At 39.5% G+C, this 71,644-nt stretch overlaps 4 protein-coding genes, 1 long non-coding RNA gene and 1 other non-coding gene across 12 annotated transcripts in view; 3 read left to right on the forward strand and 3 right to left on the reverse strand.

Annotated features, from left to right (window-relative positions):
- Nucleotides 1-1,254, reverse strand: part of LOC140859428 (extradiol ring-cleavage dioxygenase-like) — a 2,782-nt gene extending 1,528 nt beyond the window's left edge. Inside the window, exon 1 of the mRNA XM_073261192.1 lies at nt 908-1,254. Coding sequence (XP_073117293.1) covers nt 908-1,135 — 228 coding nt within the window. The 5' untranslated portion in view covers nt 1,136-1,254. The remainder of the gene's footprint in view (nt 1-907) is intronic.
- A 2,414-nt stretch (nt 1,255-3,668) lies between these two features.
- On the reverse strand, nt 3,669-10,428 carry LOC105037894 (uncharacterized). Of its 4 annotated transcripts, none has more exons than XR_002163855.3 (7): nt 10,308-10,428; nt 9,857-10,229; nt 8,411-8,607; nt 8,118-8,263; nt 7,975-8,033; nt 4,472-5,340; nt 3,669-4,387 (listed from the first exon to the last, which is right to left on the reverse strand). XR_002163855.3 is itself a non-coding variant. In XM_010913519.4 (6 exons), the coding sequence occupies exons 1-6, from the start codon at nt 10,313-10,315 to the stop codon at nt 4,645-4,647; spliced, it is 1,479 nt and encodes a 492-aa protein (XP_010911821.1). In that variant the 5' UTR covers nt 10,316-10,428; the 3' UTR covers nt 3,669-4,644. The 4 variants fall into 4 exon arrangements, 2 of the variants coding, with proteins under 2 accessions (XP_010911821.1, XP_019703471.1); XR_002163854.3 differs by having other exon boundaries at nt 3,669-4,400; XM_010913519.4 differs by having other exon boundaries at nt 3,669-5,340.
- Nucleotides 10,429-12,877: 2,449 nt separating this feature from the next.
- On the forward strand, nt 12,878-31,967 carry LOC140859480 (uncharacterized). Of its 2 annotated transcripts, none has more exons than XR_012142989.1 (3): nt 12,878-13,029; nt 26,613-26,721; nt 31,828-31,967. It is a non-coding gene; the product is annotated as an uncharacterized lncRNA (long non-coding RNA). The 2 variants fall into 2 exon arrangements; XR_012142995.1 differs by having other exon boundaries at nt 12,991-13,010.
- Nucleotides 31,968-33,723: 1,756 nt separating this feature from the next.
- On the forward strand, nt 33,724-33,805 carry TRNAS-CGA (transfer RNA serine (anticodon CGA)). The gene has a single exon. It is a non-coding gene; the product is annotated as a tRNA-Ser (tRNA).
- A 254-nt stretch (nt 33,806-34,059) lies between these two features.
- On the forward strand, nt 34,060-45,817 carry LOC140859491 (MICOS complex subunit MIC10-like). The gene is made up of 3 exons (XM_073261468.1): nt 34,060-34,317; nt 41,751-41,896; nt 45,524-45,817. The coding sequence occupies exons 1-3, from the start codon at nt 34,179-34,181 to the stop codon at nt 45,536-45,538; spliced, it is 300 nt and encodes a 99-aa protein (XP_073117569.1). The 5' UTR covers nt 34,060-34,178; the 3' UTR covers nt 45,539-45,817.
- Nucleotides 45,818-65,304: 19,487 nt separating this feature from the next.
- LOC105036935 (uncharacterized) lies at nt 65,305-68,890 on the reverse strand. Of its 3 annotated transcripts, none has more exons than XM_073261484.1 (3): nt 68,732-68,890; nt 66,550-66,604; nt 65,305-66,471 (listed from the first exon to the last, which is right to left on the reverse strand). In XM_073261484.1, exon 3 carries the CDS (start codon nt 66,455-66,457, stop codon nt 65,885-65,887), a length of 573 nt encoding a protein of 190 aa, XP_073117585.1. In that variant the 5' UTR covers nt 66,458-66,471; nt 66,550-66,604; nt 68,732-68,890; the 3' UTR covers nt 65,305-65,884. The 3 variants fall into 3 exon arrangements, with proteins under 3 accessions (XP_073117585.1, XP_073117588.1, XP_073117616.1); XM_073261487.1 differs by having other exon boundaries at nt 66,550-67,526; nt 68,732-68,886; XM_073261515.1 differs by lacking the exon at nt 66,550-66,604 and having other exon boundaries at nt 68,732-68,886.
- Between the last annotated feature and the right edge of the window lie 2,754 nt (nt 68,891-71,644).

Below are 71,644 nucleotides of genomic sequence, written 5' to 3' on the forward strand. Positions count from 1 at the left end.
CCTCATCAACATAATATTTTAAATTCATCTTTTCTTTCTTCTTAGATAGTTTTCTCCACATGTTTCCAAATATTTCTTTTTCTAAACTTAACTCCCTTATGTCTTCTGTCCCTTTCATCACCTCAATGAATTGCTGTTAAGCTCTCTGAGCCTATACATACATACATTATCTCTTAAAATTACTACCCAATTTTACTTGGCTTCATCAAATCTGAATTCTGGTGTTCTATTAACTTATTGATTGTTTACAGAAGGACTGTTGTCTGTTTTTGACTCACATCTTATTATACACATTATGTCACAGATATATGAGTTCCACTTGAACTGGCAACACACGACAGCAACTAACTACCATTTGTTGAGTTAAGAGAGCTGGGTTTGGTAAAGGATCTAATCAGTAGAGTGGGGAAAAGGCCTTGGTCTACCAATGAGAAGAATTTTTAAACGACTTCTTCCATTTTTTATCTTAATGCAACATCCATGGACAGCCGGCAAGTTACTCCATAACATTGGCCGGCATCAAGATGCTCTTGCTTGGAATGAGGCCCATAGATCTGATCAATTAACAAGGCTTTTTTAATACCCAGATCAGGAATTGAAAATTTGCGCAAGTACCCTAATTGTATATATTGTCTCTTGTACAAAAACAACCGAATTCTGAGTTATTTTTTCAAAAAATAAAGTCTGAGTTCCTAAAAACCATTACTTTACCTTCAACATTATCACATTGACCCATCATCTTCCAACTCAAAACCAACAAACCAGGCAAGATCAAATTTTTATAACAAAAACAAAACATTCGGACCCACCCTTTCCTCTCTAGCACCAAAAGATTCAATTTTGATGAGTTCTTTTGCCAAAGATCACGAGATAATAACAATAAGAGGAAGGAAGATTGGGGGTTCACCTGGTACATGGGCTTGGGGAAGCCATAGAAGTCGTAGATGGTCTTGTTGGTGCCGTTGATGACGTTCACCGTCGGAACGGCCGTCTCCCAGTGGCCGGAGACGACGAGGATGGCCCTGGGGACGGCCTGCAGCACCTTGGACTGCCACGACCTCAGGAACGGCCTCGCCGGCAAGCTCTCGTCGATGGACAGCGTCGGAGATCCGTGCGACAGGAAGAAGGTATCCATAATCACGACTCGATCCCACGGAACAAAGGCTAAAAGTAAAGGAAATCAACGCCTGAAATGGACAAGGATGAAGAAGAGACGATAGAAAGTTCTCCCAGGGGGTTGGTGGAGGCGTAGAAGACCTTGGTTGGTGCCGCGTTTCCATTTTATAAGGAATTGGTTTGAGGCCATTTCATCATTGCTGACGTCGAATATACGTAGACTTTTACCCCTATTTGGTTCCAAGGATGGATGGGAGGGGAAGATGGACAAAAGGAGGAGGATAGGTGAGCGCGATCCATCTATCCTCGCCTACGTTTGGTAAAATATAAAAAAATAAATAAATATATTTTTTATTTAATATAAAAATAAAAATAAATATTATTTATATGATATTTTTATTAGATTATTTTTTGATTAAAAATTATTATTATTATCAATATATAATACTTATTTATACTGAATAAATAAATAATATATAAATTTATAATCTTTATAATTTATAATTATATAAAAAAATATAAATATTTAATTTATTTTAATTTAATAAAAAATTTTATGAATATATATTAATTATATAAATAAATAAATTATTTATAATTTGATTTAAATGGTTAACTAATTTTATATAGATAATTGATTAAAAATAATAAATATAGATAGAAAAATAAAAAATAATTTAATTATTTAATTATAATTATAAAAATTATGAACTAAAATTAAAATAATTAATAATTAAATTAATAGCATAAGATTGATAATATATATATATATATATATATATCTACGTATGTATGTATGTACGTACGTACATGCATGCATGCATGCATGCATGTATGTATATATGTATATATATATATATATATATATATATATATATATATATATATATAAAATATAAATGAAAAAAATGAAGAAGGGTAGAGATAATTTTATCAACATAAAAATTCATTCCTCGCATGCTTCATTTTTTTTCTTGTATTAATGCATCATTGTGCTATTTTTTCTTTGCATTATCTGAGATTGAGAGGATGTAAATAGTGAACTATATAGATGGATAATTTTTTTTTTATCCTTTTTAAAATTTTTTAAACTAAATGATGAATAAAGATCAACCATGCTTCTAATCCCATCCTCCTCCTCTCTCTCTCTCTCTCTCTCGTTCTCTTAATCCAAACCAAATTCAAGGTTAATATGGTATTTACACAATTAAGAATGGGATTTTATTGATGGCCGACTTAAGGAGTCAACATATGACTAGAATGTTCTAATCAAAACCAAGAAAAAAAAGACAGATACTATGTTAAAAGAAAAATGCATGTGTGATACTATGTTAATTTTTTAATTGAAAATTTATAATAAATATTTATATACGTAACAATAATTAAATGTAGGGGGAGAACTTGAAGGTTTGATATATGGTTAAAACAGAAAAAGGTTGGATGAAAAAAAATGGCCGGTTAATAGAATTGACATTTTGCATCCCAAAAGAAAGAATAAAGAAAAAAGCATTTTGCTTATAAATTAAGATGGATTTATATTGTTTTCTAAACATATTGGCTATGTAGTTTATACCATATTATTAAAAAATTGACTTTGAAATATTTTCTATTGGACTTTGGTTATATCTTCCCTTTGGGGCATGTTGGAGATCAAATTTCCTTAATAATTTTCTTCCCTTTTATCCCCAGAAATAATAAATATGAAAATTTTTTTATATCCGTCGGTATCCGTAGATCTAACCTTCCATAGTTGTCCCAAAAGAAATCTTCTAGGGTATGATACACTTACATATTAACGTGCCCAAATTTGAAGCCGTACACCCCACAGAATCTTCTATCATTTAATTTTTTTAAAAAAATTTGATTGCTTCTACCAAAAAAATTTTTCTTTTTTGACTGAAAATATGCTCTCTCTAATCCTCTAATCCTTGGTTATATTCTCCTTTTGGAGCATGTTGGACATCACATTTCCTTAATACTTTTCTTACCCAAAAAAAAAATCCTTAATACTTTTCTTCCCTTTTATCTCTAGAAATAATAATCACGAAAATTTCTTGATCAGCCAAAATCTGTATGCTTAACCTTCCATATTTGTCCAAAACACCCTTCTACGTTATAATACACTTACATATGATATGCCAAAATTCAATATGGTATACCCTGCAAAATCTTCAATTATCTATTTTCCTCCCATGCTTGGACATCTCATACAACTCAATATCTTCTAAAAAATCTCAATTTTCAAAGCACATTAATTTTATCCAAAAACCGGATGAGATCATTGTATCTAAGAGCCTGGATAGACAAAAGGCATGCTACAAAAGATTTACAAGGCCTGAGAGAGAAAAATTGTAACAATGTATATAGAAATTATACCCTATGTTGCATGTATCACATGTCTGTGCATGCCACCAATCACAACCATTTATTGAGATGCACCAAGATGTGCTTGACCATAAACATGAGCGGCTGTGATTGACGGCGTGCATAGGATGCACGGATATAATTTCTCTAGCACACGAGGCATGCTACAAAAGATTGACAAGGCCTGGTAAAGAATAGCAAGCTATGAGTCTCAACTTTCAGTGGTGCATGTTTGCGCATTGGCTTTACAAATACTTTGCTAAACCCCTCTCCTGCCAGCAAAGGCTCAGCTGATAAGCGTGCATGCCACCTAGCCCTTTATCCCTTCTGTAGATTACCCACTAATAAAAGTTTCACAACCAGAACTGGAGACATTGTGTTAAGCTCAATTATTCCACATACATAGCACAGTCAAACCTGGCTAATAGACAGGTAAAGGCCATCGTGGGCATCAAATGAATAATCTCCTGGTTCAATTTCTACAGTATTTCCATACTAGTTTCTTACTCTGGTAATGTGACTTGGCATCCAATTAAGCAACAAGGAATGCTAATGTGCTCATGAAAGGATATTTATGCAGCTTGTATTGAAGTTTTCCAGAACTTCTCCACAGGCTGTTCCTGCTTCAATTTCCAGCACCGTCCAATGAAATATTTCTCATTCTGTTAGTATGACTTGGCATCCCAAAAGACAATTAAAATTTCTGATATTCTTAGGAAATGAGATTTGAGCAGCTTGTATTCTCTTAGTCAGGAATTTAGAAAAGTTCCTCAAAACTTCTCCCATGAGCTGTGCAATATATCCTTTAAGATGCTATATGACTTTCACCATTAACCAGCAATGAGAGAAATTAGTTTCGACTTCCTATGTCCAGGACAGCAGAATGCCCTTTCCCTTGAGAGAATCCCTGCTTTCATCCACTGAAAAATTTATAATCATAACAAGGCAAGTAGCTCCAATGAAAAATATTCCTGAGTACAGGTTTGCTTACCTCTTCCACATAAAAAGAATAAAAGCTAACGAGAACCCCTGCTTGCCAAAGGATGAAGTTGACAAACAGCTATATGCATGTCTCCTTTAGCCTTGCAAAAGGTCAAATAAACATCATTGTCCAAAAGAATGATCAACAAATGATAGAAAGGCTTGAACAGTTGGGCCCTTTTCCTATATTATCTTGCTTTTTGGCTCTTTCAATTTTCTTTTCTTCCTTTTAGAATTACTGGAAGCATATGCCCTTAACCTTCCAAGTATTGTCCTCTCACTCACCCGCAACACCAGTGAGTGATACAACTTCCTCTCCTTTACATGACAGCAACTCCTCAACCTGTTTTTATCATCCTCCAAGGAAGCTGAACCATAGAGGCTCTCTCTCATATCAGCTAGTGGTATCAGTGAAGAACAAACATTCTCTGTCAGCATTAACTCCTTGACATCCTCTGGTGCTTCATGACATGAAATGTTCCCTGGTGTTTCACCGCATTTGCTTTTTGTGATCTTAATCAAATTAGTGATGTTCGAAGATTCATCAACACCCTCAAAAGAATCTATTAAATATCTCAGTTTCTCATAAGCATCCTCTGCTAAGAAAATGATGTAGAGAAGAACTAAAAGCTCTATCTGTGGTTCCCCATTAAATGAAATTTCAAAGTATTCAGAGTTCTGGCTGGTGCAACCTGAATACTTTAGTTGCCTCCACAAAGATAGCCTTGCTCTAGCATAGCGATTAGAGAATGAGGAGGAGCACCATTTAATGACCAAGTCTAGATCAATGTTAACAATGTCATATGGGTTATCAGGTTCTGTAAATCCATATCTGTGAAGAAGGGCAGCATTACCCATAGAGCCATACGTATTGAAAACCTGGAAGAAAATAATTATATTTTAGGAAAAACGAACAGTGGCTCCAAAGGAAGCAAAACAGAAAATGAGAAAATATGAAATGCATGTCTGATGTTTAACTTATTGAGCAGACACTTGAATGATGAGGCAGAAAGACTCAAAAGTTGCATGATTTTTTTTTTCTGAGGCTGGAATAACTTTCAATTCAAAATGATAGGAGGGATTTTGCTGTAAAGACATAGAATACGACAAAGACACATGTAACAGCAGCATATTAGACTATGCAAGTAACTTGAACTGATACTAGTCAGGCTTCAAAGCTAGCATGAACTAACTATACCGACCAAACTAAAACACCAAGGCACTAAAAGCAAGCAGCAAATTTGGAAAGCTTGATGACAACAACTCCCAATTAAGTATAAACTTAGTCAGAAAAATTTCTCCATATATGCATGTAAGTCAGCTTTGCCAGATATTGGATAGTGACATTCATGCCCCATTGATGGTAAAAGACTTCGTATCATATTGTATGATAATTTCATTCTATGCCTGACAAGATTGTCACTGCTAATGTCTGTGAGGATTGACAGAAATAGCGGCAAATAGGATGCAGGAGCTTACACTTCAAGGCTCACATAAATATGAGAAACTGATAAACGTATCCCAGCTAGATGAGATGATAATTCTAGAAATACACAAGTTCAAAGAATATTCACATATAAGGAACCAAAACAGAAAGTATATGGATATGCTTGGACCTCAGTAATACGTCCAAATGACTCAGCCCTCCTATTCTTGTTTGTTTGTTGGAGGAATCAGAGAACAATTCTGCAGCTCAGTTGAGGGGATATCTATGAAACTGGTACATTAGCCCAAGGATGGTGGAAACCAGTGCTTTTGTCTCAGTGTGGCTAGATTCTCGATCAGGCAAACCTACCATATTCACCATTTTTCTTAAAAATAAGCAGGGGATATTGAGGTCAAAAAGTTCTGTGATGTTATCTCAAGAAATAGGGAAGTGATGTTGATGGCATTGTGAAGATGAAATTGAAGAGGGAAGACATGGATGGAGGTCAGTAAGAACAAAACTCAAGAATTATGATGAGGAGGTTTGAAGTTTGTAAAACAGGAATTTCATGTATGGAAAGAAGTGGACAAAACTGTTATCAATATTTTGAACTAAAGCAAAAACATTAATATTTATGATTTTTGATGCGGACAAGAAGGAATACTAGAAAATTAAAAGGCTCTAGGAAGTAAAAACAGGATCATCTTAGTTATTGTTACTTTGGTTATGATCATGGTCAATTATAAGGGTATTGTCATGACTTTAATAGATAAGTAAGTTGTTTTGAAGGGAGTGAAGGAAGCACAAAATATGGAGTCATTTTCCTTTTACCCAGAAACTTCAAATTAGATCATGTGTTTACACTTATGGAGTTTTGGCATATGCTCTATCTTTTATGGTCACACCAGCATGGAGTTGTATATATAAGAAAATATGAACTAAATCATGTGTTGAATTTTAATGAGATTTTTGCAGAAACCTTTCGCGTTCTTCTTAGTTTGAAATTAATTTATTCACATTCCTTCTGTTTTCTTCCTCTAATTCCTCTTATATTATCCTGTTTTCTTCCCCTTGAATCTATCTTGTTCCTTTTTCTGTTTTTAGTGGTAAAGCAAATCAAATCTGGATGGAAATAAAAATCTAAATCTGGTACGCAGATTTTCATTACCACTTATTCCCCAAACTTCTTCGAAACCAATTCTCTTTAATTGTTGAAACCCAAAAACTTCGATATTAAAAGCAGTCCTATTTGCATATCTTTTTGACTTCTTTTTACTCAAATATGTCTTGAAACAGATAAAGATGCAAAACTCTAATCCTAGGCTATATGAACTTTGAATGGGTTAGTGGGTTGAAGATAACTCATCAGTTGCAATTAACATGTGAACTAGAGCCTGGAGGAGGCTGCAAAGTTACCGGATTATCATGATAAGAGAGTCCAATAAGATATGTCAATTATTTAACCATATGATTATAGCTCAATATTAGATAATTTGACCAACAGACCTGCTGTAAGAATAAATTCACCCCCTTGGGGGTGAATCATCCTTGCTTAGGTTCTCCTCTCTAGTATTTATGTGTACTATATGCCAATCTTTGGGGCATCTAGCTAGACTGAAGGACATTGTGAGTGTGGCTGCATCTGTATGTGTCTAGATTGTGTACTAAGGGGTTTGTGAAAATGTACACAACTTTGTTAGGCTAGTGCCTAGGAGATATCAGATTATGCACAGTGGTCTTTTGGCTGTGGTTAGGAAAGGAAGGCAACTAAGTAATTTTATGTTTTAACCAGAGCATAATCACTTTCATTGAGCAAATGAGCAAACTTATTTTACATACTAAGTTACAAACAAACACGATCCCTACTTTCAAAGTTCTCCAAAAAATAAAAAAAGCTCCAACAAACTCGGTCAATGTAGTCGAAGCTGGGGAAACCAAGCCATTCTAAGTCACCCTATCCAACTTAATTATCTTACCAAGCTTCAAGCAATAACAGATCTTCATATCATGCAAATACTGGGTAAAGCATATGATCGTTTTCTAATTTATATATAAGAAAGAAAAATCAGTTGGAACTGAATACTGGCCTCTGACCCTGCCTCAACATGTCTCACAATAATCATTTCTAAGACTGTAGGATCCTCCCCTGATCAAGAGAGAGCAAGAAAGTTAGGTTTTTTCCCAAGTTAAAAGTTTAATTCCTTAGGACAGGATAGAATTCATATAGTACCTGAAGATCTAGTACTTAAATCCACATCTGATAACTTATCATCAGCAGATTCATCACAAATTCCCCCATCGCCTTCATCGTCTGAGCTAGAGCGAGACGATATCGATGTAAAGTGAACATTCTCAGCTCCAGTCTTGTGATTGAAGCTGAAACATATAAAAAAATTAATTATACACCAACACCTATGAAAGAAACATGAAATTCTCATGAAGAATATATTGCATTACAAACTTACAAGATGTACTTTGCAGTTCATATATCATAACAAAAATCCAGCAACAATGATCACTTACAGATCAGCTAAAGGCACCATTCCAAAGCCATGATAACCATCTATCTCAAAGGATCTTGAGGAGACAAGACTCTTGGCAGAAAAATATTGCTCAACACCAAAACTATCCGGATCAAGCTTTAAAGGACGCGATAGAATCAGGGGCTCAATAGATTCTTTCCAGTCCTCATATAAAAAACACTTGTCTTGCTTTACTATCTGCCTAGATATTTACCAGAACAAAGAGAAAATAAAAGATGAGAATTTGAGGCCTCTGTATAGGCTCTTAAAAATCAGGACATAGAAAACATTGCACACAATGAAATAATGTGATCTGAAATTGATTAAGAAAATTCATCAAATAATTGAATAGTTAAATTCAGAAATAAAGGATAAAAGAAACTTTACAAAATTATCTGAGAAGAATCCAAATACAATTTGAGATTTTTTTAACTCTCCAAATCATTAGATTTACTACATTGGTCTAACTCTTATAAAAAAGGCCAATAGTGCTATATAAAGTGTGACAGATAAAATCAAAGTTAACATTTAGCCACTTCTGGTGAATACCACATAACTATTGAATTCTTCTTTCTTAAATATAAACTTACATTTGGTCTTCGAGATAAACTGCTGAGCTAAACTTAAATGTAAGCCAATGATTTCTCCACTTCAAGAGCAAGGGCTGTAATTAAAACTTCAAACTTAGATACATCTAAGACAGGTAGGAATCATGTTTGAAATCAGAGACTGTTGGGTTCTTATAGAAGATTATACTAATTAATCTTACAGCTAACTTTTGCTCGTATATATGTGAACTATGTTGTGCAATAATTGAACCAATCTTCCAGTACCCTATAATTGACCGTTAGAAACATAAAGAAACTTCTAATGTGAAAATAGTGCAATCCGATATTTAAGAAATCTTTGCCACTGACTCCTTTAGGATAAGTCTCAAAAGGCAACCCTACCATCTAACTGATGTCAACCAAAAGGCAACCATTTTCTCTAAACCCTGATGATCCAATACCACGTCAGCATAAAAAATGCCCCATTGTGCGAAAAAATAACTTAACTTGTTCAAGCAAGCACAATTTCTACCTTGTGGAGCCCCGTACATCATCCCATAGAGAAGGCCAAGCTAGTTTAGATAAGAAGTTAGAAATACAGAACTTTACCTTCTAACTGGCAAAACAATTGAAAAGTCCCATCTTTCCCTAATAACTCAGATGATCTTATTTCCATTGCAACATGACAAACTCCCCCATTCTACTTAAACAAGAACTTAACTTGTCCAAACAAGCACCATTTACACCTTGTTAAGCTCTATCCCATGGACAGAGCCGAAAGCTTAGACTAGAACTCTACTTTCCGACCGGCGATATTCGTGAAAATCCCATCGTTAGATGAACTTTCTGCCATTATAGCAAGATAACAAGAACCGGGGTCTAAAAGGCACCACATTTACCTTGTGGAGCTCCGTTCCAACGAGAAGGGAATCGACCTCCTCCAAGCTCCAGACGAGAGGCACGCACTCCCTCTCCGGCAGCAGCTGGAGGTATCCATGCCACGGCGATTCCGGCCCCAGGCTCCTCTCGTACATAAGTGCCACGGCGAGGCCGAGGCAGCCCGCGAGGCCGGCGCCCTCGATCATGTCGCGCGCCTTGGAGGTACGGATGGTGAGGCAAGCAAGCTTGGGTATAGTGACCACGAGGTCCCCCTCTCTCAGGTCGCAGAAGGCCCAAACGGAGACGCCCTCGACGGCAGAATCGGCGAGCTCCAAGGCGTCGCTCCAGTCGATCCCCTGGGACCTCATCCATCGCTTGAATGCCCTCAATCGCCTGCCAATGCCGAGGATTACGCCATGGATGCAGATCGGTAGAGAGCGAGAGAGAGTGAGAGAGAGATAGAGAGATTACCGGGTCATTGGAGAGGCAGAGAAGGAGGACCGCCGGCGGAGGCGGCGCGATAGAAGAACCGGCTTCTTTTCGGCAGGGCAAGATAGATTGATATAATAAGGATTCGAAGCGGGTGGGGTTGGACCGGCAGTGATGGTGAGCGGACTGGTTTAATGGATTGGACCGGCATCATGGTTTAATGATTTAGGATTTATTTTATTGTTAATCTATTATCTGATTTTTAGAGTTTCATTAAGTCTAAAATAGTCAAATACAAATTTAAGCAATAACTGATAATTAAAAAAAATCTAGATATTATTGGAGAACTTATTTTGGATTAAAAGTAATCTAATCCTATCATATGGAACCTTGGTCTACTCCCTTGAATAGTTGCTTCCTTGGCTCAATCATTTTATTTATTATATTTACTAAATATTCACTATAATTATTGTAAAATTGAGAACTAGTTAGTAGAGTAAATGGCACGCACTTGTCTCACCTTAGAAAGAAATCAAAACCATTATCCATATAAATTCTTATTTCCTTCCTTATAAATTTGTCACCTTATATGCTTCTTTTTGTTTTTAACTTTTGTTTCCTTGTGTAGTCAAATATGGGATATTGAAGGTGTCGATATGGAAAAACACAAAGTATGAGCATATGGGTTTAACCAAGAGTTTGCAATTTGGTATTGCCGATTTCGACTAATGATAGCAATAGGCTTAAATCAAATACTGTTCCATATAACTAGCTAATATACAAATCAGATTATACCAAGGCAAACCACTACCATCATAGACCTCACAAAAAAAAAGTTCCAGTCAATTTTTTTCTTCAAGTTTGTTGAATCGAATCATAGAGCAAGGCATTCATCACAAATCTTAAAATGATTTTACTACTTCTTAAAACACAAATCTACTCCCTACCCTAAAATAAATAATAAAAAAAAGCCCAATCCTTTTTTTAAATCTTTGTTTGTAACTATCCATGGATGAGATTTGGAGTTATTAACATTATTTTCTCTTTTTCCTTTAAATTTGGCATTCTTTAGAAACCATGTGCTCCACCAAAAAGATATTTAAGAAGGGTGTAAACTTTTTTTTTTTCTAAACGAAACTCAAATTGCCAAAGGCAAAATTAACCAGTCTTCCTTTCAACTGGACTAAACTTTTTTTGCACCTTGCAATGGTATCAAATTTACGCCAAGGGATATCAATGGATCAACCATAGGATCAACCATAGGTCAAATATTAGATATCCTAGATTGTGTTTTTAAATCAAGCCCGTTCAACGTTTTATTAACATCTTTGCTAAACCAAGCTAATTAACATCTCCTGTTTATTTTTTTTTTTAATTTTTGATTTTGGCTTAGTTATTGTAACAAACAAAGAAGAATGATCTTAGCATCTATTCCAACTAGAGTTTGGCAATGCTCAGGCTTTTGCTTCTTTTAATAATAAACTATATAATTAATCTAGAATTTCAAAGTGCTACTATCATGTATGAAACATTTATTTTTTTTAAGTTTATCAATCTCTATAAGGCATTAATTCTTGAGCTTAAACATTCTTTGCCTTTATAAGTTACTGCTAAGCAAAATAAATATACCGTTTTTCAGTTTTTTTTAAGAAAAAAGGGAAAAGGAATTTTGGACATGCAAAATGTAATTTCTAGAATCAAGAGCATTGTTATCAAATTATTTAGATAACAACGAAATCTTCAATTACCATCAACCCAATAGACCACAGTACTTGTCACGTGTATATCACGTGCCAAACTGTGATGGCAGATTAATAAGGGCTTGCTACCTGTATACGTGGTCCGCTAAACCACTGTATTTGATCGAGATCATGAGAGAATGGATCGATGAAATTAAAAGGATGAATGATCTTCATCACTGTTTAGTTAAAAAAATTATAGAAAAAATAGATGAAAAAAATAAATTATTCATCCATTCTGACCCACCATTTTACATATTTTCAAATTGAGAGGATGAAGGAAGGAAGGATGGAGCATTGAAGGATGAACTTTAACATTGATAAAATTATCTTTCATTAATTTATATGATAAAAATATAATATTTTTTTATTTTTTCATTAATATTATTTATATATATTTTTATTTATATTATTAATCATATATCATTAAATTTTATTAATCATTATTTTAATTTTAATATATAATATTATTAATTATAATTAAATAATTAGATTATCTTGTATTTTTTATTTTTATTTATTATTTTTTAATTAATTATTTGTATAATATTAATTAATTATTTAAATTAATTTATAAATTAGTTAGTTATTTATATAATTAATTTATAAAATCATTTATTAAATTAAATATTTATATAATTTTTATTATAATTATAGATTATAAAACTTATAAATTTATAGATTATTTATTTTTTTAATATAAATAAATATTATACATTAATAATAATAATATTTTTATTAAAAAATTAATAAAATATTATTAAAAAAATCATCTATCTTCCCTCTCATTTATCCATCCTTCTATATTTCATTAAATATATAAAATAATTTTTTTTTTTTTTTATCCATCCTTCCTCTTCCGCCCATTCTTCTTTCAACCTATCCCTCGTACCAAACAGAGGGTAACGCTTCTCCCTCGCTTTTCTGCTCTCATACGCTCTCGGCCCCTCCTCTCCTGGAGCGAATCCACGGCCCTTCCTCCCTCTCTATCGCTCTCCACTTGCAGGTCATTTTTCTCCTCTAAGGTATTCGTCTCTCTCGCTTTATTAATTTCACCAAAATAGAGTTCTCGACGCCACGAGTAGTTACTCCGTTTCTTGGTTTTCTAGTATAAATGACTCAGATTGTTTGTAGTAATTTCTTATAAGGCATCTCGATTGACTTTTTGCATAAAACACTCAGCTTCTCAGGATTTTTTTTTTTTTTTTTAATTTCAATTTGTCTCTTATGTTTCTCTGGTAATTTATATGCACTCATTGTGTTCTTAATGATGATTGCATCGTGCCATTTTTCCTAAATGAGATTAAATTTACACAAGATGAGTGTGAAGGTAAGGATAGGGGCATCACCGTAGATGAATGAAGACTAGGGCTTAGATATGGTGTAGGTGATGATAGGGTGAACAAAGCGGTGACTGAGATGCTGATGTAATATTACCTTTCTTTATTTAAAGCACGAGTATGGGACTATCAGACTTGTTGAAAGTTTTTTTTGGTCCAAAATCCAGTATCAGACGATTAGATTAGAGGATTGATGTCAGGTTCGGAACTGGTCATAGAATATTCTTGTTTTACAGGATTGTAGATTGATGTAGGTGGGATGTGGCTTTTGGTTAAAGGTTAAGGTCGGTGAATCTGTTGTGATCACTATGTTATGTTAGCGGAGGAGGAACAAGGAGAAGAATAAGGGAATTGACATTCCACCATATAGAGAGTAGAAGAATTGTGTTAATTGCATTTGAAATTTAAGCTAAGTTCATATTGGATCAAGAAATTGAAAACCCCTATATATGAGTAAATGGAATTTTAACAATCCTATTTTCAAAACAAAGCTTCAAAAAAAAAAAAAAAAAGCCTTTTGCTAGTTACCATGATCTTCTCATGATTAAACAATATGATGATGTTTAGATTATGTGTTGCTACAATGTTAAACTCATGTAGATGAATCACGTAATATGAAATGAAGATAAATTCAATTTTCTTTTGTTGACTTTGAGTTGTCAAAGAGTTGTGATTCTACAAGCATAGAGCTGTTTGATAATATAATTGGTTTCTGCCTGCCAAAATCCTAGAATAGTGAGTTCATGCAGATAAGACAATTGGCCACAGAAACAGGAGGGTAAGCACAGGATGATAATCTATGAACTTGCATCGCTTCAGTGATGACTTCAACCTTATGCCACCTTCTTAATTGTTTACAACATATGTTAATTTTATGATTTTAATTGGCTAATTTGGAGGATGCTGATTTAAGGAAAAGGAAAGATTTGCCAAATGAAGCAAGACATTGTTTCATGCATTCTTTATTGCAATCATCATGATAACTTAAACGATGTACTTAACTCATGAAAACTCTGTTGACATATTTTCTCCATCCCTTGATTAAATCCATCACCCAGTGCTTTTAGATGATTGGTGCCAAAATGTTATCATAATAGTTTCGACTCTTCAACTTTGACTGGATTCAGTCACTACTATGGTGGCTCTACTATGTGATGGGCTGTATTAAATGAAAAGAAGTGAAATATGGGCCTACACAAATTAACTGGATCATTAATTTGGTAATTTGTTGTTATTTCAAACCCTCTTATGAGGATGGCTTCTTCCTCCTGCATGTATAGACAAAATTATCCTATCATGTTGGTGCAAAAATCCGCTTGCGCCGGAGAAGCTGGAGTTGAGGGAGTCGCGGTCGCCGCCGGGACCTGCAAAAGAAGTCTAAACCGGAGGTGGGGTTGCTCCGGCAAGACCCTCCGACGCTCAAGTTAGTTCTCTGCCTCAACAAGAATGGAGTGCTCGAACGAAAATTTTAACAGAGTTTTTAGGTAAAAACGAGAGCTTATAGAATAACGTATCTGGGGTTTCCCTTTTATAGACGGAGGGGGCAACAAATTGATAGCGACGCTTATAACCGTCTGGTCGTGGGCTGCCCAGAGTCAGGGGGAATTTATTGCGGAGGGTAGTGGAGTGGGATCGTGGCTATCGCCGTGGCTCGCTACGTGGAATCAGTTACGGGGAATCGAGCGGCGTCCGCTGTCGTGACTCATCAGGAAGTGGTGGACTCGCACAGAATCCGCCGCAGGGAGTGGAGCAGAGTCGTGGCCGTTAATACGGCCTGTCAGGGAGTAATGGGGCTACGCAGGGTCCGCCGCAAGGAGTGGAGCAGTGGTGTCCGTTACTGTGGCTTGTCAGGGGATCCAGACTTGTTGGACGAAGTTCGGTTGGAGTTGGTAGCAAGGTCCGGCACCCGTAGGAGTTTGGACGAGGTCTTCCCGCAGCCGGGATAGAAGACGGAGTCTGACTCTCATAAAAGTCCGGACGCAGTCTTCTTGCAGTTGGGGGTCGTAGACGGAGCCCGGCTCCCGAAGGAGTCCGGGCGAAGCCTTCCTTGCTGTAGAAGTCGTGGACGGAGCCCGGCTCCCGTAGGAGTCCGGGCGGAGTCTTCCTTGCTGTAGAAGTCATGGACGGAGCCCGGCTCCCGTAGGAGTCCGGGCAGAGTCTTCCTTGCTGTAGAAGTCGTGGACGGAGCCCGGCTCCCGTAGGAGTCCGGGCGGGGTCTTCCTTGCTGCAGAAATCGTGGACGGAGCCCGGCTCCCGTAGGAGTCCGGGCGGAGTCTTCCTTGCTGTAGAAATCGTGGGCGAAGCCCGGCTCCCGTAGGAGTCCGGACGGAGTCTTCCTTGTTGTAGAAGTCATGGACGGAGCCCGGCTCCCGTAGGAGTCCGGGCAGAGTCTTCATTGCTGCAGAAATCGTGGACGGAGCCCGGCTCCCGTAGGAGTCCGGGCGGAGTCTTCCCTGCTGTAGACGTCGTGGACGGAGCCCGGCTCCCGTAGGAGTCCGGGCGGAGTCTTCCTTGCTGCAGAAATCGTGGACGGAGCCCGGCTCCCGTAGGAGTCCGGGCGGAGTCTTCCTTGCTGTAGAAGTCGTGGACGGAGCCCGGCTCTCGTAGGAGTCCGGGCGGAGTCTTTCTTGCTGTAGAAGTCATGGACGGAGCCTGGCTCCCGTAGGAGTCCAGGCGGAGTCTTCCTTGCTGCAGAAATCGTGGACGGAGCCCGGCTCCCGTAGGAGTCCGGACGGAGTCTTCTTTGCTGTAGAAGTCGTGGACGGAGCCCGGCTCCCGTAGGAGTCCAGGCGGAGTCTTCCTTGCTGCAGAAATCGTGGACGGAGCCCGGGCGGAGTCTTCCTTGCTGTAGAAGTCATGGACGGAGCCCGGCTCCCGTAGGAGTCCGGGCGGAGTCTTCCTTGCTGCAGAAATCGTGGACGGAGCCCGACTCCCGTAGGAGTCCGGGCGGAGTCTTCCTTACTGTAGAAGTCGTGGACGGAGCCCGGCTCCCGTAGGAGTCCGGGCGGAGTCTTCCTTGCTGCAGAAATCGTGGACGGAGCCCGGCTCCCGTAGGAGTCCGGGCGGAGTCTTCCTTGCTGTAGAAGTCATGGACGGAGCTCGGCTCCCGTAAGAGTCCGGGCGGAGTCTTCCTTGCTGCAGAAATCGTGGACGGAGCCCGGCTCCCGTAGGAGTCCGGGCGGAGTCTTCCTTGCTGCAGAAGTCGTGGACGGAGCCCGGCTCCCGTAGGAGTCCGGGCGGAGTCTTCCTTGCTGTAGAAGTCATGGACGGAGCCCGGCTCCCGTAGGAGTCCGGGCAGAGTCTTCCTTGCTGTAGAAGTCGTGGACGGAGCCCGGCTCCCGTAGGAGTCCGGGCGGAGTCTTCCCTGCTGTAGACGTCGTGGACAGAGCCCGGCTCCCGTAGGAATCCGGGCGGAGCGACGGGAGCTCAGCAACAGTTGTTGAAAGTCGGAAGAGACTCGCGAGGGTCGACCCTGCCAAGAACTTCGGCCGAGGGTATTTTATGCCCAACACCAGTCCCCCCACTTCTGAGTTTGAATTTCGAATGAAGGAAGTACGGAGAGGTTGTCGCAGTCGAAGTTCTCCCCCTGACGTCCGGGCGCAACCATCCTCGGATATGTCGGTATTTAATGCGCGCATGCCAGAGCCCTTTTTCCGATTAGGACGACCCGAAGAGTCTTTTCGGGACTCCCACCGAGATGCAATCCCAAGCGTCGCGCCATGAAAATTTGCGAACAGTCAATCCTCGATAGCGGCGAGCGGGACACGCGGGACACGTGGTAAGCGCCGGTTGGTCTAGAGACGCCCGCCATCATAATCGTGCTAAGATCCGCTGCCTATTTAAATCCCTTACCCTTCCTTCGGGGTTTTACTCCGCCAAAAGGATGGCGCCTTTCTTTCGTCTGAGAGCCTAGCTACTCAGCCACTCTCTCGGTGCCCCTGTCAACTCCGAGCGTCCTCCGCGCCGGTCTTTGCCGTCTTCAGCCCCCCGATTCCTCTCTAAGGGGTTTCCCCGCCATGTCCTCCACTCCGGAGGCCATCCTCAAGGGGATGTCAAGGGCTTGGAGGAAGGCAAGGAGGAGAACTGCGGTCCGCGAGTTCCCCGGTCATCGAGCGGCCGCTGAAGGTCCCCGTCGTTTCAAAGGGGGTTCGAGGAAGAATTCCTTCAACAACAGGGGTTTAATAACGGGGACCGCCGGTAAAGGCGTTCTGCCCGAGAATTTCGGAGTAGCAAGATGGGGTGATACCGGTCAGGAGGGCAGAGCTGTTGTCACAAACTGTGGCGGGATCCTTGATGTCGTCGGGGCCGAGGGACCAGAAGCGGTCGGCATCGACGGTGGGGCAGTAGAACTTGTTGCGGGGACGGTGGAAGTAGCGCATGCCGATCTTGCCGGAGCATTTTGGACGGCGGCTGTCACGGAGCATTCGGTGATGGCGCATATCTCTGGCGCCACCGCTGCCTCCAGGATGACTCCGGTTCTTCTTGAAACAGGTCTTCGTCGCTGCTGCCGTTGCCCTTACTGCCCCCTGAAATCTATCCCATCCTTTTCCCCCCGGGGTTGGAACTTCGGAGGTGGAGCGAAACAAGGCGGGGCGAGAGCCGATAGGCCTGCCATACGCGCTGGAAAATGCGGTTGAGAAGGACAGAAACGGGAAGAGAAGTTTGCAGCGTGAAGCGGCCTCCGGTGTATCCTTTCCAAGCCGTGTTCTCAGGCCTTGTAATAATGTATTCTTTTCTGGCCCTCCAGGTATTGTAACGTACATCTTGTTAGTTGAAAAATGAGAAGGAGATTTTGTTACCTCGTCCGCACTTTGCATCGAATTGTTGTCTGTCGAACTTCCTTCCTTTTCTCATCTTTTCTTCTTCTTTCTTCTCTCTTCCTTTTTTTTCTTTTTTTTTTTTTTTAACATCGTCCTAAGGCCACCGGTGGCCCTTTTATTCGTGTTGACTTGTCGTTTGCCGAGCTCCTTTTCGATTTTTGCATCGTTCGAAGATACCCGGTTGCCATCGCATCGACCCATCTTCTCCATCAGTGGCCACAGACTCGCCTGGGGGCCCTTCGGGCTTGGTGTCCCCCTCAGGGCTTGAGCTCGGAGGTCCGAGCTTCCGTCACCCTGAGGAAGTTGTCCTACCTTGGATTTGCATCGAAAGCTTCCTTGAAAGCTGGGACTCCTGATGGGAGCCCCAATCCCTGCTGTGGCGGGTTCTTTGCACCTTGGACGCTGTTTGTTTTTCAATCGTCGCTGATGTGGTCCATCGCCTTCCTTTTTCTTTTTCGCTTGGAATTTTTCCTCCGCTCTCAGCGAGGCCACGGGAGTTCGGCTCCCGTAGGTGAAGTCGGGGTGAAGTTCGGCTCCCGTGGGAGTCTGGGCGAAGATCACCAGCAGTTGAAGTTAGTGACGAAGCCCGGCTCCCGTAGGAGTCCGGACGGAGTCCTCCCTGTGATTGGAGTTGCGGACGGAGCCCGGCTCCCGTAGGAGTCCGGGCCTTCGACTTCGCTCAATCTAGGGCGAGGTTCTCCTTCTGTCCTTAGCAGGGCTGTGGGGGCGCGTATGGGCGTTGCAGGGCCTCTCCCCCCATCCGGTCTAAATAGAACCGGGCCTTCGACTTTGCTCAAGTTAGGGCGAGGTTTTCCTTCTGTCCCTAACAGGGCTGTGGGGGCGCATATAGGCATTGCAGGGCCTCTCCCCCATCCGGTCTAAATGGAACCGGGCCTTCAATTTTGCTCAAATTAGGGCGAGGTTTTTCTCCTGTCCCTAACAGGGCTGTGGGGGCGCATATGGGCGTTGCAGAGCCTCTCCTCCCATCCGGTCTAAATGGAACCGGACCTTCGACTTTGCTCAAGTTAGGACGAGGTTTTCCTTCTGTCCTTAACAGGGCTGCGGGGGCGCATATGGGCGTTGTAAGGCCTCTCCCCCCATCCGATCTAAATGGAACCGGGCCTTCGACTTTGCTCAAGTTAGGACGAGGTTTTCCTCCTGTCCCTAACAGGGCTGTGGGGGCGCATATGGGCGTTGCAGGGCCTCTCCCCCCATCCGGTCTAAATGGAACCGGGCCTTCGACTTTGTCGGGACGAGGTTTCCCTTTCGTTTCTGATGCAGTTTGTTTGAATCGTCCAAAGACATACAGGTATGCAACTTTCAATTAAAATGAAGTTATTGGTAGTACATCCGTAAGTTTTCCGAGCTCCACGGTCGCGGGAGGTCGGCTCCTCCGAGTTCCTTAAGATAATAAGTTCCGGGCCGGACTACTTCTTTGACTTCATACGGTCCTTCCCAGTTTGGGGCGAGTTTCCCCCGATCCTGAGGTTGCGAGACAGCGGCTCGTCGAAGCACTAGATCTCCCGCTCTAAAGGCTTTGTTCTTGACCCGGGCGTTGTAATATCGAGCGACTTTCTGTCTGTAGGCTGCCATTCGAACCTGAGCTATCTCCCGTCTTTCTTCCAGCAGGTCGAGGTTGGCTCTAAGACTTTGCGAATTTTGATGTTCGTCGAACGCCACGACTCGTGCCGACGGGAGTTTAAGCTCGATTGGGATGACGGCTTCCGTACCGAAGGCTAAGGCAAAGGGGGTCTCCCCCGTAGATAGCCTCTGGGTAGTTCGATACGCCCACAACACATGATAAAGTTCGTCCGCCCAAGTTCCCTTCGCTTTTTCGAGCCTTGTCTTAATCCCCTGCAAAAGGGTTCTGTTGGTCACCTCAGCTTCGCCATTCGCCTGGGGATGGGCTACCGATGTGAAGTTGTGGGAGATGTTTAGATCTTCACAGAATTCGGCGAATTTCGCTCCCGCGAATTGCCGTCCATTATCAGTGATTAGGGTTCTAGGCAGACCGAACCTACACACGATCGACTTCCAGACGAAATCTTGTACTTTTGCTTATGTGATTTTCGCTAGTGGTTCGGCTTCGACCCATTTGGTGAAGTAGTCGATCGCTACAAGGAGGAACTTCCTTTGCCCAGACGCCATGGGAAAGGGGCCAAGGATGTCCATCCCCCATTGTGCAAAAGGCCATGGGGCACTCAAGGGTGTGAGCTCGGTGGCGGGCTGTCTCTGGACGTTGGCGTATCTCTGGCATCGATCATACTTTTTGACATATTCGATCGAATCATGATGCATTGTCGGCCAGTAATACCCTTGGCGGAGCAACTTGTGGGATAAAGATCTAGCTCCCAAATGGTTTCCGCAGATTCCTTCATGCACTTCCCACAAGGCGTAGTCAGCCTCCGAAGGCCGGAGGCATTTTAAGAGGGGCAAAGAGTACGATCTCTTGTACAATTTGCCCTCATAAAGGATGTACCGAGAGGCTTGGTTTCGGAGCTTCCGAGCTTCTTTCGCATCCTGGGGGAGAATTCCATCTCTGAGATAGATTATCAGTGGGTCGACCCAGCTGGGCTCGTGGTCAATCTCCATCACGGGCCGTGATTCTTCTGTACTCGGGTGTTTTAAAACTTCAAAGAGGACGCCTTTGGGCAATTCGGCCGGAGCCAACGTCGCCAGCTTGGAGAGAAAGTCAGTCCTGGTATTTTCCAACCTCGGGATCTGTCTAATGTTGAAGCTGCTAAAGGCGGGGGTGAGCTCCTTTACCTTCTCAAGGTATTTGGCCATACTGTCCTCCCGCGCCTCGTAACTCCCGCTGATTTGCCCCACCACTAGTTGAGAGTCACTGTGCACCCGGAGCTGACTTATTCCCAGCTCTTTGGCGATCCTTAGTCCTGCGATCAGAGCTTCGTATTCCGCTCCGTTGTTTGTTGCGGGGAACTCAAAACGCAGAGCGTATTCCGCGATGACTCCCTCCGGACTGACCAAGATCAGGCCTGCACCTGCGCCCGACATGTTGGAAGATCCGTCCACATAGAGGGCCCAAAAGCGATCAGAGGGATCGGCCTCTTCTTCGGAGGAGTTCGGTTGGGACTTCAGGTCGTCAACTTTGCTTTGTTCAGGTTCAGCCTCCTCTGGGATGGTACACTCTACTATGAAATCTGCCAATATTTGGGCCTTCACTGCTGGTCTGGGTCGATAGTTGATGTCGAATTCTGTGAGCTCGATCGCCCATTTTGCCATCCTCCCAGAGGCGTCCGCCCGGTGCAAGATTGCCTTGATCGGTTGATCAGTGAGCAACGTCACGGTGTGTCCTTGAAAATAGGGCCGGAGCCTCCGGGCTGCGATCAACAAGGCGTAAGTTAGTTTTTCTAATTTGGTGTACCTGATCTCGGCGTCCCTCAAAGTGCGGCTGACGTAGTAGATCGGCCGCTGGATCTTCGCCTCTTCTTTGACAAGGACGGCCGCGAGAGCCATGGGAGAGACCGCCAGGTATAAAAATAGCTCCTCCCCAGGCTCAGGCTTTGCTAACAGCGGGGGTGAGCCAAGGTAGCTCCTTAGTTCTTCGAACGCCTGTTGGCACTCAGAGGTCCAACAGAAGTTCTTCGGCTGCTTGAGGGTTTGAAAGAAGGGCAAGCACCGTTCGGCCGACCTTGCGACGAAGCGATTAAGGGCCGCTATCCTCTCCGTGAGGCGCTGAACCTCTTTTATCGACTTTGGGACGGCCATCTCCTGGATGGCGCGAATTTTCTCTGGATTGGCCTCGATCCCGCGCTCTGATACCATGAAGCCCAGGAATTTTCCTGAGGTTACGCCGAAAGCGCATTTAGTTGGGTTCAACTTCATCCTATATTTCCGGAGGGCGTCGAAGGACTCCTCGAGGTCGGCGACATGATCTCTGGGAGATTTGCTTTTTACGAGCATATCGTTCACGTAGACCTCCATGTTACGGCCGATCTGCTCCTTGAAGATTTTGTTCACCAATCGTTGGTAGGTCGTGCCCGCATTCTTGAAGCCGAAAGGCATGACCCTGTAACAGTAAAGGCCACGATTAGTGATGAAAGCTGTCTTTTCCTCGTCTTCCGGCGCCATTCTAATTTGATTATAGCCGGAGAACGCGTCCATGAAGGTGAGGAGCTCATGACCCGAGGTCGCATCCACCAGTTGATCGATTCTGGGAAGGGGATAGCTGTCCTTCGGACAGGCCTTATTCAGCTTTTTGAAGTCTATGCACATCCTCCACTTGCCGTTTGCTTTTTTGACCAGGACAATGTTGGAAATCCAATCAGGATAATTGACTTCCTTAATGAATCCGGTCTTAAGGAGCTTATCCACTTCCTTGGCTATCGCCTTCTGCCTCTCCGGAGCATGACTTCGGATTTTTTCTTTCGTCGGTCGATGCTGTGGATCGACGGCCAGATGATGCTCCATGACTTCCGTGTCAATCCCCGGCATGTCTGCCGGAACCCAAGCGAAAACGTCCGCATTCCTTCGTAGAAAATCAATGAGACGCGTCCGCACCTCCTCCCCTAGGTTGGAGCCGATCATCGCTACATGCTCCGCGTTCCCGTCGTTCAAAGGGATTGGTACCAGATCTTCGATTGGGGCGCCCCTCTCTTCGGTGAGGTCATCGCGAGTATCCAGTCCATCGACGGGGCAGGAGTCAGATTGATCGTTTCTTCGCAAGGCTATATTGTAGCAATGTCTGACCAGGGCTTGGTCTCCCCGGACCTCTCCGAGAGCATTGAGGCCAGGTCGGCCGAGGATTGCATTGTAGGCGGATGGCGCCTTCACCATCAAGAAATTCACCAGGGTCCTGGATTGCCTTGGATATTGACCTGCGGCCACAGTGAAAGTTATTATTCCTTCCGTCGGAACGGCGTCGCCGATAAACCCTACCAAAGGGGAGCTGATCGGCCTCAGATGGCTGTCAAGAGTGGACATTCTTGAAAAGGCGTCGTAGAACAAGATATCGGCCGAACTTTCATTGTCGACAAGAACGCGACGGACGTCATAATTTGCTATATTCAAGGAAACTACGACCGCATCGTTATGAGGGAATTGGACTCCCTGAGTGTCTTCTTCGGTAAAGGTTATGGGCTCTTCAGTCTTTTGCCGCTTGGGGGATACGACCGGTATGTTGGTCGTTTTCTGTCGGGATCCTCCCGAGATGGTGTTGGCGAAATCCGTCGGAGGCCGATCGCCCGGCCACTCCATGCCGGCGACCATAGCCAGAGGGCGCGAGGCCTGGGAAACCAGAGGCGAGACCGAGGTCCGAGATATGGTTGCGGAGGCCGTGGGTAGCTGCGCGGATGCTTCGCGAGAAGGCATCGGGCGAGGATCCAGTGGGGGAAAGGAGGAGTGGGTGCCGGAGAAGATGACCGGAGGCGGTCCCGTTGAGCGCTCCTTTAAGAACAAGGATGCTGCGAAGACACAGGCCCTTTCCTCTAGCGCTAATCCTGTTGGTGCAAAAATCCGCTTGCGTCGGAGAAGCTGGAGTTGAGGGAGTCGCGGTCGCCGTCGGGACCTGCAAAAGAAGTCTAAACTGGAGGTGGGGTTGCTCCGGCAAGACCCTCCGACGCTCAAGTCAGTTCTCTGCCTCAACAAGAATGGAGTGCTCGAACGGAAATTTTTGCAGAGTTTTTAGGTAAAAACGAGAGCTTATAGAAAAACGTATCTGAGGTTTCCCTTTTATAGACGGAGGGGGCAACAAATTGATAGCGACGCCTATAACCGTCTGGTCGTGGGCCGCCCAGAGTCAGGGGAAATTTATTGCGGAGGGTAGTGGAGTGGGATCGTGGCTATCGCCGTGGCTCGCTATGTGGAATCAGTTATGGGGAATCGAGCGGCGTCCGCTGTCGTGACTCGTCAGGAAGTGGTAGACTCGCACAGAATCCGCCGCAGGGAGTGGAGCAGAGTCGTGGCCGTTAATACGGCCTGTCAGGGAGTAATGGGGCTACGCAGGGTCCGCCGCAAGGAGTGGAGCAGTGGTGTCCGTTACTGTGGCTTGTCTGGGGATCCAGACTTGTTGGCCGAAGTTCGGTTGGAGTTGGTAGCGAGGTCCGGCACCCGTAGGAGTTTGGACGAGGTCTTCCCGCAGCCGGGATAGAAGACGGAGTCTGACTCTCGTAAAAGTCCGGACGCAGTCTTCTTGCAGTTGGGGGTCGTAGACGGAGCCCAGCTCCCGAAGGAGTCCAGGCGGAGTCTTCCTTGCTGTAGAAGTCGTGGACGGAGCCCGGCTCCCGTAGAAGTCCGGGCAGAGTCTTCCTTGCTGTAGAAGTCGTGGACGGAGCCCGGCTCCCGTAGGAGTCCGGACGGGGTCTTCCTTGCTGCAGAAATCGTGGACGGAGTCCGGCTCCCGTAGGAGTCCGGGCGGAGTCTTCCTTGCTGTAGAAATCGTGGACGGAGCCCGGCTCCCGTAGGAGTCCGGGCGGAGTCTTCCTTGCTGTAGAAGTCATGGACGGAGCCCGGCTCCCGTAGGAGTCTGGGCGGAGTCTTCCTTGCTGTAGAAATTGTGGACAGAGCCCGGCTCCCGTAGGAGTCCGGATGGAGTCTTCCTTGCTGCAGAAATCGTGGACGGAGCCCGGCTCCCGTAGGAGTCCGGGCGGAGTCTTCCTTGCTGCAGAAATCGTGGACGGAGCCTGGCTCCCGTAGGAGTCCGAGCGGAGTCTTCCTTGCTGCAGAAATCGTGGACGGAGCCCGGCTCCCGTAGGAGTCCGGGCGGAGTCTTCCTTGCTGCAGAAGTCGTGGACGGAGCCCGGCTCCCGTAGGAGTCCGGACGGAGTCTTCCTTGCTGCAGAAATCGTGGACGGAGCCCGGCTCCCGTAGGAGTCCGGGCGGAGTCTTCCTTGCTGCAGAAATCGTGGACGGAGCCCGGCTCCCGTAGGAGTCCGGGCGGAGTCTTCCTTGCTGGAGAAGTCGTGGACGGAGCCCGGCTCCCGTAGGAGTCCGGGCGGAGTCTTCCTTGCTGTAGAAGTCATGGACGGAGCCCAGCTCCCGTAGGAGTCCGGGCGGAGTCTTCCTTGCTGCAGAAATCGTGGACGGAGCCCGGCTCCCGTAGGAGTCCGGGCGGAGTCTTCCTTGCTGTAGAAGTCGTGGACGGAGCCCGGCTCCCGTAGGAGTCCGGACGGAGTCTTCCTTGCTGTAGAAGTCGTGGACGGAGCCCGGCTCCCGTAGGAGTCCGGACGGAGTCTTCCTTGCTGCAGAAATCGTGGACGGAGCCCGGCTCACGTAGGAGTCCGGGCGGAGTCTTCCTTGCTGTAGAAGTCGTGGACGGAGCCCAGCTCCCGTAGGAGTCCGGGCGGAGTCTTCCTTGCTGTAGAAGTCATGGACGGAGCCCGGCTCCCGTAGGAGTCCGGGCAGAGTCTTCCTTGCTGTAGAAGTCGTGGACGTGGACGGAGCCCGGCTCCATTAGGAGTCCGGGCGGAGCGACGGGAGCTCACCAACAGTTGTTGAAAGTCGGAAGAGACTCGCGAGGGTCGACCCTGCCAAGAACTTCGGCCGAGGGTATTTTATGCCCAACACTATCATAAAAATTATTCTATTAAAATTTTGACCCTCGATCAAGACAAACTTAATGCCAATACTTTCTTAATGAAATTTTGAAAACCATTCTAGAATCTCAACCTAAGTTGACTTCTGATGTTTTAATGTAACCCAGAAAATTCGAAAAATAATCAAGAAGCTAGAAAAATTCGTAATTGCATGTCAAGAACCTCAACCGAAGTTGACTTCTTGTATTTTAATGCAACCCAGAAATTTCCGAAAATATTCAAAAAGCTAGAAAAATTCCTAATTGCATGTTACTAATTGAAATGGGACTTTAGATGAAAATTTTTTGATTTATTTCAAGAAAAAACACAACTTTTATTGCATCATAGTTTTTGGCCCACTGGTTTTAATTTATGATTATGTTCTTTTCTTTTGGTTCTGTTAATTATCATTTCATGTATTTTCCATGCCTTGAGACAAATTGTTTTTTCTTTTTTCCTTTTTATTTTTTCTCTCTCTGTTTTTCTCTTCCTCTTCTGTACTTCTCTCACTTCATTTATCACTGAAATATAGGTAGCTTGCCACCATTTTGGTCTAAAGAAAAGAAAAGATTCCTATTCCTGCCTATTCCAACCCACTTTGTTCCAATTCTGGTTCCATTGAGTTGAATGCCACTTTTCTAGTTGTTTTTAGTTTCCCAATTGCAATTTTTTGAAGTATTTAAATTGTTTAAATTGCTGAAGTTCACGTAGTTGACTTACTTAAAATCGGTCAGTTTCATTATTTTTTTCAGTTTATACTGTTTATATAGTTCTTACATCTTAGCTGAACCATTACGAGACCAACCAAAGGCTACAGGTTTTGAATTTATTGAGCTCATGGTAGATCCTCCAATTTTAAAAGATTAGTTGGTAATATATTGGGTTATTAACTGATCCTCAGTATTTTTTGTCGCAGAGCTGTGTTTTGTGATGGAGCATGGAACGGAATTTAACTCATCAACATTTTCTTTTATGGATGAAGATCACACCTTTGGGAACTCTGTTAGGTTCACCTTGAATCAAGAGTTAGTTCTGACTTCATTTATCCCAATTGTTAGCTTATTTAAATTGAACTATTATACAAAAATTTCTTAAAATCTGGTCTTTGCTATGTTGCTTACGTAACGATTGCCGTTTTATTGTTTAATCTGATTACTGAATGTTATCAAACTCAAAGCACTTGTCTAAAATATGTAAATATCATTTTGGAAACTCAGTTGCAATTTAGAAGTGTATTGCAATGATATATGCATTCAGACTTTAGGTATTCACTGGGTCAGTTTATGAATATGAAGGACATACTCTCTGGATGGTGAAATGAAGACAAGAATTATAAGATCAACCAAAAGATGGCTCAAGGCTCTTTGTTGCATGTCTCCATAAGCATCATTCCGTGTGGTTACCTATAGTCTCATAGTTATAAATGCACATAGGCACTCTCCCAGTTGCTTGAAAATCAAGTAGCAATGAGAGTGGCACATCCTAAAGTGAATAAATTAGGTGAATATGGTTAAAATAAGGGTCTCTGTCTGGTAATCAGAATGAGGAGGTGGCAGGCCATTAACTTGTGAAATCCTTTGTGATGTGGAACACTGTTACCAGAAGGTGCTTGTCATGTTGGGACAGAATGTTACAACCAACGACCATGCCAAAAGTCTATCAATATTGATAGGAAATGCTTCCTTCATTACATTGAAGGAATAATACTTGATAACTTGCTCCTCTAACAAATTTATAGTGGGCAAATTTGGTCACCACATCTGGAAATGGTTGAATTCCCAAAAAGGATACAGGGTTTTAAATTTTATATTAAGATAATGACTTACTCAGTGCTATAAATTTTGGACATTATAACTTATCCTATGGTGGGAAATTTATCACAATCACAATTATGTAGCCTTTTCCCAACTAATCAGGATTGGCTTTACAGAGGGAAAAGTTACACAAAAAAAAATTATGTAGTTTTTTTTTAATGCAGCCATAAGTCAAAGGTGGGCTAGCTGAATTCTTTTTCTTTCTTTTCTATGGAGCAAAGTAGTGCCTAGTACTGGTCTAGGAAACACGATGTATAAGGAGGTAATGGTGTTTTACAGGTATTGTGTATTGATCTTTGAAAGTTCTTTTTATTACTCATCCTTTTGCTTTATTTCCTTCGTCTTTTTACCCCTTCTTACCTGAACATCTGCTTGATGACCCACTATGCTTGCATCTGTTTTTTTCTATCATTTATGTGGTTTTTGACGAATTTCCTCTATGCTTTTCATTATGCCTTGATGGTTGACTTTAGATAAACAGCTGATTGGGACAATTTGCTCAATCCTTTCATGGAACCTTCCTAACTTTGACTCCATTTCATGGAAGATGGATGATGGTGGTGGTTGTGGTGATTTCAAAATTATTCTTCTGATAATGTTTCCAAAACAGATACCTAACCTACACTCAAAACCTTTCCGAGATGTGTTGGTTTTGAGTCTTTCACTATACAAATGCAATATTAACCTAGTGATATCTCAAACTGACACAATTCTAAGGTATCAAATGATTCTCTATCAAACAAACATGTGCATTTTATCTTCACAAAATTGAATCCTGTTGCGGTGTTGCCTGCAATTGATGATGTTAGTAGTATAAGTTTGCTTTCATATACAAGGCAATAGCTTTTATCCTTGGATCTTATTTTCATCTAGACTTCTGCAGTTTTATATCCTTTGTATGCCCAGAGATCATCAAATTAAATACTTTTCAGAAAGTGTTGAAAACATTCTCAAGTTTTAAAAAAATATATATATAAGGATGGAATCATGGAGGACTTCTGCACAGGTAGCCCATGCAATTGAATGATTTTTGGGCTTCTTTACCTCTCCCATTACTTTGAATGAAGCTTGTTTTTATGTTACAGGCACTTCCTTGTTTGACAGGTCCCTGGTGAGCAGTTGACAATGAATGTGTCTATCTGTTAGTTACATTGTATTGAAACGAGCAATTCATTAATGTATGTTTCTAATTCTGAGGCAATACTTGTTATAGTCTGCTTAATGAGACAACTGCTAGACCAAAATCTTTGGTTTCATGATGGTTCAAAGGCTACTGTACTTTGTGACAGAATTCTGACTCTTTTTTATTTTCAAGGTATCAATTAATGGAAATTTTCTTTGGTTATTAACTCATAGACGGAGTTCTCGATCTATCAATTTCCACTACATATGCTAAATGCACTATTGTCTTAGTCTGTCCCTTTGTCTGCCAATGAAATATTAAATGTTTTAACCAGAAGTTGCATGGAGAATGCATCAAATATGTGGTACATGTAAATTAGCTCTTTTCCTTTTAGCATTTTCTTTTTAATAAATGAAAACCATGCAAGAAAAAAAGCTACTTCTTGTGGTTGAAGTACTAACTGACTAATCAGTTCTGAAATTAGAGCACAAAACACATTTAAGAAGACAGGACAGGATCTTGCATTATACTCTTAACATGGAAAGCATAGCCTTGGGACATAAGGTGTATGTTTTTAAGGATCTATGCTTTCCTTTCAATTTTCAAGTTATTAAATAATCATTTGTCTAATATATAATTAATCTCAGGCTTTCAATATCTTCATCCTTCTCTATCCAAAATTTCTATGCCTAAATCACTCACCGTAGATTCACCTCTATCATGGTTCTTTCATAATTGTCTCTACCTCTTTTAATCCTATATTTTACTTTTGCTCTAGAGAAGTTCGTATCTTCTTCAGTCATGGCATGTGCCTCACTTGATTCAGGTTCAGTTATGAGCTGTCGGACATATTATGTCCTTGCCTTAGAGTTCAAGGTGATTTATCATGGGCAAATGAGTTTTCTTGAGCAATGTTGGGAAGGTTATGCCCCTTGCTCTTTCTGTCTTGGAATTAACTAGGTCTTAATTCATCATGTGGAGAAATGTCTAGGGAAAGCAAACTTGGCACTGCTGCTGGGGAGATACCATTGCCAAGCATTCTAATGAGCACATCTGAACTGGGTCGACTGTACCACATATGACATTTAGCTAAAACATCAGCTATAGCAGCATCTTATTGTTGGTATCTATTACATACTGGAGTGCTTCAGATTTCTATCATTGCTGCTGGCTCCACATGTTTATGTTCTGATGCAATATTTCTGCAGATTTGCAAGGACATAATAAGTTAAACTGCAATTATAACATTTTCTTCTTTCTTTTTCGAGCTACTGTTTTTTTGTAGATATAGATATTTGTATCTTGGGTCACTTGTTTTTCCAGTGATGCTATGTTCTTATGCATGTATAGCATAGTTTAGGCACAAAGGTCTACATAGTGACCTGGATATCAGTTTCAACCTGAGTGGCCAACATGGATTCATTGACATGACAAATTATAGACCTGCACAGGCTCAGGCCTGAGAATTTTTTGGCAACGAAAGAATTCCAGCTTATGAAATGAATTCTGCAGCTATTGTGCAGAATAGATAAGTTTTCTAATGGGAAGAAATAAGATAGTTAGTGAATTTATATTACAGTCACTAATCTATCATTCTCAATGAAGAGTTTTGCTCCTTCAAGAAATTACAGAATGGCAATTTCCCAAGAAACATTTAAAGCAATTATTTTTGTTTAGTCATTTGGCCTGTTTGTACTTTGACTTTTGCAATGATGACCTCACATCATTTAAATACTTTCCAGTCTTGCTCTTATTTATGAATCTCCTCCCGATCATGCTTTATTGCAGCCCAAGAGTGGTATTCTATGGGTACAGTATCCCTCATCCTTTGGATAACAAGGTCATTATAAGAGTTCAAACTACGGGTACTTTGCTTTCTCTTTTTGTATGCTCGTGTTCCATTTAATATGCTGAACAGCTAAATCTTGTCTTTGGATGCATACACTAGAACCCTGCCTTTTGTCAAATTGTTTCAGAGGAGTGGTTATAAGGTTTCTCAGATGACTAGTTTGCAAGCCAGTAGAATAATAAATACATAATAAAGACAAGCTGCATCAATTCTTTAATCCTGCGGTCAAGAGATGCATTTGTCCATCAAATTTATATGCTATACAGGGTGAGCCTTGCACAATGGTAACGTTGCTTCACTGTGAACTACAGGTCACAGATTCGAAACACAGAAAGAGCCTCTCCACACGTGGGTGTAAGGCTGTGTACATTTGAACCTCCCTATACCCTGCGACATGTCTCATGCACTGAACTGCTCTCTTTTTAAAATCTATATACCATGACTATTATATTTAGTATTCTCTTAATATGGTATTTAATTTAATGTAGAGATCTCTACATATGTCATTGCACCATTTGCATGGACACCAAAGAACTTGAACATCTTATGCATTCAGTGAGCACCTAATATACCCATATCATACTAGACAAGTTTGATGCAACATATTACAGCTGTGATGTAGTATTCATTAGTGTTTACTTGGAGTAAGATTAGGTGAAACCTGATGTGAATGCTGGTGAGAATTGATGAATTCTGACCGTATCATTTTGTCTGAGATACCTGTATTCTTGCTGTCAAGGTAACACTTCTCTCTTTATATGCATGCCCAAAGTCTGTGGAAAAGGACAAGTTGACCACATATATGGCCAATCAAATTCTTGAGGTAAAGTAGTCTAAGAGTCCTTCCTGGTTGCAAACTGAAATTCTCTGAACTTTCTGAGCCAATGGTAGTGATTTCCAAAGAATTAATCATGGTGATGATTTCAATTCTGATATGCTCCTTTGTGGGCATTGTCAAGTTCAAATCTTTATGATAATCCACTCGTTTGAGTCAAGATCTTTTTCGTGTTATTGATTAATTGCTTTAAACTTCAATAAAAGCTCATATATTGGCCACCATCCAAACCACTCACTTATTAGCCATGCACTTGTACCTTGCTGTGTCTGACATTTGAGAACTCCTTGTCTAAAGAAAACTAATTCAATCAAGCATGTATCATCATCACTATGAGAGATCATGTCCATGTTAGTGCAATTCAGCTTAAGATCCAATCTGGATATTGTTGCGGTCAGGGATTTGTGATTGGATTGTTCAATCATTGTTTTACTAGTCAGTAAATTATTGTATTTCAGATGTCTCTTTCGGTCTTATTTCCATCCATTGATCTTTTGGTTGGGTGAACAGGTGATCCTGCAGGAGATGTACTGAAGGATGGACTCAATAATTTGTTGGGGATGTGTCAACATGTGAGGACTTCATTTGACAAGGCAGTAACTGATTTTCAAGCAAGCCTGCCTCAGCGCATGGCCATGGAGAATCACGAACCCTGAACCTCCAAATGTTCATCCTCCTGGCATAAGCAGTAGCTGGACTACCTATTGCTGGTGGTGTTATTGAAAGGGCTTTGTCAACACTTGAGCTATAGCTACTATTGATTCAATTGGCGATAAGGATATTGTAATCTGGACATTCTTGTTCAGAATGGATTTCAGTTAAAAATTTGCAATGGAGAATGTTTAATAACGTGTACCTGCGACTGCATTTTATATGAATAATAAGATGATTGATTCATTTGGAACAGGTAACATAACCATGTGCTGTAGAGCTTGCAGTTTTGATTCTTGTACCGCTGGTGGTGACATTGGTAATTTCTGTTTTACTTGCTGACACTGAGCCATCAACCATGTTATGGTTGAGATCCCAGTGACCTATTACCTATAATATTGATGAAATATGAAGTGTAGATGATGCTGCTTCCACACTTTGGCCTACTCAAGTAATGAAAATCTACTGCATTGACATGGGAAAAACTGGATGGTAGATCAAGTATTTCTGCGGGTACCATTTTCCATAAGTTAACACTGTTCATCAAATTTGGTTGATCATGTAGAAAACTAGTATGAACCTAGTGCTAGTTTTGTCCATTTGGTCATGCTTAAGTTAGGGATCCATTGATTGAGCTCATACTGTGTTGATTTTGTTGAGAAAAATACTTCGAGAATCAATTCACAATAAGTATAGAATGAGGTTCAGGATGACGAACGAAATCTAACAAGCTCAAAAACACACCACAGGTGGCGCAGGCCCGTGGGCTCGGCCTCAGGGGTGCAACCCGGCCAGGCGTGGCTCAGTACGTGGGCGTGCAGCCCAGGCCCAGGTGTGCGGTCCACCGGGTGCTTGCACAGTCCATATGCGTGCGGGCGAATGTGAGGCCGAGGTGCGACACGCGGCTAGTTCCGTGTGGTTCGGTGCACGGTGGTTCATGCGGCAGAGGCTATCGCGGTCCACGCGTGATTAAGCGCAATCTAATAGCCATCAGAGCTCCCGATCACGATCCAACAGTCCATGGAGATTCCAGATGCGATTTGAGAGTTTGGACGTGATCTGATTGTGTGATTGGATGGTTCTGATTTGAGCCGGTTACAATCAGACGGTTCAGAAGGGTTTTAGGATTTTATTTGGACTCAGTTTTCTAGTGAAATACTATTTTAGGATTTTTGGAGCCTATATAACTCCAATTGACGAGCCGTTTGTTGCGTTGAATAGCTGGTAATGTCCTGATTATGGAGAGATGCTTCTTGAGAGGTTTCAGAGTATTTTTTTGTAATAATTTTGAGATTTTTTATTGAAAGATCTTTGTACAAGGGTTGAGTGGTGAGTTCCTCTTGTATTTGTTTGATTTTTTTCTTTCATAATGAAGCTTGCATGTCTTGTATAGTTAGACTTGAGGCCGATCTATATTATCTTAATTTGTTTATAGTATTTTTTTTCTCTTTCTTCTTTTTTCTTTTCTCAACGGATTTTTTTTTTTCCTCTCTTGCTGAATAGGCTGGTATACAAAGGTGGATGCCTCTTCCTGTCTCTTGGTAATAGGTCCCATAACTAGACACAAGATCATCGTCTTACACAAGCTACAACATGCTGCTCCTGTCCATAGTTTTGGAACCAATGTTTCCTGCATCTCGGTGAGACAAAGTGATCTTGGGCCTCACCTGTCCAACTGCGTACCACACTTGGTGGGGAAGAAAAGAAATCCTATTAAAACAAATAAATAAATTGGAAATAATCGCCAGTTGGTGCGTCGATATGTCCGAGTGGTTAAGGAGACAGACTCGAAATCTGTTGGGCTCTGCCTGCGCAGGTTCGAATCCTGCTGTCGACGGCTCATTAATTTTTTTGGCTCCATTTCCTCAAAAGTCCTCCTGTTGTGAAAATAGAGAAAAAAAAAGAAAAAAAAGCGGCGGCAGCGATCGAACGGTCTGCTTCGATGGCTCCATTGCCTAAAAAGTCCTCTTGTTGTGAAAATAGAGAGAAAAAAAAAAGAAAAAAAAGTGGCGACAGCGATCGAACGGTCTGCTTCGATGGAAGGGCATTAAAAATCGTACCATGTCACCACAGAAAACTTACGCTGTGCCAAAACTCGCACCATTTTTCTTAAGACCCATTTCCCTGATCCCCTCCCCTGCAAAGGGGGAAGCAAAGCCGAAGCGAGGCCGAACGCCGAAGCCCGAAGGAAGCTCTAATAGGAATCGGCAATGGCGGAAGAAAAGAAGCAGGCCTCGATCCCCCCTCGCTATGACCTCGATGCCAAGTGGGACGCCTGCCTCGATCTCACGATCCGCCGATTCTTCTACTCCTCCCTTGCTGGCGCCTTCAGCGGTCTCCTCCTCTTCCGTGAGAGCCTTCCCCTTTTTTCTCCCTTTTTTGTTTTCCTTTAATCCGATTCGATCGTGAGACCTAGTGCGATGCTTGTTGATGGGTTTTGAGGGAATTTTGGATTTCTTTTTTTTTTTTTTTGTGGTTTTATTGATACTTATGGACGCTTATTGTTGCGTTTTCATTTTTCATTTCTCTCTCTCTCTCTCTCTCTCTCTCTCTCTCTCTCTCTCTATTTTGGTGTGGGTATATCTTCAGATGGTTGTCTTCTTCTGGCTTTTTAAGAATGTTTTTTTAGTATTTTTAAAATCTTTTTTATATGGACGTGTTGAGATCGATTTGTGATTTATGCTTGTAGCTTTGCTGTTGGACTCTTTGATATTTAGGGTTTCTGATGTTGGTTAGATCAGTAGCAATTTAGGTGGCAACTTGTAATTTTGCTAGTTTTGTGATGCAATCTTCTTCTTACTGGCTAGGTTTTCTAGGGGAATAGGTTCTGGAAATGAGAGCGTAATGGGGTAAGAGATCATTGAAATTGGTATTGTCGTTATTGGTGTACCTGTTCACGAAGAATGTGAGTGAAATGATGGAATTAAGGATCAAAATAGACAATCTATTTCCAGTACGTGAGTTTTTTGAATGAGGAGGAGGGCATCAAGGCCTGCCCATTGATTTCGTTAAGTATTTGAAATCACAGATACATACAAGGGAAACGGAAGTGGAAGAGGGTGAAGAGTGAAAAAAATACAAGAGCAGTCAGACAATAAGAGGAGCAAAGGTTATAGATCAGCTACCTGATGAAGCAAAATGATGATTAGCTAGTTGCTGCGGAAGTGGATCTATTTCTTCTCCTTCTTCTCTTTAATAGAAGAGGTCCATCTTAAGAAGAGACCAATGATTTTGAGTATGGTGCGCATTGCAATATGTGACTTTGACAGCCGATTTTTCCCTTATAGTGATTCAATAATAATAACAAACAATTAGGTTCCATGCCCTATTGTCTGCATCTCTGATGTTTGAAAGTTGCAACTTTTCCCTCATGGAGATTGGAATGGCAAAATTTTAGTAATGGTCCCTGTTGTGTGCTTCCTTTCCTCTCCGGTCTTTGATGCTTATTGAATCAGGTGACTGGGTGGCAGGTCTCACACTTTTTTAGATAAGGGAACCAGCTTGCTGATAAGTTAGGTGGACTGGCTTGTTTCAGTGCCAAAGATAAGACTTGGACAATTGATTTTCTTTTTCTGTTTGTACATTTTCTCAAGGCTGATGGATGTCTTTGTTTGTTTTCTAAATGTTGGTGATGAACTTTAGGCCATCTAGCCTACCCATAAAAAAAAAAGAAAATAAAAGAAAAAGAAATCAACCGATGAGGAGTTCTTGTAGCTTAAGATGGGTGGACAGAGTCATGATTCTGGAGTTGAAGAGAAGTGGGGATTGCAGCACTCGTGAGAAGTATATTATCTTCTATCTCAATATTTTGTTGCCAGGACCACATGTTATGGTGAAAAATAAAGGCCCTTGTCAAAGTAGTCTATCTCCTATTCCTATCTTTTGGACAGGGTAAAAAGTTGGATTATAATTGTAAGAAGATTAGAAATTATCTAATGAATTTTGCTGCAGTAAACCTGGACATTCCAAATTTTAGGCTTTTTTTTTTTTGACATGTTGGGCACTTGGGACACTTAGATTACTTCATAATGCTCTGACACTTTATACCATCAAGTTGTGATGCCATCATCATTATGTGTATACCTTTTTCGGCACTTCTGTATTAACATTTTAAATTCTAACATAATAATTAGCATCCATATCTTCAAATCTTCTGAACCTATGGAGCATAGATCTAGCTTATTATTCTTTATATGCAAAATTCAATGTATTTTCAGACATACATTTATAAGATACAAATATATTACCCATGTCCAATATTTACAAGGTTAACATGTTGAATTCTTCTGGACATTTGGACACGTGACACCCATGTCACGTGCAAGTAACATTGATGTTTTCCATCCTAGTGCATTGAGTCAATAAATCAAGGATCACCATGCAGCATTTCAGTTAAAGGAAACCATTCATCGTGTACTTCCAATGATATATTTTGTGTATTGTTTGTTATCTGTGATTGATATATGACACCCGAAATCCTTAGAAGCACTTTTTCAAAGACAGGCATGGTTATTAAATTAGCGGAAATTTCTAGAACTATCAAACACCCATTAGTTGTTCATGTATTTTTCCTTGGTTTAGGCATTAATTGATGAAAACCAAATCTTGTCTAATTATTTTTTGAAGTTTCAGGAAAACAAGATGTGTTACCCAAAAATTATGCAAATTTGTTGCATTATTCTTTACTGGTTATGTAATTATTTTCTGTCTGTATTTATGATTTCTGTTGTATTTCCAACAATTTCTGAGTTGTTGTTGTATCATGTGCTTTTCTTGTGGCATAATTTTTAGTTTTACCCTTATAATACTTGTTAATACTTGATAATTTATTTCATGTTGCAATAAGAAGAATTTGGAAGCAGAACCCATTTTAAGCATATTTATCCTTATAGTCATAAATATAATTTTTAAATATGAGCACATTTTTGTGCATAAATATATGTAGAAAGATGTATATGTGTATTCTCATATATAAATTCATGTCGTTCACAAGGTAAAAATTTTATCATGTCTGTATGTTTGTTATATACTGATATCTAAGATCATATATATTTACAAATAAGATCAACTTCGCTTTACGCATGGTTGCTCCAGTTTAGTTATAAGGAAATTTGAGCGTTTTCTTTTCCCTGTTCTTCATTTTTTTCTCTTTCATATCCTTCTATCTTTCTATACCGTGCTTAACTCACTGTGTCTATGAAAGTATAACGATACATTGACATGGCAAATCTTTAAAATTGGATATGGCAAAGACTCTAGATACAACCAGGATATGTTAATAAATGAATATTTTTTAATATATAGTTATATTATATATGTCAAAGTTATTTTTCTTTTCTAAATAAAAAATTTACTTGCTCTCTATAGTCTCTCACTAGCTTGCTCCTTCCTTAAGGGTGGATCCTAGTAACGTGCTGTGGGGTTATTTATCTATATGGATTGTGGATCTAGACAATAACCTATCAACTTCCATTTGATCTATGACCTCATAGCTTGCAAAAGTAGCTGGTGGTAGCCAGAAAGTGTTTGAATCCTATCCTTATAAAATACCTTTTTTTTTTAGATAAAGATTGGACATTGAATGTTGGACACATATGGGTATTTAGTATGCATTAGATTTGGATTTGGTGACTCTAGGAAAGTATCCTTGCTTTACAGCATGGTAACTACTGTTAGCACCCAATTAACGACCAAGCAACCATTTTGCTAGGCTTCTCATTCCCTCATATTTGCTACCGTCCATTCTAGGAAAGGAGTCTACAAAAGGAGTGGAGCAAATTCATGATCAATGCTTTAGATAAGTGAGGACAAACAGTGTGGACACAATGAGAGAAGCAATTGGAAAGGGCAGCTGCTGGGGTCACATGGTGGTTAGATAGGTCTTTTAGCAAGGAATGAATGGAAGGAATGGGATAGATTTTTTATTATGGTACACAAAGAATAAGGTAGTTTTGTGGTGACAACTGGAAAGATTAGTGACGGTCATAACGAGATGAGGGTGACATAGAGGCCTTGAATTTCGAATTTTTATTTCTTTAGCTTGTAACAGACTTGGCATTGTATTTGATGACAAAGAGGGTTTTGCAGATTATCATCCTTATTTTCTGTAGTTCTTGGTGATGTCTTTTTCATAGAAAGAAAGGTGTATCTGAGAGTATCTCATTTTAGTGGGTTAAAAGGTAATGCATAGTTTCGTATACTGAATAAGAACTAGTAATTGAATGTGGGACCACTCCTTGATAGTTTATTTTCAAGCAGCATAATAAATTTTGGGGGGTGGTTTTATAGTGGGCAAGCAACACCTCGTTCAGCCATCTTCTTGTGGATTTTGCATGTAGGATGGTATACCTCGGGGGTTAGTTTTTCAATGTGTTTCTTGTGTGTGTTGATGACCTGTTTTTTATCTTGTTTTGGCTTTGTAGCATCTGTCTGCTTTTCAAGTGCATGTCACTCTACACCACTTCTTTCTTTAGTCACATAGTTATACTTTCATCATCAAATGAAGCTTTTTTTTCATTAATTGCAAGAAAATAAGAAGTATGCAGATTGCCACGGAATGAACATGAAATACATCCCTCAAGTTTGTTATTGATGGATTCATCACATGAGATAAAGATTTGTTATATATTTGGAGGTCCAAAAAATGTCTCTTTGGTCATCATTGGTACTCCAGAGGTACTTCTTTAAAAAACAAGCTTAGGCATTAATTTTCGTTACAGTGACTACCAGTAACTAAAGGAAATGCAACTCATGTCTGCCCCCCTCCTTTATTCAGCTTGTTCCAGCCAAGGATAAGCTATAATGTTCATTTTGTCTTACAAGGCTTGTTGAAATGGGACCAATCAGATCCCCAATTCATTTGTTGTAGGTGCCATTTAGGATAAAATAGAAATTGGTTTTATCCACCTCATTACATTTTGCACTATTATCTTCAAATTGACCCCTTTTTAACAAGATTATCATCATGTACAAATACGGATTCTCTTTAAGACAAGTATCTGAGCGAAGTATGACTTTCTAAGGGATTTTCGGTTTCCAATAAAGTGACCTGTACACGCAATAACTAAGGTCGCTTTAGATGTGGAGGACATGATTTTACCAAAAAGAACCATTGGCCTCCACCTGCTTCGTATCTCTGAAAGGAAGAATGTGATCAAAGTTGGATTGGTTAAGAAGGATCCTTCAATATAGTGTAATTATTTCAGAACAAACATAGATATGATATGTGATAGGCTAGTTTTTATCAATATACTAACTAATGTTATTAGAGAGATATTAGTGGTTTGTAGTCAACGTTCAAGTTCAATTGTTCCCTTTGGTGGATGAAACCAAAGGGGCTTCATAATGCTTCTTAGTTTGTCGATTAGTTTGAATCTTTTTTTTTTCCTTCTTTCTTCTTTTCAAAAAAAAATATATAAACATTGCAGATGCCTGGGGGCATTATTGAAATGAAAAAGAATGAGAGTCAAATATTCAGGGTTTATTAGCAATTATAGCAGATGTCTGTCTTTGCCTTGGTCCATCTCTTCTCATATTATTGAGGAGATTTTCCAATGATTGATTCATCTATATATTTCATTTCACTCTTCTAATGTTGATTTTAATGAGTGCTTAGTAATGCTTTCAAAAAAAAAAAAAAGAAAGAAGAAAAAGAAAAGATTTCAAAGTACAAATATTCACACCACTTTGCCAACTTTATAATGTGCATATTTACTCACAGCTATGATCGGTGCATCAGAGAAATCAATACTGTAATATTGGTTTTTATCAATTCTTTAAAACTCTCATTGAACTTGTCATATCATGCATGTGAGTATATCAATATGGCATGCAATGGATTTAATACAAATTTTAAAGGGATGATCAAATTGAGGATATGTAAATGTAATATGAAAACATAAATATAGAAGAAACAAGTACCTTATTCACTTGAGATTTGATTTTGTCTGGATTAATTTGGAAACCTAACCCTGCTGTTCCCACCAAGAAAAAAGAGAAAGGAAGAAGGAACCCCCCACCACTCCTCTAGTTGTAAAGTCTCAAAATTTAACAAGTTGCCATGTTTTTCTTGGTTCAATGCTTATGTTCAGATACATCAATTTATCTGGGTTACTTTTTTGTGATGTCATGTTTTACATTAAAATATATTTTTTTCCTTATAGCTTTCTTTCCATTCCAACACTCTCTTCTTCATTCTTAGTGCATGTTGCATGTGGCTGTAGGCCAGTATCTATGTGCCCATATTATTGCGATGCAAAGAAGATAATGTTTACTGAAAGAGAGAAATATATATAAATATTACAAGAAGTTAACCTACATGCCGAGGGAAATGTAAATGGAGAATTGGAGATCAACTAAAGAAAAAGCTATAAAATCTTTAGTCTCAACCTCCAAATCGATATAATGGAAGTAAAGCTGGCAATAGATTGGACAAGGTCTGGTCGGGAATGAGTTAAAACAAATTTTCCTGCAAGCAATACTCAACCTGAACCATAAATAAGTCGACTACTTGGCATGGGTAACCAAGCAGACATCTTCTAGGACGGTACTAGATAAGCTGTAGTTTGCCAACCACACTGAACTAAGTTCAACCCAGTGTGATCCAACCTGATTCCATTAGTGCTAAATTTTCTAAACCAAACAAAGGAAAATCATTCTTTTAAAGTGCAGGGCTCATTGCTGCACATGGGCCTGCATATTCATATATGATCACTTGACCGCACCATATTGCCTATATACCGTTATTATATGTGGTCATACTGCAAATGGACCGAAAAAGCAGTCCATGTAGCATCTTGTGGCTGCATATATGTGGCTAATATATGAGCTTGCTTATCATTCTGGAGTCACATATGCAACCCATTCTTATGTGGGCTTGAGAAGGGGAAGTCAGATTTTAGCTGATGGTGTGGCTTCATGTGGGTTTCGAGTGGGCCTAGTATGATTATTAGTAATATTAAAATGTTTATTATTTTATAATTATTGGTATCAGATATTAGGTACTAGGCAATAAGCAAAATTGTTATTATTGTTGTTGATTTTGTTATTATCCATCAAAAAATAATTACGATTATTGTTATTATAGTTAATGTAATGTGTTTTTTTTAATAGTTAAAAGACAACGACCACATATGCAATATCTTATCCTTTCATTTCACTGCTCGCATGCTAAAATTGCCTTTTAAAACACTGGGGAAAACTAATGGATTGACTCACTTATACTAGGTCTAAAGACACCTTTGTTGGGATCTTGTAATTGATGCATGGATGGTTATGATCACATGATAGGAAGCCCCATTTGATAAATGTACTCCTGCTTTTAGTTGGTGCAATTTTCTTGTCTCCCCCTTGAGCAACAGTTGAACTATTGGGGTGCATTTTTATTGTATAGAGTGCCTCAAGGATGAAGGCTTAAGACCTTGGATGAATTATTGAAGTAATTTGTCTTATAATATCAAAGACAATATAAACTCTGTTCTTGTTAAGAATAAAATTACAAAAATAAATGCATGCTCCGCTTAGAAATGTGAATAAAACATGTCACTAGAAAAGTCCTTTTTTGTTCTTTTCGGAAATCTTAATTATGTTTTATTATCATGGAAATGCAATGATCACCTAACATTGACTTTTATCGGTTATTGATTTTCAGGCTACATGTGTCATAGTTGAAGTAGGTGCCACTTGTATCTTTTGAATAATTACTTGTATTCCTCATATTATACTCTTTGCTGGCATTTTGCTTCAGTTAAAATGTCTTTATCTTGCTTGTTTTGTTTGCTTAGGGAGTCCAACAACTCGATGGGCATCTGTAGCTTTTGGTGCTGGAGTGGGGATCGGAAGAGCATATACTGAATGCTCTTACATATTTGATGGTTCGCCTCCAAAGCTGTCTCCAAAGGTTTCAACTGTTCCTTCTGGTTATGCACAAGTAAGTTATTTTTCATTTCTCTGTAACTGCTTAATTTAGTGCTATGACTATGCACTATTTCTGCATTTTGTTTAAGCTTTTTTTGGTAGAAAGAAGACAAAAATTTGTTTATAATTGTGGCAAAATGACATTATTCTCGAAATTATTAAGTTCTTGAATATATCTTGAATTTTTTATTGTTCAAATGAGTATCCTAATTATTATAAGGTAATCTATTTAACTAATAATTACACAAAACTAGATGAATTTAACAACTTATTCACAAATTATAAATAAAGCAGTTGTTTTGGGAATTCACTAAATATGAACTAATGGTGCTATATTTTGCTGGTGATAGAGATGTTTTCATTATTGCTTCTCTTTTCTCTTTCTCCCATATTTGTCTCAACATGAATAAGCATTTAATGTCACATACATTCTATATTTTTATGATTGTTTTTCTTCACTTATAGTTATCTGTATTTTTTTGGGATCTTGGTAGATGTTTTTGTATTATTTTTCAAATCAGGATCTGTGCCTCTAAATATGTTTTTTTCTGAATGCCATGGTTTTTAGTATCATATGGTAAGATAACATGGTTGTTGATATAGTTAGTCATATAGATTGAGACTGTACCAGAGCTGTACTATTATATTAGAACTTGAATTTTCATTGTTGACAATCCCTTCTGCTATCACGTGCAACTTCTCATCACTAAGCTAATGCTTGGAAATGTTCAAGAAAATGCTTCCAGAAAAGGGCTGGAGTTTCTACCGACAAAGTAATAATTCTTCTCTTCTGAGTATTGGTAGTGTGGTGCTTGCTTTTCTTTCAGACTCTGTCACTTGTGTTACCTTAACTAAGAATTAGAAGCCTTAACCTCAAGCATGGCGTCAGTGCTTGAGGTAAGGCTCATTCTTGTTCATAAAAAGATATATGACATCCCTAGTTAGTTATCATTTATTTATTTTATAGGCAATTTGGTTTCCTGTTGTCTCTCCTCTGGCTTAACTCAGTCTATCCATTTCTAGAGAAGCAAAATTAATTCTGTTGCTTAAAACTTCTCCCAACAAAGTCTGCTTAGATGATGATGTGTTTTCCCCATAACTTTGATTGTTATGCCTATAATATGGTGGAAAAAATTGTCCTTACTGTTTCTCCTGCAATAATTTTTTTTTCTGTTGGGTGCTTTCTCCTTGTATCTGCATTTGATGATGGTCTTGAGTGCTCCATACATAATGATAGGTGTTTGTTCCTATGACATGTGCAAGGATTTACACTTTGACTGTGAACTGATTCAGGAAGAAATAAACATATAGGACACTAGATTGTTAAAATAAATCAAAGAGCGAATTTTTTTCATAGGCAAAGGAAAATCACAAGATAGTGATGTGAGAGAGTATATCAAGCAAAAAAGGAACATAGAATGAAAAACAAGATATTGACTAAAAATTAGAACTCTGAAGAAGTTTTCCAATGATCAATTATGTATTCATACAGGCTTCTAAATGATAGGTTATTGTTTAGATTTTATTTAAGGATAGACTTGGGTGTCTTGCTGTTTTGAAAGGAAAGGCAGAAGCCTGTGGCCTTTAAAGATTTAATCATAGGTTATCAAATCTAAATGAGAAGTAGAATCTCGGAATTAGGGTTTAGGCTATGAGAAATCATGGAAAATAATAAGTTGTTAAGAAAACCTCCAGCCTGCTGGCCCAAACAGGAATATTAAGGTTCTGATATTTGGGTTCATTGTGAAATCATGGAAAGCTTTCTTTTTGTGGTGTTGCCTTTCGTTATCAGTGGATGATGATCCATGTAAGATGTATAGCACAAGCCCAAACAAGAAAATCAAGCCAATCATTGTTATGACCCAGTCCAAGGGTTCCAATATACATATGATGCACAGCAGCTAATCTGTATTCTAATTTTGTTAGAAAGCACATGCTAAAAGTCTAGGGCATCTAAATTCCAAATAACTCACCACATAATCTGCGGTGCTTACCTCAACAACACTAGCAGTCAATAACATAGAGTTGATACTTCCAAGAAAAATTAATCAACTTAAAAGTTGCAGAGATAGTGAAAGAAATAGATAATTGGATGGTTTATATCTTTCGTGCAGTTGGTATTACTTGAGCAAAAACCGGTAGTCTTTACTGAAAGGTGTGATTAGAATTTGTAGATTGTCTGGGGACCAAGTAATGCTTATCTGAGTTGTGGATAAAGCTGGAAGGCTATATTGGCTGTTAGCATGATCAAACCTTGATTCGTATTTGAAGGAGTTCAGTAATGTGAACCCACCCCTGATCCACTTCAACTTGGATCATGTCAAGCTTCATAATTTTTATTAATAGCCCATTGATTTTTTGAGTAATCAGGTCAAAGAAATCCAAACAGAAGCCATAAGGAACAGTATAAATTTAGCATATTAAATTATATTCTACGCATATTGTGCATGAAAAGAACATATAAAACAAATATACACTAAAAAAAGATTAATAACAAAACATATGTTTTCTTCTTTGTTGTTTTAAGAAATGTGGTGGAGGTGCCATAATCCCTAGTTCTTTGCTGATGAGAGGGGTGCCAACTAGATGAGAGGGGTGCCAAGTCAGATTGGCAACAAAGTTGAGTTATTATTAACAACACAAACTAATGATTAACTACAGAAAGTTATAGCTAATAGCATTCTTGGTTTTTAGAATCCCATAAGGTTCAGGGTGGGCAAGAAAAGATGTGTTAGTCTTCAGTCTGTTAAGGTTTAGATCATCTGTCTTATGATAATATCCAATCCACATTTGAAATGGGTCATTTTGGATCCAACCTTGATCTAGATGACTTTGGTTTGGAATGGAACAAGTGATTTTCAGGTTGATTGCAGAGTGGAAATGGATCTACCTGATCCATTTACAAGTCTAGTTGTGGAGATGTGAAAAGAATGAAATTTGACCAGGAACTGGTTGGTTAGGAGGCCAAGGAGTTCCTAGATGTAGCTGGACGGATCGAAGTAATGATGTAGCAAGGCTTGGTAAAATTGGACGTCAATAAATCAGGACATCAGAACAAGGTGGCCTAGAATGGGGGTTAAGATTTGTTTATGGTGGTTTAATTTTATTGTTTCCCAGATGATAATGCTCTATAGCAATCCTATGTTTTTGAATACTCATTTGGTAAGATGGAACCTGGGGGCTGATCTGAAAACACATACTCTCGTTGTTATTTGGTCCCACTGGGTAGCTCACAAAGAGTTAATTCCTTGCACCTTGAAGATGATAGCTCTGTTATTCTGCCTTAGGCTTTGGAGGTTAGATAAGTGTGGACTGAACATCATGGATTGCTTGCTTTTAATGTTTTTTTGTTATCAAATTGTTTAGCTTCTTCTTAAATGTTGAGCACATTGTGCATTTTGTGCCTCCCCATAGATGTAGCAGCTTGCCTTGATGTAGCATGACCCTTCTTGTACCATGATCACTGATAACCTTAGCAAAATTAGAAAATGCACATATTAACTTTAATCGATTAATTTGCGTTTCTGTTCATTTGGTCACTAAATAGATCATCTATTTTTGTAAATGCGTAAGCTTATAAACCCTGTGAAGCTGAAAAGCTTCAGCATCTGATTTGCCTGTCTGCTTTCTGTCATCCTAGGAGGAAAAGAAGTGAAGTATGCCAATGGAATGCCAGAACCATAGGATGGAGAAAATATTAATTGGCATTAAAGGGATTGCCGTTGCTTTCTTTTTTTCTTATGTATCTGCGGCATTTTTCTATCGTTCCAATACATGTAATACTCTTTTTGCTGATTCCAAAAGAATACTGTAACAGTTGTCTTTGGTTGATTCCGGAGAGCAGATAATAAATGCCTCTCATGTAACCTGGTAACTGGTACCTGTCACTGCAGAGAATATTTTTGAATATTTATGCCACATAATCACAACTCTACGATCTTTTTTTTTTTATTTTTTTAAGAAAAAAAGATATTTCCATAATTTCTGATGAGAATGTCAGGTGCAAGATTTTAAATTTCATGAGATGGAACTTGTCTCATTTTTTTTATGGAATGGGATGTGCCGTCATCTTGTCCCGATATTTGGATCAAAGAATATTCCAAGACGTCTCGATTAAGATACTAGGACATTAGTGGGATAGTTTTGTTTTGACACATTGGATGATACCTTGATTCGGTGTCCCATTGGTATCTGGATCCTTGGTCAGATGTAAAATTTCTTTAGTAGTGGATAAAGTATCTTTAGTAGTGGATAAAGTATCCTTTGAAGGTAATTAAATTCTAAAACTTGGTGATCAATTTTGTTAGGTAGAAGAGAGAGAAGATCTGAGAAAAGAAATATGATGCTTTGTCCAATATCCCATGTATCTAAACTCGTAATCTTATATTGACTATGGTATATAGACTATGGAAAGATACGAACAAAGAAATGCTTTGACTGGTCGACCATAATGGAAAATGATAAGTTAAAACAGAGATACATTCGTTTGAGAAATATGTTCGTTTGGTCAAATGGTCAATTGATCATTATGGTAGTGAAGATTTAAAAATATGATGATAAAAAAATAAAAAATAAACTTCTCTCTTTGATTTAAGCAAAGATGAATAAGGAAAGAAGATATATAAAAATCAAGAAAAGATTATTCTTTTTCAATGTGAAATTCAACTCATAATCAAAACTTTAGGAATCTTTGGGAGGAAGGAAAATTTTAAAATTTTCTTCAACTTTCTAATATGATATTGTTTCTGGTATACAAATCACAAAATCAATAAAGAGGATAATAAAATGGAGATAAACAGATGACTATTTTTTTTTTTTTTTGATGAAAAAACAGATAACATTTCATTCATGAAATTTAGTATGTTCGATCGCAGCATGAAATAGTTGCTTCGATTAAGGCCAATGCTTTTCCTAGCCTTTCATGGCTAGCAGCTTGTTATATGAATATTACCTTTTTTTTTTATGGATTTTATAGTTTGTAGGTCTGACAGGAGAATCAATATCAAAGGCGAAATAACCCTCTACAGGTGTTACTCAACTCTTGCTTGAATGAGCCAGGAGCACTTACAGAAAGTGGAAAGAAAGACAGGACCATAGAGTAACCAGCATGAGAGATAGAATATTACTGCTTGTTTCTGGGTTAGAAGATGCTAACGGAGAAATAGTAGAGCCTCTCTGGGGTGTTCCATGGTCTCTACCATGTAAGGCTGGGTCGAAAGTGTAGCCCTATTAGACGCACTCAATGATTGATCCTTCCAACCCATTGATGCTTAAGCATCAGTGGATCGGCACAGTCTATATATACTCTATCATGCAGCTAGGCTGCATCTGTTGGAGTGCGTCCGATGGTGCTACATTTAATGTTATGAATTAAATGTAGAACTCAGTTGAAAGTTTGGGACAATGCATAGTGCCTTGTGCCACTAAATTTTGGCATGTGCAATGCATGAAAAAGAAGTGGATGAATGTGATCCTCAATTTAATTGAAGATTTGTTAATAATTATTTGTTTGATATATCTACTCTTGCTTTCAGTATGGATATGAACCAATTGATCTGAAAAGGTCAAGCTAGACAAGGCTCAACCAACAAGATACTAGACCAAAATCCTACCAGACCGTGTCGAATTGATTTGAGCAAGGTTGAAATCAGGTTGGATTAGAAGATCTGTTGTAGACAATCTAATCCAACCTAATCAAAGTTTATGACCTCCTGCTCTTGTTATGATGTGCTATTATGTTTTCATGACATCCTGAATTTTCTCTGATCACTCGCTGCAATGGAAAGTAATAATGAAGACACAGGACGTCACAAATGAGCACCGGAATATAACAACTGCTATTGGAAAGTCATATAATGAAGCAGCAAGCAATACAGAAGTCATAACATTTAATTTTTCAATTGAGTTTTACATTTAATTCATAACAATAAATGTAGCATCATCAGACGCACTCTATCACGCTGATCTCTAGTTGCATGATAGAGTATATATAGACTGTGCCGATCCACTGATGCTCAAGCATCAATGGGCCGTAAGGATCAATCGTCGAGTGCGTCTGATGGCGCTACACTTTTGACCCAGCCTGACTGACATGGTAGAGAGCATGGAGCACCCCGAGGAGGCTCAACTATTTCCCCATCAGCATCTTCTAACCCAGAAACAAGTAGTAATATTCTGTCCCTCATGCTGGTTTCTTTGTGGTCCTATCTTTTTTTCCACTTTCTGTAAGTGCTCCCGGCTCATTCAAGCAAGAGTTGAGTAATACCTATAGAGGATTATTTCGCTTTTGATATTGATTCTGCTGTCAGATCTACAAACCATAAAATCCATAGAAAAGATAATATTTATACAACAAGCTGCCAATCGTGAAAGGCTAGGAAAAGTGTTGGCTTTAACCGGAGCAACTATTTTATGCTGCGATTGAACAGACTAGATTTCATGAATGAAATGTTATATGCTTTTTCATTAAAAAAAGAGTCATTTGCTTATCTCCATTTTATTACCCTCTTTATTGATTTTGTCGTTTGTAGAGCAGAAGCAATATGTCTGGGAGTTGGAGAAAAATTCAAAATTTTTCTTCCCTCCAAAGATTCTTTTAAAGTTTTAGTTATAAGTTGAATCCCACGTTGAAAAGGACAATCTTTTCTTGATGTTTATATATTTTCTTTCCTTACCCATCAGTGCTTGGATCAAGAAGGAAAGTGAATTTTACACCACATGCACGCATGGTCCGGCTCAATTGATAGTATGACTATTTTATTTTTTTATTATCATATTTTTAAATCTTCGCTACGATAATGATCAATTGATCGTTTGACCAAACGGACATATTTTTCATACGAACATATTTCTCTTTGATAGATCATTTTTTATTATGGTCAAGCAGTCAAAGCATCTCTTTATTCATATCTTTGCATAGTCTCTGTAAGCTTACGAGTTCGGATGCATGGGATTCTAAACAAAGCAGTGTATTTTTTTTCTCAAGTCTTCTCTCTCTCCTACTTCATCTCTTTACTATTTAAACATTCTTATACTTCTATTTAATGCATTGAGTTTTGAAAAATTTGTCAATCCTCTTCACAGTTGTGCTCCAAGAGAGGATATTCCAATCGTATCCTGGGCTAGAATTTCTAATAAACACCGGTACAAAGATCGAAAATTTGTCTTAGGACATCTTCATCTGTATCCTAAATGAGCCAATCCAACCAGACTTTTGGTCAGTCAAATTTTTCTCTCTTATTTTTATCATATAGTTTAGATAAATTTAAAGTTTATCTGAATTATTATTTAAACACTTCTGTATTTGATGAAACTCTTTTATCAGAAGGATTCTTCTAAAATATCAAAGGCAAAATAGCCCTCCACAAGTATTACTCTTGCTTGCATGACTGGATTTATCAAAACCAGAAGTCACCTATCATGCTAAATTCCCATAAAAAATAGGCACAAGCTCATAAAAGAGCATAGCAAGGCTGTGATAATCATACGTACTCGAAATAAGCTCGAGTCAAAACCATGAAAGCAAGCTAAGGGGTCAGGAGCAACTGGTAGAACGACCGTGGTAAATGTGGATGCTGCGCGAATGCCAGCAGATTAACCTAACAACATGCAACAACCTAAGATGCCTCAAGATTCTTCATTAGCACTTTGGTCGTCCTCTTTATTTTCCCTTTTAATTTGTGCGTATCAGGAGAGTAACCCAAGATTGGAGTTGGGTTATCAAGAACTGAAGCAATCCGAAATTGGAAAGCTCTGCATCAATTGTCCTATGTTCCTTTTCTCTACGCTAAACTGCTCATGTTAAATTATTTCAGTTCTTCACACATCAAAAGAAAGGTGTTAGAATTTGACGCCTCGAGATTCAGCCCACATTGAGCCCACAGCGAGGTTCACAGCGAAAAACGGAGACCAACGAGACCAAGATCACCTGAAACGGAGCTCGGATGGAGGAGATACGAGCTTTTGAAGTCGGCACGAGAATCGAGGCGACGAAGGACCGCCGGCGACCGGCGGCGGGCGGCGGCGGCGCGCGGGACGCGCGACCCAGGCCCGCGGCCCAGGCGGGCGCGCGGCCCAGGCGTGCGCAGGCCCGCGCGCATGCGCGGCCCAGGCCCGCGCGCTGGCCGACCCAGGCCCCGCCGGCCCTTCTGGCCCCTTTGCCCCGGTCCACCGTGGACCGGGCGGTCCACGGCGGGGTCTGTGGACCGCGTGGGCGTTTCTCACACGTTTTTCGCGATCCACGGTACTATTCCGTGGACCGGAGTGCGATCTGACGGTCCAGGGAGATTGCGGTGACGATCCGACGGTTCAGGAGGTTGATTTGGCTTGTTTAGGAGACCTAAACCTAATCTAATTAGGTTTTAAACCAGGTTTAAGGCCTATAAAAGGCCCTGATCGTGAAACAGAGAGGAGCGGGTTGGTTTTTGCGCCGTACGAAGCCCGTACGAACCCGAGAAGAGAGAGAGGCGAGAGCGCTGAGAGAGAAGGAGCAGGAGGCTTCTGAACAGCGATCGCCAGGCACTTCAGGGGTTCAGGGGGGTCTCCAAAAGAGAGAGAGCTTTTGTGAGGGGAACTTCAGGTGAGAGAGAATTGGGTGTACAAGGGTTGAGGGTGAGGTCTCCTCTTATAAATTTTTTTTTTCATAGTGAAGTTTGCATGCCCCGTCGAGGCGAGCCCTTTTATGGCTGATCCACGTATTTTGATTATTTTTTCTTTTGTTTTGTTTCTTCTTTCTTCCTGCTGCATCGCGTGGTACTGAAAGAATCTTGGGAGGTGATGTCCTGGCCAAACATCCACCCAACAAGTGGTATCAGAGCAAGGCGGTACAAGGACGCAGATTGCAGCGATGGTGAGCAAGATTGAAGATGGAGAAAACAGGAACAATCAAGATGGAGATCAACAAGTTCGATGGTAAGAGCAATTTCTCCATGTGGCAGGCAAGGGTGAAGGACGTGCTCATCCAACAGGGGTTGATCGATGCTCTCTTGTGCGATGAGAAGCCGACCACCATGGAGGTGCGGGATTGGAAACGGCTACAGATGCAGGCGGTGAGTACCATCCGCATGTACCTAGCGGATGAGGTGGTGATCCATGTGCTGAGCGAGACTTCCCCGACGGTGCTGTGGTCGAAGCTTGAGGAGTTGTACATAGCGAAATCTCTCACCAACACTCTTTTCCTCTGGAGGCAGTTTTACCAACTGCGGATGATTGAGGGACAGAGCATGCAGGAGCATCTGAGCCACTTCCAGAAGATCCTCACCGACCTTCTCAGCGTTGGCGAGAACGTTGAGGAGAAGACCAGGGCGCTGGTTTTGCTGGCGTCGCTTCTCCCTTCGTACGAGTCCTTGGTGACTGCTCTTCTAGTGGGGAAGAGCACTATCAAGATGGACGAGGTCACTGCGGCGATACTCCAGAACGAGGTTCTCAGGAGGGAGAACCCAGCTTCGAGCTCAGGTGGCGGTAGCTCAGCTTTGGTGGCTTCTGGAGGAGCAGGAGGCGGTAGATGGAGCAACAGGAGATCGCAACGAGGGCGATCCAAGTCCAGGAGAGACTTGAGCAAAACCAGATATTACCGGTGTGAGGAGTTGGAGCATCTAGCCAGAGATTGCCCTCAACTTAAAAATCATACGGTGGCTGCTGTAGCGACGGCCGGCAGTGATTTAGATGGAGATGTCCTAGAGATATCTGACGAGGTATCTACTTCTTCCCAGCAGTGGATATTAGATTCTGCATGCCCCTATCATGTATGTTGCAGAGAGGAGCAGCTTGACTCCCTGGAGAACAGTGAGGGCACTGTATATCTGCCGGATGGATCGAGCTGTGCGATCAGAGGCATTGGGATGGTCAGCTGGAGGACACATGACGGTGCAGTGAGGAGATTGGGGGAGGTCCGATACATACCCGATTTCAGGCGGAATCTTATCTCACTTAGTAGATTGGATTCGAGAGGCTACAGGACGGTAGCTGGTGGAGGAATCCTGAGAGTGCTATGCGGCGATAAGATTGTGCTAGAGGGGAAGAAGGGGAGCAGAGGACATTATTACCTGGCAGGGAGCCCAATGCGAGGTGGAGCTTCGGGAGCCAGGTGGAGCTCAGAGTGAGGTGGAGCTCCAGGAGGCGGATCGGGCACGAGACAGGAGACTCGGGAGGATGAGAGGCGACATCGCAAGGTGAGATTCCTATTACCGCAGGACGATGCCCCGAGCAGGTCTCAGGTCAGGAGGAGTACAGCATACGACGGAGATGGGATCGAGCAGCCTGGCTCGACTCCCATGTTTGCCCATCCATGATCAACAGGCGATTGCCCCAGGGCATGGGGGTGAGGAGATCCAGAAGCTCTCGGAGTTTGGAGGAGGCCGAATATCGAGTCGAGATGGAGATTGTTAGGATTTGACGCCTCGAGATTCAGTCCACATTAAGCCCACAGTGACATTCGCGGCAAAAAATGGAGACCAACGAGATCAAGATCACCTGAAACAGAGCTCGGATGGAGGAGATACGAGTTTTTGAAGTTAGCACGAGAATCGAGGTGGCGGAGAACCGCCGGCGACCGGCGGCGGGTGGCAGCGGCGCGGCCGCAGGCGGCGGCGCGCGGGACGTGCGGCCCAGGCGCGTGCTAGGCCCAGCCGGGCGCGCGGCCCAGGCGCGCGCAGGCCCGCGCGCGCGGGCCGGCCCAGGCCCTGCCGGCCTTTCTGGCCCCTTTGCCCCAGTCCACCGTGGATCGGGCGGTCCACGGCTGGGCCTGTGGATCGCGTGGGCATTTTTCACGCGTTTCTCACGGTCCACGGTACTATTCCGTGGATCGAAGCACGATCTGACAGCCCAGGGAGATTGCGGTGACGATCCGACGGTTCAGGAGGTTGATTTGACTTGTTTAGGAGACCTAAACCTAATCTAATTAGGTTTTAAACCAGGTTTAAGGCCTATAAAAGGCCCTGATCGTGAAACAGAGAGGAGCGGGTTGGTTTTTGCACCGTACGAAGCCCGTACGAATCCGAGAAGAGAGAGAGGCGAGAGCGCTGAGAGAGAAGGAGCAGGAGGCTCCTGAACAGCGGTCACCAGGCACTTCAGGGGTTCAGGGGGGTCTCCAAGAGAGAGAGAGAGAGCTTTTGTGAGGGGAACTTCAGGTGAGAGAGAATTGGGTGTACAAGGGTTGAGGGTGAGGTCTCCTCTTGTAAAATTTTCTTTTCATAGTGAAGTTTGCATGCCCCGTGGAGGCGAGCCCTTTTGTGGCTGATCCACGTATTTTGATTGTTTTTTCTTTTGTTTTGTTTCTTCTTTCTTCCTGCTGCATCGTATGGTACCGAAAGGATCTTGGGAGGTGGTGTCCTGACCGGACATCCACCCAACAAAAGGACTGATACTGCTTTAGGCATCACAACAAATGGCAACAAATAGATAAGCAGCACAGAACCAATAAGCTCATAATTTTCCGTAAATGTGACTAAAATCATTAACTTAAATGAAGCTTACATCCAGAACTCATGTACCAAATGATCACCCAATTCTTGGATGAGAGGCGGTAAAGACTGCAACAATATGAGACAGTAATTCTATCCCTGCTATTTTTGAACTGTCAACATCTTTAGGTTGCATTTGATGCATTACTAGATAGTGATAATCCAGATTACTTAGTAATCTGGATTATCTGGAATCTGGATAAATTGTCAGTAATTTTGATTACTGTGTTTAATACACGCAGATAATATTACAGTAAAATTATTGAAAATCTTGATTGATATGTTTGATATAACAATCAGATTACTGATAATGTAATATCAAATTTTTAAAATATCTTTAAATCAAATTTATTAAAAATCACATTCTATGCACAAATTTTTTAATCTTTCAGAATAAAAGAATAAAAATATATTATATATTATAATATATATTATATATAATATATAATATATAATATAATATATTATATTATTATTTTTATTATTTTATTATTATTATTATTTTATATTATTTTTATTTTTAAAATAAAAGAAAAAATATATTATATATTATAATGTATAATATATGTTATATTATATATATAATATATAATATATTTTATTTTATTTTTATTTTTATTATGTTATTTTTATTATATAAATTTATTAAAAATCACTCCATCAAATTTTTGGACGGCCACGCGTAGTCGCCAGAAGGAGAGGAGGAGAAGAAGGGGGACACGGTGGCGAGAAGAATCACCGGCCCCGTTTCCTTTTGGTCCGTCTTTTTTTTTTGATCTAGATCCAAACCACAGGCCGCTCGCCACCGGCTGTTCCCGATCCCCATCAGAGCAAGATCCCGTCGGAGAGAGATCCGACCAGTGAGAAGAAACGAAGAAGAAGGGCATGGGAAGATCCGTCCCTCCTCTTCTTTCGGCGACCATGCATGGCCATTCGAGCAGGAGGCGGCGATCCCGATGGGGTGGAGGCCTTTCGTTTTTAGTCTCTCTTTCCTATCGTCCGGCACAGCATTGCTTACGACGACTGGCGGCGTCGTGTCCCTCTCTCTCCCGGCATGGTTGTTCCACCCAACGTCGCCTACAGTGACCGACGCACTGCGCCCTTTCATTTTTTCTTCCATGCAGCGTTGATCGGCATGGCATCGATTGCGGCGATGAAACATTGCCTCTTTTATGCCCATCAGTGGCGGACGGACGGGGACCGATGGTGGTACACTGACGGCCATGCTTCCAAGCAGCTGCAGACTAGATTTGGTGGTGGAAAAGGTACCGATTTAGCCCTCTTTCCTGCTGCTGGAGGAGTTGGGGAGGTTGGGGGGGAAGCATGGGTTTTCAGATGGGTGGCACTACACATGGAGGGGGGCATTTTGGTTCAGAAATTTTGTTGCAAGATTATCTCATGGGAGGTAATTTGGATAGCTATCCCTCTCCTTGGTAATCTAGATTACCAATCCAAAAAGCATACCAAACGTGATAATCTGGTGAGGCTCCTTTAAATTACCAATAATCTGGATAGATTGCCAGCTACCAAATGTAACCTTAAGTCCCTTGGACCAAGTTCGTTATGTTTTCCTTGGAGTAATCCTTTTTAAGATTCTAATAAATTAATTTTCTATAAAAATTTTCTAATGGTATATTAATATTCTAAAAGAATAGTACCCTACAAGCCAATCGCATGGGTGATGCGAAGGAATTTTTTTATATTTTCTTTCAGCTCATTTGCATGACATTAGTTATTTTATTTATGAAGTATTGTGTTTTATCATTTGCTACATCATATTTTTTATGATTATGATAAACCCCATAGATTAGGACAATGATTTTAGGACCATGATGAGATCATGCCAATGAGATCTAAAATTTTGATAGTCCCAATCTAAAATATTTTCAGTCATTGTATCATCGAGTCGGAGATCGATGATACCGGTAAGACTGGTACATCTTATGTATGCCCGATAGAGAGGGTGGTTGATCTCATAATCACTTGTGTGGTGACACTAATACAAGGATATAGGTACTCATTAGAGAATGAGTTCACTGAACTGACCCACAGAAAGAATATTTGATGGAGCCTTACAGCATGTCGACAGATGGTTCTCCAGTAGAAGTGGTGCATGTGATCTTTTGATCTGAGATCACCATGGTACCTTATGTACATAGATCCTTACTTTGGTTTATTCTCTAGCATGCCACTTTGAGATGCGTCTGAGATATTCTGGATATGGTGAAGTATGCATGGAGGTTATGAGTGGTCAATAAGAAATCGATCGCTCTTTGTAGGGGGAGAGAACATCCTATGTGATCTCATAGGATGATGACTCTGAGAGTCTCTGGCCAGAGCAGGGATGAACAATAGAAAAAATTTCTATTGATTCATCAACTGAGTCATCATCCTCAGATCGAGATACATATGGATAGGTATTTGGGCTTAACATGATTCCATGCCCATGGCCTATCTGGGATATTATGTGATTGAAGGATTGAATTGCACGGTAACTCGTCATGGAAGGATAATTTTGATATTTTTATCAAATTTTAAATCTTTCGGATAGTCCTTACACATTGCTAGACATCAATCTTGACTTGTAGACTCATCAGAATTAAAAGAGTTTAATTCGAGAATCAATTAGGAAGAGTCCTAGTTGATTGGGACTCTTGTGCTGATCTAATCTAATCGGATTAGGATTATGTCGAGAGTCTGGATCCACTGTTGGCTAGATTTAGAACCCAATAGATCACACACAATAAAAATTTGGTCTTGATCCAATCTACTTAGATTTATTATAAATTCAATGGGTTAATTAAATTGCTAGCACATGAATTAATTCAAATTCCCAATTGGGTTAAGTGCAAAGGTGTTTGTGCTAAGCCTTGACTTGTTGTCTTGACCTAATATGATTAGGTTTGAACCTATAATTAAATAAGTGACCTTATTTAATTTTTATGAAAGAGTTTCATAAGAAATAACCTTCCTCCATGCCAACACCACACGCACAAAATTAAGTCTCGCCCCATTTAATTTTAGCATTGAAGAAGAGGAGTCCTTCTTTTATACTCCTCTTAAATTTCTTACTAATTTCCACACATTCCTTTGTTTTTTGCACCATCAGATGGCTCTTGGGATATGTGGGCATGGAAGAGAAAGAAGAATCCTTCTCTTGGAAGGAACTCACATGCCAAAATTTATTTGGGATGCCACATAATGTTGTGCGATGAAAAGGAAGAGTCCATTTCATATTGGACTCTTGATTTCTCATGCCTATTCCTTATCCCACACACTATAAGATGGCTCCTTGATTTTTCTATGTAGAGGAGGAGTCCTTCTGCTGGTAAAACACTTCTTATTCCATACCATACTCCTTTGGTTTCCATGCAAAAATAAATATGTAGCGTGTAAGGAATATGGGACGCCAAGAGTTGGCAGCCCTTTGGAATTTTGTGGCGCCCCTTCATTCCTTATATATGGGGTGCCCTATATGGATAATTCCTTGGTGATTTTCGCATGAGAATGAGAAGAAAAAGACAAGAAAAAGTCTGTAAAAAGATAAGAAAAAAGGAAGAAAAAAATAGGAAGGAAGGGAAGAGAAAAAAGGAAAGCATGTGATGCTTGTCCTAAAAATCAGATTGTTCAAGTGTTGAACATCTAATCTAATTTTGCGTGGTGAGATCATTTGAAAAATGGTTCCTAGAGTAGTCCTAGTAGAGATCTTGAAGGCATACAAGTGATGGTGTAATCTATTCTTACGAAGAATGATCGGCAACATACTTGCGAAGAAGGCTGCAGCACTACGTCGAATTGGAAAGGACCCTGATCAGTCCCGTATGGATGACCGTTGGAGGGCTTCTACTTTAGAGTCTTGTGGAGATCTCACGATTACCAGATCATCATCTTCATATTGATATATAGCTTCTGATATCTGCTTGTTATACATGCTTATGTTGTTTGATTGTAATCATCAAGGTGTTTCTAAGACTTTATACTCCGATAGTCTAGTTTAATTGTTAAACATATTTTCAATTATTGAATATATATAAAAAATTTTAAAATTTATATTCCTCTGCGTTACTGAAACTCAACAGTGGTATCAGAGCCACTCTTGATTGATTCAATCAAATATCATGTTATTATTGTGATATGGATTAGATTCGGTTCAAACTATGTCAAAATCAGATTTTATGATTGATGTTTATTTGATGTTCTTGATATATTTTTGTTAATAATAAAATATTATCAATCCATGATCATACTTGGATATGAAATTCTATGATCTTTAGACTTGTGAGATAAATTTAAATTAGATCCTATGATCTAATTTTGATGGAATTATAATTCAGTGCATATGATGCACGAAGTCTTGGAATGATACATTGGATGTACATTGTCAAGACTTAGGATTTTTGCATATGATGCATTCATCTAAGATCCAAAGGCTAACCACTAAGTTATTGGGCACTCACCATTATGGATCTTCCATCTTGGTTATTGTCCAAGGTATGTATGGAGCCGAAAAAAAATTGGTCTTGGAAAGGATGCATCAGACATGGATTAGGATTTTTGTCGATGGATTTGTTTAACTATAATTCATTGGTCTAATGTGATTAGAATTAATGATTATAGATTAAATCAAATTCATAGTTCTAATTTGATTAGAAGTTATGTTTAATTTAGGTGGATCAAATTGTCATTTACCTAATTTGATTAGTGTTTGAGTCATGGTTGATCGAATCTATGCTAACCTAATTAATTTAGGTTAACCTAAGAATTGGTCAACCCAACTCAAATAGAATGACAAATGATTGACTTAAAATTAAATTTAGATCAAGAGTTGAACTCGAATCAAAAATTCTAGATGGATCTTATGCCCAAATATTTAAACATCTCTATTGACATGTTTATGAATGATATCATAATTCAGATAACAGGAGAAGTTAATTATCATGTTGTTATAAAATGCATGTTGAGTGGTTATGAACTATGGTACATCTATGTGATGAATGTATGCATGAATGCTTTTCTATTGACTGATTATAAAAATACATCTGCAAGAGTTACAATAGGGGCTGGGTGCCCCTGATGCATTGTATAATCAGCTGAATCTTTCTTTTGTATGTACCCAACTGTTGATTGAGACTTTTATATATTGATGTAAAAATTATAGAAAAAAATTATTTGAAAATAGATAGAAATTGTTTCTTTCTATTTTCAGATAAAGATTAAGTATTCATGGTAGTCTTCATGAAGATGAAGACTGGACTATTAGACGTTTGGAGAGCAGAGGCGCATTAAGATTGATCATGAGATGGTTCAATCTGTGATGCACTTAGGGTTAGACCCATATACCATCCTGTGGCTCGGATGATTTTTCAGAAGTCCATAATCATTATATTTCCTTTATATGCTCTTACATGCTGGTAGTTAGAATTAAAATTTAAATTGCATATGATGCATGTATATATTTTGGATGCGCATGAGACCTACGTCCCTCGTTTAAATTATATTAAGTCATAATGGTGAAGTGTTAAGAACACCACCCATGCCTTTCTTTATGCTAAGTCAGTATTATGTCAAAAACTATAGTAGGCTTGTTGTGCTATCCACAAGACTTACTGTGGGGATTGATTTGATACTGTCTTGATGCATAATGAAGCTAATAGTACTTAGCTCATACTAAGTCAATAGAGTATATCAAAAACTATAATGAGTTTATTGTACTATCCACAAGGCTTGCTATAGGGATTGATATGATGTTGGCTTAGTGATTCTTATGACATATTTTGGTAGTGCTGCCTTGTTGTGCTATCCACAAGGATAGTATTATTTTAGATATGATCATATAGAATTGAAAGGTATGACTTAACTAAAATATTATAGTTTGTTGTGCTATCCACAAGGCTATAAGTATTTTAGAGGCAAAAGTTATATTGAGAGTTGCTTGAGATGTAATTGGTAAAGAGTTACCTACCCTTGAACTCGTAGGAGCTTGTTGTGCTATCCACAAGGCTTTTTATGAGGAATTGAGATCTTAACCCCACTAAGAAACTAAATGATATGTTTCTTTATTTTCATACTTGAGGGCTATGAAATTCGTTAAAATAGTGGGAGACATATTTAGATAAAAATCTCATCTAAATTGTGCATGTCATCATGAGTAGTCCTTTTTATGTTCTTATATATTCATCTGCATCTTCACTATCACTGCATGGTATACTTTTAAAATTAATCAAACTTCATGGACTGGTTGAGGAACCTAAGAATAGTTCTCACTTAGGAAATAGTCTCCTATTCTTCTGATTCTGATTTGTTCGGAGTTGATACTATAAAAAAAGAAAAACCACATATGCAATATGATGGGGTGACAGTATGACTATCATATGTATCATGATTAACTTAATCATGTGATTAAGTTATTATCATGGATGGTGAGTTAATCCAGGATTTGATCCTGTTAACTCTCTGGATTCTTTCTTTAGTATCTTCTGGGAGAAGAAGGTGAAGAATGTTTTTGCCATGGGTGTCTATTATCATTACAGTAATGATGAGCATTAGAGATAAATTACAAGAGTTGTCTTGCAAGAGTGAAGCAGTAGCAAGATGCAAAAGTTGCATATGCTAATGATTTTTATATAATACAAACTTATTTATCATTGAGTGTTTTAGTTTCAAAATTTTAGGTATATGATATCTTATATAGGTTCTACTTATGCAAAGCATTATTGAACCTATAAAGCTGAAGAGAGGTGACTACATATTTTTTGACACTGATGGATAGTCTATTCATGCTAAGGCTGTAGGAACCTATGTAACCTTCTAATAAGATTTAGAAACTAATAGATCATTGTTATATGCCTAAATTTATTAGAAATATTATTTCAATACCTTTGTTATTGTAGCATGATTTTGAAAATAATGTAAAGAGTAAAAGTTACTCTCCTTCTGAAAAATTTTATGGCTATGGATTTATGATAATGGTCTCATGTTTCGGTCACTCAATGATGTTGTTCTTTGTGTTGATGAGAATAAGAAAAGAATATGTGATGGTCACATGTCTCTGGCACTGCCAACTTGGCCATTTTATGAGTCAAAGATAAACAGGTAATACAAAGAAAAGTTCTTTGTTCTGTATGATTCTGAATCATATAGAACTTGTAAATCTTGTCTCATAGATAAAATGATCAAGATCCTATTTACTGAACATGAGAAAAGGTACGAGCGAAGTATTAGATTTTGAATATATAGATATTCGAAGACTAATAATATCTCGATCCAGAGATGGACAATCCATATGAGATATGGTATGTTCCTTAATATGCTTCACAAAACTTCTTATCTCATTCTAGGGATATGCCCTAGAAATTACTACATGGGTTTTGAATTAGATACCATCAAAATCTGTTACTAGCACTCCATATGAGATATGAAAAAGGAAGTAGGTCGTCCAACTTATGTGAAAAGAGTTGATGTACATAAGTTTTGTGCTAGAACAGGTTTATATAAGTTTATAGATTATCTTAGGAGTAGTATGTAATACTATTTCTACCATCCTACTGGACAAAAAGTGTTTTGTCAGTAGGTAAGCCACTTTTTTAGAAAAAAAAATTTCTAAGAAGCGGACAGTGGGAGGATAATTGAACTTGAGAAGTTTAAGACCTATGAACTATCCTATAATTACCTGTGGAGTGTCCATAAGTTGATCTTCGATCAGATATGTCCATTGATGAGGCACAACCATGAAACACACTTCCTCACTGAAGATCAATCTGAGTGTGTAATGTACCACTTACAATATGGATTTTGTCATTGTGAATGACTGTACACCATACATCATTGTGAATGATGTTTTCTTGATTTATTTGGAGAAAATTATGAGTAGAGACTCTAACAGATGGCTTAAAATCATGAAATCCGAAATGAACTCCCTGTAAATAAACCAAGGACTATGATTGAAGCACCTATGGGTATGACCCAACAGGCTGCTAACAGAAATGTCAATCCGAATATTTGCTTGCTATTGTCCCACACTATCTATTGTCTCTAGTGGAAGGACAAATCCATTTATGAATTAAAGCAGGCATTGAGAAGGTGGTACTTCTATTTTTGATGAAATAGTCAAAATATTTGACTTTATCAAAATATGAATGAACTGTATGTGTGCAAGAAGATAAGTGGGAGTCTCACTAATTTTTTGGTTATGTATGTGAAAGATATACAGCATATTGGGAAGGTAGTCTCGATATTGCACTCGGTCAATGACATGCTTATCACAAAATTTTTCATAGAAAAGACTTCGGTGTAGCATCTAATATACTTGGCATCTATAGGGATAGATATAAGTGGATGTTAGGCTTGTCCTAGTCTAGGTACATGGATTTTATGTTGAAGGGATTCAACATGAATGGGTATAAAAGTATTTACTTATCCATATATTCAATGTACCTAATCTGATATGGTTTATGCCTTGTGCATAATCATTAATTTCAAACTGATCCATGACAGGATTTTTAAAAATTGTGAAAAGCATTCTCAAAGTACTTGAGAAGTACTAGAGGAGCAGTGAATTGAAAAAGTTTCAAATAGCAAACTGTGTTTGACTCAGTTATTTGTTGTTAGTAAAGATTGCTAAGGAAAGTCGCCTAACGAAAGAATTCATCACGGAGTTGGATGTGGTCTCACCAGAAATCCATGCACATCCTAAAGCACTTTCACCTCATTCATGATTTGATCATAAAATGAGTTCATATAAAGAGCAGCATAATGGACCAGTTCACTAAGCCTCAACACAGCAGCAATGTGTTTGCCATCCTGATTGCATAGGCATCAAGTGTAGGGGCGATTGGGTTTAGTGCAAATGGAAGATTGAAAGAATAGTGCTCTACAAGCCGATCGCATGGATGATGTGAAGGGACTTTTCTGTATTTTCTTCCTGCTCATTTGCATGATATTAGTTATTTTATTTATGAAGTATTGTATTTTATCATTTGCTGCATCATATTTTTATAATTATGATAAACTCTATAGATTAGGACAATGATTTTAGGACCATGATGAGATCATGCCAGTAAGACCTAAAATCTTGATAGCCCCAATCTAAAATATTTTCAGTTGTTGGATCATCGAGTCGGAGATCGATGATACCAAAAAGACTGGTACATCCTATGTATGCTCAATAGAGAGGATGGTTGATCTCACAATCACTTATGAGGTGACACTAATACAAGGATGTAGGTGCTCATTAGAAAATGAGTTCAATGAACTGACTCACAGAAAAAATATCTGATGGAACCTTACAATATGTCGACAGATGATTTTTCAGTGGGAGTGGTGCATGTGATCTTTTGATCTGAGATCACCATGGTACCTTGTGTACATGGATCCTTACTTTGGTTTATTCCCTAGCATGCCACTTTGAGATGTGTCTGAGATATTCTGGGTATGCTGAAGTGTGCATGGAGGTTGTAAGTGATCAATAAGAAATCGATCACTCCTTGTAGGAGGAGAGAATATCTTATGTAATCTCATAGAAAGATAACTCTGAGAATCTCTAGCCAAAGCAGAGATGAACAGTAGAAAAAATTTTTACTGGTTCATCAATCGAGTCATCATCATCAGATCGAGATACATATGGATAGGTATTTAGGCTTGATATGATTATATACCCATGGCCTATCTGGAATGTTGTGTGATCGAAGGATTGAATTGCACGGTAACTCACCATGGAAGGATAATTTTGATATTTTCATCAAATTTCAAATCTTTCGGATAGTCCTAACACATTGGTAGATGTCAATCTTGATTCGTGAATTCGTCAGAATTAAAAGAGTTTAATTTAAGAATCAATTAGAAAGAGTCCTAGTTGATTGAGACTCTTGTGCTGACCTAATCTAATCGGATTAGGGTTATGTCGAGAGTCTGGGTCCACTGCTGACTAGATTTGGAACCCAATAGGTCACACACAATAGGAATTTGGTCTTGATCCAATCTACTTAGATCTATTGTAAATCTAATAGATTAATTGAATTGCTAGCACATGAATTAACCCAAGTTTCCAATTGGATTCAGTGCAAAGATGTTTGTGCTAACCCTTGACTTATTGTCTTGACCTAATGTGATTAGGTTTGAACCTATAATTAAATAGGTGGCCTTATCTGATTTTTATGGAAGAGTTTCATAAGAAATAACCTACCTCCACGCCAACACCACACGCACAAAATTAAGTCTCGCTCCATTTAATTTTGGCGTTGAAGAAGAGGAGTCCTTCTTTCATACTTCTCTTAAATTCCTTACCAATTTCCACACGTCCCTTTGTTTTTTGTGCCATCAGATGGCTCTTGGGATATGTGGGTGTGGAAGAGAAAGAAGAGTCCTTCTCTTGAAAGGAACTCACATGTCAAAATTTATTTGGGATGCCACATAATATTGTGCGATGAAAAGGAAGAGTCCATTTCATATTGGACTTGATTTCTCACACCTATTCCTTATCCCACACGCCATAAGATGGCTCCTTGATTTTTCTACACAAAGGAGGAGTCCTTCTGCTGGTAAAACACTTCTTATTCCATGCCATACTCCTTTGGTTTCCATGCAAAAATAAATATGTAGCATGTAAGGAATAAGGGATGCCAAGAGTTGGCGCCCTTTTGGAATTTTGTGGCGCCCCTTCATTCCCTATATAAGGGGCGTCCCATATGGATAATTCTCTGGTGATTTTGGCGTGAGAATGAGAAGAAAAAGATAAGGAAAAATCTGAAAAAAGACAAGAAAAAAGAGAAAGAATAATAGAAAGGAAGGGAAGAAGAAAAAAGAAAGCATGTAATGCTTGTTCTAAAAATTAGATTGTTCAAGTATTGAATATTTAATCTGATTGTGTAGTGAGATCATTTGGGAAATAGTTTCCAGAATGATCCTAGTGGAGATTTTGAAGGCATACAAATGATGGTGCAATCCGTTCTTGCGAAGGACGATCGACAGCATACTTGTGAAGGAGACTGCAGCACTACGTCGAATTGAGAAGGACCCTGATCAATCCTGTGTGGATTACCGTTGGAGGGCTTCTACTTTGAAGTCTTGTAGAGATCTCACGATTATCAGATCATCATCTTCATATTGGTATGTGACTTCTGATCTCTGCTTGTTTTATATATTTATGTTGTTTGATTGTAATCATCAAGATGTTTCTAGGACTTTATGTTCCGGTAGTCTAGTTTAATTGTTAAACATGTTTTCAATTGTTGAATGCATATAAAAATTTTTGAAATTTACATTCCGCTGTATCATCAAAATCCAACATATTCTTCTGAGATTGAATGAGTCCAAGGCAAAACTCGAGCGAATGAGAATAATAAAGCACAATACACTTGCCCATGATCACCACATCAATGGTTTGCTTCGAAGAGCAGCAAGATTGCTGAAGAAAACCCGAAGTCCGCAATGAGACATCCAAGGCAACGGTAAAATAATTTATAGGCGACTACTTTCAAGGAACCAAGAAGGGCTGTTTATGTTCAATATTTTAACAAATGAGGGAGGGAATATTTAATCCAATAGCAAGGCGCGTGAAGGGTCATCTGCATCTAACCTTGCTCTTTGATGAAACTTCTAAGATAGAGAAGCCACTTATCTTAAGTATGTCATAATGTGAGGCTTTATGACATGGCCATTTAGGATTTGACCTGAGTTTAAAACCAGTCCAGCAATTTCACAATTTACCAATTGCAAATGGAGAAACACAAAAAGCACAGGCAGGCGAACAACTCTTTGTATTCTAGAGACAGCAGTAGCATTATGTGCTTTGCCACTGCAATCAGTTCTCTCTCCAGTGTTACACCTAAAGCATTTTCTGCACTTCAAATTTGCTTACGTGCAACCAATCCAAAAAAACAAGAAGATAACAACATCTCTTAACAATAACAAAAACCTAAAATGATCTAAATCAATTTATCTGTTAGATAATTAAGTTCCTTCACCATCAGCTAACATTCACTTCCAATTTTAATTCATCATAGAAATGCCAATTTTTACAACAAACCAGATAAATGGCTGGTCCAGTCTTTACAAGTGCCATTTTGTTCTGGTTATTTGCAGCTAAAGACAATGTGAAGAAGATAAGAGAACCTACAACCATTTATGAATATAGGAACCATTACCATCCATGACTTTAAACGGTTCAATTATTCATGAAAGATGAGGCTTTCAAAAGTTTAGTACACTAGCGATCACTCACAAAAAATAAAGGTTTAAAGAAACTCAAATTATGATAATAAAGATGGAGCCGACTTCTGAGTTTTTACCTCTTAGCTGATGCCCTTCAACTAAAGCCACCAACAAACCTGTCTCAGCAAGAGCAATGGACTCAAACACCTTTTGCAACATGAAAGGCTTCTTCCGCACCCAAAACACATGCATATCAAGAATGATACATGTCTGGAAAGGTCCGCATGTATGGAGTTATAGCTTTGACATCAATTTATGCATGTACCATCAAACTTTGACACTAAAAAGAATGTTATCTCAACAATTGTGAATTCGGCATCTTGATAAATAAGCCTTTACTCCATTACAGCAACACCACCAGCTGCCTTTATCTTCCCTATGATGTCATTGGCCTCCTCCTTGGTGACACCTTGCTTCAACAAAACTGGTACCTTCTCTACTAAATCCTTGGCCTCCTTCAACCCAAGACTGGTGAATGTCCTAACCTCTTTGATCACCTTGATCTTTGCAGCAGCATCAAACTTCTCCAATTTGACATCAAATGCTGTCTTCTCTGCTTTCTTCTCCTCTGCCTTCGCTGAAGAAGCACCCATCTCCGGGCCAAAATTAAAACCTGCAGAAGATATTGGTTGTGGCTTGGGTTGCTTCAGCCTGTCCAAGAGAGTAGGCCCAATCTGTTTCAGCTCTTCCATTGGGAGGGCAGCAATGCGATCAGCAAGCTGCAGAATTTTGTCAGATGGAGGGGATCTAGGTCCATATGGATCATAGACTGCTGGGTATTTGTAGCTTTTGGACTTTGAGTCCCCTGCTGCAACATCGGTGCTGAAGAAGCAATGTTGTAATCCTATAATTCTCTTGGATGAGGCAGCAGAAACATGGAGACTTTTTAAGGTATTAATGAGCTTCATCCTATCACTATTCCCTAAATATGAAAACCAATCAGGAAGAAACAGGAAGAGTGATATAATCTGCCTGAACAGGCTATTTATGATGTCAAAACCTTGGAAGATTTAGATTTTCCGCTACTATGGATCGCCACTTGAATAGTGAATTATCTGTGAGAAAACACAGATTATTAATTGCTTGAAGTAGGCAGAGGACATATACCATTCACAGCAAAGAAAAAAAAGGGAGGAGAGATCTCTAAGATTTGTACTTTGTACAGAGAGGAACTCAATGAAGGGAAACCGTACAATTATAGATAACCAATATAAATTTAAATAAATACAAATTATATTTGTCCAGTGATGGATAGATGCAGGGGATATTAGGACATTTGATTCAAAGAGTCAATTATATAAATCACCTTATATCAAAAGCCATTTGAATCTTAGTAAATAAAATGTAATTTAACAGAAAAACTTCATAGCAAGTATATTAAGTATCCCTTTTATGGCTTAGGATCAAGTCCCATGTATGTAAAACCATCCCTCATAGTAGAAGTATACAAATAAAACCATCCCTCATGGTAGAAGTCTACAGACTTGCATCCAGTGAAATCAGATTTCACCAATTACCGACCTATAATAATGCAATTCATCAAAAATGATCCATAAATGTTTTCCAAAACAAATGAATTAAGGCTAGCTTCAATGTTTAGTGAATAGTAGTGGGGCAGTGAACTGCTTCTGCAAACTAAAAATGCACTGAGTGGATTTCTGAACAACGATATCGTTTCTCTCTGTTGTATCCTTGCCATGTTCCCTTTGCTTCAGAGTTGACATTAAACATGCACCAATATTTTCATTAGAAAAATGCTTCACTGCACCACTCCTGATGTAACACATTCTGTCCTCTATTGTTGACATAGTAGGTAACACATCAGCAGCAATGCGCATGTCATGTCAGAAATTCATCAATTACAAGGCCAAGAATCATGATATTTTTAGATTTCTCCTGCCCCAAAGCTAAAAAGCAACATGAAGTCCCCAACACCACTTGCATGATGATGTTTTCAATCTGTAAGACTATCAAGCCCTGTCAAAGAGCAATGTTCTCAAATTGGCTTAAGATCCGATATTTCCTCTTATTTTGATTGCAACAGCAGCAACTGAAGTAAGAAATCACATGAAAGAAGAGTAGCCAATGAATAGAGAAAGATATTAGAGGGACAATGCCATGGTGGAGAGTATAACCCTGAGAAGTAGTAAAAATCTAGTTCAATAAACTGCATTGTGGTGCTCCCAACTTCAATGTGCTGTTTGGATACATAGAAGAGGAGAAAAAGGGAAAAATAGAAAGAAACAGGAGAAGAGAAACAAGAGGAAAATTTTGGACATGAAGGAAGAGAGAAAAACATTGGACACGACAGTAAAGAAAAGAATAGAAGGATTAAAAAGGTGGCTTGGAGTGAAGCCACTTGTCCCCATTTCTTTCTTCTTCTCTCCTCACTATACCATCTTCTCTTCTCTCCTTACTAAAAGCCCAATGTACAGCACCAATACCCGACTTCCATGGGGAACTGGGAGCTATTGGTGCTCCAGCAGGAATCAGTGTGGTGTGAAGCGGCATTCTTGTAATTAGGATCAGAAAGCAGAAACACTGATTACTAGCATTACAGAGAGAATCATTCAATTAACTTTTGCTAGCAGAGATTGAAGCATGCTAAGCAGAGTTAGGCATCACTAGGGATTAAAGCTGTTACGTGTTGACAACCAGTTAGAACATACTCACAACTTAGGAATTAGTACTTGGAGCTCCAATAATTAAACCATCAATGTCTTAAATCCCCAACAAATCGAAAAGATGAACACATACAACTCTAGTTTCAGGACAAATGGTTTCAGAATTTATTCCACCAAATATACCAAGGATTCATATTTGATATAGATTATTGCTGAATCCAAGTACGAGAAAGCATCCACAGCAGCACTAGTCATCTACCACGAAAATCTAAAACTTCCATACAAATAGAAGCTAGTAACAACAAGTAGAGTTAGTTAGGCATTTCACCGAACGGTGAGAATGCATGGTATGCTCCTTAAAAAAACAGGACGACAACGCGATGTTTGATTAAGCGATGGTTCGGATAGAGCAAAAACAAAAGAGAGATAATTTGAAGGTAGGAACGGGAGGAATCATTGTGAGAGACAAATTGGAGACAAATAGCGACAACATCAAACCGGGAAAAAAAAGAGACAAATTCAAAAAAAAATTCAAAAAAAGGGCCGCTAGGGTCTTACCAGGATCAGGAGGACAGCGAGGTTTTCGACGACGTTTAGAGAAGCCCAAGTCGGCTACGTCCTTCTTTGCGCTACGGAAAGGAGATGAGAAGCGTTGGCTAGGGATCGGGGTTTAGTAACTCAAATCGACGAAGACATGCGCTGAAACGGGAAGGATAAGAATGGAATATGAAAAATGTCGGGATAAGAGCTATTCCAGTTGGGATTGGCACGTGCAGCACCATGGATGACTGTGATTTCGTCAGACGGACTGATGGAGCACTGATTAGTAGGGGTGGGCACGCTTCGATTAACCGAACCATTATCTTATTTTTAAAATCGAATTGATCCTATTATTTTTGTAAAAATCTAAATTAAAATCGAACTGAACTTAATCGATCTAATTGATTCAATTTTTAAATTTTTTAATTTTTTCTATAAATTTATTTTAAATTATATTTTATAAAAAAATTAAATTAAATTGAAAACCTTCTCAACATTAATTTTATTATCAATTTTAAAAATTAAAACAATCTTTTTCATGATTATAACTATCTTAAAAATGAAATCTAATAAAATATTTTAATATAATAAAAAAAATAATAACTCCATATAAAATCATACAGTTTGACTTTGGTTGGTAAAATCCTTCCGTAACAAATGCCATAAAAAAATTATCAAATAACAAATACATAATTCCATCAAATACAATCCCAAATGTCAAATAAAACACATGACAGCATAGCTTCAATTATCCAATACATCTAAAATATCATAAAAACTAAGTTCTTAAGCAACACGAGCATAAATCACAACTAGCCACAACTCCAAATAAGATCCCATATCTTGTTTCTATCATAAGTTACTTCAAACGGAAGCCATCCAATAAAGCTTGACAAATCAACAAAATATAAAAATAAAATATAAATTAGAAGTTAGGACTTATATAATACAATAACATAAATAAAAAATAATAATATTAATAAATTTATTAGAAGCTCATAATATTATTTCAAATACGACACTTAGTCATCAATAGTGATAACATGATGTTCATTTATTATGCATGATGCATCTAAAGAAAAGTAAGACACATACAAATATAAACATAATAATGAAACATTAAATTTATTCAAAAAAAATTTTAAAATCTTACCTAAACCATTGAAGCATTCACTTCGTATCATCTGCCGTTTCCTCCATATAAAATAGAACACGAGCTCTTCCCAACCAATCCTGTCCACAAGCAAGAGTCTCTACCATTTTTGACATTAAAGAGCTATGAAACGGATCAAGCACATGACCTCTAGTATTTTTTGGTAGGAAACAGCAGGATATTATTGCACCAACATGAAGTATGCAGCACATGCTATGGCCCCATATACAAAGTAAGTAAAATGGATAGTGGGCACACAGCACAAAGAGTGGACTTATCCTGATATATTGGGAATATAAAACAAGGAAGCCTATTTTAAAAGCTACATATATAACATGAAATATAACAGGAATCAAAAGTTTGTGCACAAACGTCCTCCCAAGCTGATTAAATTTGAGCACCCTGTGTACCAACTTGAATTTGTTATGCAGAACAGCAGATGCACAGAAAATAAGCCGACAATCAAATTCCTCAAAAGGATTTAGCATATACTTTCCCCTGCAGGTGAAGTAATCTAGATGGATAGTGGAAGATGCTGACACTATAAACTTCAGAATCCAATAAGAAGCATGAGAAAAAGAGCCCCTGCAGTAGTAGACTATGAAGAAAAAATAAAAAAATCCATCACTCTGCTGTAAGAGGCACATAATAGTCTGCCAATGAAGTCTGATATGTATCCTATTGAAGACTGATAAAATGTGTAATGCTGATAAAATCAAGAATCCGATATAGCTTGTGCATATTATTTATATGATAACAGAGAATCAAATTCAAGTAGGTAAATAAAGGGATTGCAATATACATTTACATCATAGAAAAATGTAGCAACTAATAATGAAACCTGTAACCAAAACAAACAAAGATTAGTAAAAAACTTTCTTTTTTTTCTTTTCTTTTTCATTTTTTTCTTTTTCCTCTTCATTTTCCTTTTTTCCTTCTTTTTGTTTTGCTTGTTTCCTTATTTTCTCATTTTTTCTGTACTTCTCCCATCCTCTTATTGTATCTTTATGCAGTGAAGAATGGCACATTAAAAAAGACATTAGTCCAATATAGATCCAAAATGAGGAAACTGTAGCATCCATGTGTAAAGGTAATAGTAGCATAACGTCATAGTGGCGACACATATCAGTTAAAAACTAATAGCTATTGACGATAGCGATGAAACACATAGCAGTCAGCTTTAGTTTGGAAAAGACAAAATAGTTTGCAGTAGTATACAGTTGAGAATGTTATAAAAGTACTTTGAGCAGCATCATGAAGACTATAATATAGTAGGCAATATAACATAACCAAGGCACAGTAATGAAATTGGTCATATATATAATGTGAAGAAATATCCAAACCTGCATAAAAATAAATAAGAAAAAAGGTTAGAACTCTCCACTCCCCTCTATTTTGTTCATTATTTGACTCAATTTGTCGCTACTAATCAACTTTTTTTGCTTTGTCCCCTCAATTCTTGCCTCACACAGTATTTTTTTCTCTTCTCTCAGTTTTTTTCATCGGTATTTTCTCTCTTCTCAATGAAATTTTTAGATTCTTTTTTTCTACTCAATTTTTTTTTTTAGCTATCAATGTTTTGTATAACTTTTTCTTTGTCTCTTTTGCTCTCTCACTATATTATTCATTTTTTTCTTTTTATTTTTTATTCTGTACAAACAGACTTTCAAAGTATGATGCGGCATTAGCTTCATATGATACAAAGCTATGTTATCCATAAAAGGTATACACATAAAAGGTATATGCTGCATCTAACTTTATCCAAAAATTAGCAAATA

This window comes from Elaeis guineensis, chromosome 1, assembly GCF_000442705.2.
Source record: "Elaeis guineensis isolate ETL-2024a chromosome 1, EG11, whole genome shotgun sequence".
NCBI lineage: Eukaryota > Viridiplantae > Streptophyta > Magnoliopsida > Arecales > Arecaceae > Elaeis > Elaeis guineensis.

Excerpts from the sequence above, each read along its gene's own strand:
- LOC105037894 (XM_010913519.4), bottom strand. Across the intron at positions 8,608-9,856 it reads TTGGAACGGAGCTCCACAAG|ATAGTAAAGCAAGACAAGTG; the intron begins GTAAATGTGGTG and ends ATATCTAGGCAG. Across the intron at positions 8,264-8,410 it reads ATGGTGCCTTTAGCTGATCT|CTTCAATCACAAGACTGGAG; the intron begins GTAAGTGATCAT and ends TATATGTTTCAG.
- LOC140859491 (XM_073261468.1), top strand. The coding sequence starts at position 34,179 with ATGGCGGAAGAAAAGAAGCAGGCCTCGATCCCCCCTCGCTATGACCTC. Across the intron at positions 34,318-41,750 it reads CAGCGGTCTCCTCCTCTTCC|GGAGTCCAACAACTCGATGG; the intron begins GTGAGAGCCTTC and ends TTGTTTGCTTAG.
- LOC105036935 (XM_073261484.1), bottom strand. The coding sequence starts at position 66,457 with ATGAAGCTCATTAATACCTTAAAAAGTCTCCATGTTTCTGCTGCCTCA.